Source organism: Procambarus clarkii, chromosome 11, assembly GCF_040958095.1.
Source record: "Procambarus clarkii isolate CNS0578487 chromosome 11, FALCON_Pclarkii_2.0, whole genome shotgun sequence".
Lineage (NCBI taxonomy): Eukaryota > Metazoa > Arthropoda > Malacostraca > Decapoda > Cambaridae > Procambarus > Procambarus clarkii.
Window position 1 is genome coordinate 26756261 of NC_091160.1, and position 72089 is coordinate 26828349.

Below are 72089 nucleotides of genomic sequence, written 5' to 3' on the forward strand. Positions count from 1 at the left end.
TAGAGAATAATAGAGAGGTGAAACCCCAACAATATATATATATATATTGTGACGATAATCTCCTTCAAGAGATTGAGCCTGCTCTTCCCTCCACAATTACGTCGTTATATATATATAAAACTACTATGGAAGAAATGTCCAACAACGACAACAACATCTCCAAGGTTTGTCAGAGCGCAAAACGTATGCAGCCAGGAACACCTGCTCAGACTCAAACCCCCAAACTACCCGTCTTGCTGCCGGCTCCTCTGATTGGTCGCCGGTCGGGCTGCAACTGCACTCCCCCCCCATACTACTTGATGTCTGGGGCCGCCACGACCTCAGTCCTTAGAATATTCCGTGCTTTCACAGTTAACACTTCTCCCTGCTAGACGTAAGCTTTAGCGTACGTATACTGAGAGAGGTGATAGCTTAAAGCCAATATTCCAGCACCTCTCATACTTGTCTATTGCACTTCTTGTTATTTTGTCTTAACGTAACTTTTCATTGTGTCATTTAATTATTCTTATTATTTTGATTGATTTTATTATACAAAATTGTTTGTCCATTTTATTCATGTTTTATTTCTTTAACGTAATTAAAATTCCATTGTTAAAATTTACTTGTGTTTTGTGTGTCTTCTCCTTACCTTACCACAGAAGTAGTTCCAGATTTTCTATTTTTTTTTTAATACTATGTGACGAGGCCATACCCGTAGCTTTGAACAGCCGAACACCAACGCGTTACCGTCACATATTATATGGGGGCCTGTCCTAGGAGCTTCACTCAGGTACTGGTGCCAAGTGGTAATTTATGGTAAGCGTATTTAACTTTGTTAACGTAGCTTTACTATTTTTCATATTCAATTTCATTTTTTATAAGGTGCGGTGTATTGTGCATTACGAGAGTAACATATGGTGAAGGTGAGACAACTTTGGATTACGTGGTGACTGTAGGCCACAGTCATACTCTTAATTGGTCATCTCTCCCTCCGTGTTATTACTCGTGTTTACCATCTTTGTCCCTTGGATATTTCTCATTTTTGACAGATCATCATATTGGTACCCTGGTACTGTGGTCTGCCCCGGGTCAAGAGTACTCAATCTTCTGCAATCTGACTGTAGGAGGACAAAGAGGGCCATAGTTCCTCTAGCTCGAACTGTAGTTGCTGAATTGGGACCTCAGCAGCAGTTCTCGTCACCAGTTGACACCTCGCACCCCTACACGTCAGTCAGAGATGATGATACATACAACGGTAGGGAATTAGCTTACTTTTTCAGAGCACAAAAGTTCGCTAATTCTGTAAGTATCATATTAAATTCAGTAGGAAAAACTTGCTTTATGTCCTATAGAGACTTGGCAAGGTATGCCTACATCCTTGGACTACCAATTTTACTTTTGAGGCAATTTACTGTTTCATTTGTTTTCGAAACTTTGTTTCATTTGTTAGTAGGATTTTCTTGCCCTTATCCTCTTACATGAGTACCGGGTACAAGATTTCCTGCGCCCTTGATTTAATTTAATCATTTAACATCTTTTACTTAACTTTAATTGTTAAAGATCTCACAGGATAGGTACCAGTTGCCACGTTGCCCTGTTTCTGACATTCACTATTGAATATTCGTGTACCTTTATTTGCTAATTTCACCATGTTTCGTCTCCAAGCTTTCCGTGCAAATCCAGCAGGTGAAATAGGGACTTTAAGTCGTGCCAAGAAGACTGAATTACAAACTCTTGCACATGAGTATCAACTAGAAGTTCCCTACCAAGCCAACAAAAATGACCTACACAACCTGTTGCTGGATTACTATTTAGAGCAAGGTAAGATAGACTCTGAAACTCATGAAACTTACTATATTGCAGAAAAAACTGATTTGGCAACGCTGAAACTCAAACTAGAGCTGGCCAAGATTGAACGTGAGCAGCAAAGAGAAGCAGCTGCCATACGAAGGGAAGAACAAGAACGAGAAATCACCCTCAGAGAACGTGAAACTACTTTGAGGAGAGAAGAACAAGAACGCGAAGCTGCCTTGAGGAGAGAAGAACACGAACGTGAGGTCGCATTACTCCGTGAACGTGAACGAGTACAGCTTGAAACCAAACAACGCGAGTTGGAAATACAACGCGAACATGACAAGCAACAAGCGACTCTGGCTCTAGAGTGTCGTCAACGCGAAATCGCCTTGGAAACTTCACACTTCACTCGACGCCAGCAAGCTACTGCCAATCTTCCCGTCAGTTTTAATATATCACATGCATGTAAGTTAATGCCATCCTTTGTAGAAGCAGAAGTTGATGTGTTCTTTACCACCTTTGAAACCCTTGCTAATCAACTCAGTTGGCCTGTCGACCAATGGGCCACACTTCTCAGAGTTCATCTTACAGGTAGAGCTGCAGTCACACTCAGTACTTTGGCGTCTGAGAATGACTACCACACTCTGAAACAAGCAGTGTTAGACGCCTACCTACTTTCCACAGAAAGTTATAGAAGGAAATTCCGTGACCACCTGAAGGCAAGTACCACTACCTTCCTCGAGTTTGCTAACACGAAACGGAGGTATTTCATGAAATGGCTGGAAGCAGCACATGTCTTTACTTTTACAGAACTCGTCAACCTGATGCTTGTTGAAGAATTCTTGAGACGTGTGCCGCCTCCTGTCCGCCTCTACTTAGCAGATAAAGAAGAAACCGACTACCTGAAGTGTGCTAAGTTGGCTGACACTTACAGCCTCATCCACCGGCTGACACCCGAACCATCCTCCAGTAAGAAGTCGTGGTACAATTACGAGAAAGTGATCCCCGATCAAGCTGGTTCACAACTGTACTGCAAGTATTGTAGACTCTATGGACATACCATAGACAAGTGTGGTAAGTCTCAATACAAGGGAACCACTGACCAACAAAAACCCAAACCAACTCCTCCTAAGTCCGGTTAGCCTGTGATGAATGTTGGAGTTAATGTTAATGATCTTTCTCTTTTCAGTAACCACCTGTATACTGGAACTGTCTCTGCCAACGGTTCAAATCCGGAGGGACGTTTCAAATTGAAGATCTTGAGGGACACAGCGGCTCTACAATCGATCATCTTGAAGTCGGCTGTGCCCAACATCACCTACACCGGAGAAACTGTCTTCATCACTGACCTCACTGCTACCACTCCATACCCTCTCGCCAGAGTCCACCTGGATTGTCCCTACGTGAACGGGGAAGTCCAAGTCGCCGTCAGGGAAAAGCCTTTTCCCATGCCTGGAGTGCAACTTCTCCTAGGCAACGACTTGGCAGAAGACCTGCAACCGACCAACCTGATCGTTATGGACAAACCCCAGGTGTGTAACTCTGTGCCAAGTAACCCTATTCTAGAGTATGTTCCAGCAGAGGTTCAAGAGAGTGATGAAGTTTCTCCTCCGGTTCTCGTGACCACCCGTGCACAAGCCGCACGTCCACAGCCAGCTGACTCTACTGCTACCGCTGTCCCTCAAGACCCTCAGAAACTCCCCCCGCATCTGACCAAGTTGGAGTTCCGTAAGTTGCAGAGGGAAGATCTTACTTTAACACCATTGTTTTTCCAGGCTGAGACTCAACCCGACAGTATTCCTGGGTTCTTCCTAGAGAACGACTTGCTCTACCGCAGATATAGACCCAGTAAACTGAAGGAGGAGGACGATTGGGCCAACATCGAACAACTTGTGATTCCCACCAGCCTGCGGCCCACTATTCTACACCTGGCCCACGGAGCACTCTCCCACTACGGCTTCAACAAGACTTACCATGGAATTCGTCAAGACTACTACTGGCCAGGTATGGTAAATAACGTCAAACAGTACGTAAAACAGTGTCATACATGTCAGATGACAGGCAAACCGAACATCTCCATTCCCAGAGCGCCACTGATTCCCATACAGGTGCCTGCGGAACCTTTCCACAGACTCATAATAGACTGTGTCGGTCCTTTACCTCGGACCAGTTCAGGTAACGCCTACATCCTAACCATCCTGTGTCCTACCACCAGATTTCCCATAGCAGTTCCAGTGAAGAACATCACGGCTGCTACGGTTATAAAACATCTATTGAAGATCTTCACTCAATACGGATTTCCCAGGGAGATTCAGAGCGACTGTGGTACCAACTTCACCAGTGATCTCTTCAAAAGGACACTGGAGGAGTTCAACATCAAACAGGTATTGTCCAGCCCCTATCATCCTGCTTCACAGGGTTCTCTTGAACGTAGTCATCAGACAATCAAAGCACTCTTGAAAAAGTTTTGTAGTGAAACCTCTTAGGATTGGGATAAGCAGATTGACCTTATAATGTGTATTTACAGAAGTCTCCCCAATGAGTCCCTAGGAGTATCTCCTTATGAGATGCTCTACGGCCGTAAGTGCCGTACTCCCCTTAAGGCTTTCAAAGACTCTCTCAGAGATGCCACCTTCAGTGAGCATCAGAATGTGCCCCAGTTTCTTCAAAACCTTCAACACATTCTAGAGAGAGTCCACCGTTTTGCCCATGATAATCTATTGAAAGCCCAGGAGAGAATGAAAACTCATTACAACCAGACCAGCAAAGTACGAAAATTTAAGCCGGGAGACTTCGTCCTTGCATACTTCCCTATCCCAGGTTCACCTTTACAAAACAGATTTTCAGGACCCTACTGCGTCAAAGAGTGCAGGAATAATAACAACTACGTAATAGAGACTCCAGATAGGCGGCGGAAGACCCAGCTGTGCCACGTCAACCTCCTGAAGCAATATAATGGTACTCCTCCCACTGTCCTGACTAACTGTTCTACCTTCACAGAACCCTACATCCACAGTGAGACCATCCCAGCTTCTCCTCCCGAAAGCACTGACAAGGAGTCAGCGCTTTCTAATTCCGAAATCCTTAATGATCTTCCGAAATGCTTTCAGGATAATAATCGTGCTCCTTTGCCCTATTCTAATTCCACTCTCACCTCGTCAGATAAGCCCTTCATCCTCCATGTCGACGCCAGTGGTACCGACGTTGGTGGTGTCGCGATGCAGCAACGAGGCGAGGAGAATACACCTGTCAGCGACTACTGCTACAAGGAACTACGGAACAATTGGCAAGGAGCTACTCTTCCTCATCCTGAAGCTCCAGCACTTCACTCCACACCTGAAAAGTGCTCGGTCCACCATCAACACGGACCACACCACCCTACACCTCCTGCAGCACGCCCACTTCTCATCTCAACGTCTTCTACTATGGGCTTGCTAACTGCAGAAATTCAACCTGGAGACACGCTATACCAAGATTCCGACAACATCTTAGCCAATGATCTCTCCAGAGTTTATGAAGTAGAAGCAACTCCATCCATTACTCCACCACATAACGACGTACTTCTTCCAGAACCGCAGGCTTCGGGGGAGAGTTGTGACGATAATCTCCTTCAAGAGATTGAGCCTGCTCTTCCCTCCACAATTACGTCGTTATATATATATAAAACTACTATGGAAGAAATGTCCAACAACGACAACAACATCTCCAAGGTTTGCCAGAGCGCAAAACGTATGCAGCCAGGAACACCTGCTCAGACTCAAACCGCCAAACTACCCGTCTTGCTGCCGGCTCCTCTGATTGGTCGCCGGTCGGGCTGCAACTGCACTCCCCCCCCCATACTACTTGATGTCTGGGGCCGCCACGACCTCAGTCCTTAGAATATTCCGTGCTTTCACAGTTAACACTTCTCCCTGCTAGACGTAAGCTTTAGCGTACGTATACTGAGAGAGGTGATAGCTTAAAGCCAATATTCCAGCACCTCTCATACTTGTCTATTGCACTTCTTGTTATTTTGTCTTAACGTAACTTTTCATTGTGTCATTTAATTATTCTTATTATTTTGATTGATTTTATTATACGAAATTGTTTGTCCATTTTATTCATGTTTTATTTCTTTAACGTAATTAAAATTCCATTGTTAAAATTTACTTGTGTTTTGTGTGTCTTCTCCTTACCTTACCACAGAAGTAGTTCCAGATTTTCTATTTTTTTTTAATACTATGTGACGAGGCCATACCCCTAGCTTTGAACAGCCGAACACCAACGCGTTACCGTCACAATATATATATATATATATATATATATATATATATATATATATATATATATATATATATATATATATATATATATATATAATATATATATATATATATCACTTTATTTTTTTTAACAAGTTAAGTGAGAAGGTGGTGGAGGCCAAGACCGTCAGTAGTTTCAAAGTGTTATATGACAAAGAGTGCTGGGAAGACGGGACACCACGAGCGTAGCTCTCATCCTGTAACTACACTTAGGTAATTACACACACACACACACACACACACACACACACACACACACACATACACACACACACACACACACACACACACACACACACACACACACACACACACACACACACACATACACACACACACACACACTATGCCGCGCAATCATGGAGCCCCCACCTGAAGAAACACATAAGGAAACTGGAGAAGGTTCAGAGGTTTGCGACGAGGCTTGTCCCAGAGTTACGAGGGATGGGATATGAAGATAGTCTGAAGGAACTGAACCTTACGACACTAGAGAAAAGAAGGGAGAGAGGAGATATGATAGGGACATACAAAATACTCAGGGGATTTGACAAAATGGAAATAGATGAAATGTTCACACGTAATAATAACAGAACGAGGGGGCATGGGTGGAAACTGGAAACTGAGATGAGTCACAGAGATGTTAGGAAGTTTTCTTTTAGCGTGAGAGTAGTGGAAAAATGGAATGCACTTGGGGAACAGGTTGTGGAAGCAAACTCTATTGATACTTTTAAAATTAGGTATGATAGGGAAATGTGAGAGGAGTCATTGCTGTAAACAAGCGATGACTGGAAAGGCGAGATTCAAGAGTCAATGCTCGATCCTGCAAGCACAAATAGGTGAGTACACACACATACATATGTTATTTAACACGGGTGGTACACGCACAAGGGAACACAGGTGGAAGATGAGTACCCAACTGAGCCACAGAGACATTAGAAAGAACTTTTTCAGTGTCAGAGTAGTTAATGAATGGAATACACTTGGAAGTGATGTGGTGGAGGCTGACTCCATACACAGTTTCAAATCTAGATATGGCAGAGTCTAGTAGGCTCAGGAATCTGTACAGCAATTGATTGACTGTTGAGAGGTGGGACCAAAGAGCCAAATCTCTACCCCCGCAACGACAACTAGGTGAGTACAAATAGGTGAGTACACACACACACACACGTGTGTGTGTGGGGGGGTGGGCAAAAATTAGTAGTTAATAAAAGTTGATTGACAGTTGAGAGGCGGGCCAAAAGAACAAAGCTCAACTCCTGAAAGCACAGCTAGGTGAATACAAGTAGGTGAATAATACACACACGAGTCAAGTCGAGTCGAGTCGTAGTGGGAGGGTTGTGGGTGTTTACTATTGTGTTTATTAGTTTACTATAGTGTTTACTATTACTACAATTTACCAGTGTTTACTATTAAATAGGGAGGGATAAACAGACTACATCGCAGTGAAAATGTGTATACGATATAATGATTATCTGTGTACAGCGATCAACATATCATATTGAACTCTTATTCGATATATCAAACGGATTATTAAACTAGTTGGAGTGGCAGCACTGGTGAATACATGCTGGAAGCAGGAGGAGCAACAGCGCCCCGCCGTGAGACTTGCCTAGCAGTGTTTCTAGAGAGGGTGGTCAGCTGGTAAGTGCTTCTCTGAAGTCTTAAAACAGTGTGCGAGGTTTGTATAATATCACATCGGAATTATTACTTTGCATTTCATTCACTAACAACATAGTAATCTTGATTTGGGACGAGAGGCAAGGATCTCACTCATGACCTCACCGAGTACCAGTAGCCGCCCTGTTAATCCCCCTAGACCTCCACACACTCCTCCACCCTCAGTGTCTACCACTCCCTCCTCTCTATCTCACTCAAACAGGAGCTTTTTGCGGCGGATTGAGGAAACAGTCAGAATTGTTTAGAATGGATCTCAATTTAATTTGAATAGAGCTGGGGGGACCATTGTTTTTCAAAGTTTTGGCGCAAAACATAGTACTAAGTAGAACTATTCTTTCGTAAATGGAAGGTAAGTTTAGTTCCTTTCTCATGTTAACAATTCTGACAGTTCTAGGACAACCCAGGATGATGCGCATGGCATCATTCTGTACTACATCTAGGCCTTGTAATTGTTTAGGAGAAAAATTAAGAAGATGCAAGGCATAATAATCAACAACAGATCGTATAAAGGCAATATAAAAACTACGAGCATATTTTATGTTAATGCCAAATCCTTTGCCAACAAGAGTTCTGAGAGGTTTAAGACGCTCAACAAGTTTTTTACGCAGGTTGCTGACGAGATTTGTATCATTAACCTCGACTCCAAGATATTTATAAGACTCACAAGTCTCCACGGGCACTCCATTAATAGTATAGTTAGCATGAAGAGAATGGGGAATAAGAACCCTTGTTTTATCAACAGAGATTATGAGGCCACATTCTACTACTTTCTTGGAGAATGCATCAAGTAACATTTGTAGCCTTGGTTTACTGTGTGCCATAATACAAATATCATCAGCATAACATATAACTGTTTCCGTAGGTTGTACAGGTATGTCATGGATAAGTTTGTGCATAAGTATATTGAAGAGCATAGGGCTTAGGACACCACCTTGAGGTGTGCCTAGTTCGAATGCATCTGTTCTTGTACTTTTAACTCCTTTAAATAGGACACTAGCACGCCTGTTGGATAGGTAGCTCTTTATCCAACTCAGAAGATTACCTTTGATTCCAAATTCAGCAAGTTGCTCTAATATTATTTCGCCATTCGCTACATCGAAAGCTGACTTTAGGTCAATAATGGCTGCCTGTGTCCCATCCTGGGAGTTTACAAAATATTCAGCAAAGCATGTTTGTGTGCTACACTTGGGCATGAACCCATATAGGTTTGGGGCCAGTTTTTCTTTGACCTGAAACATGACACGATTGAGAACAATTCTCTCCAAGACTTTACACATGCAAGATGTAAGGGAAATGGGTCTGAATTTTTGAGAGTTAGGTTTAGGAATTGGTATTATGAGACTTTGTGTCCATTTCTTTGGCAAGATACCTTGTGAGAGACTCATTTGATAGAGGTCAAGCAGAGGGTGGCTAGACACATATCCACACATTAAAACATTGATTGTAACCATGATATATATGTGCTTCAGCCTACAGTTTAGACCTATTGTCTTATGTATGACCCTCTGTCCTGCGTGACAGTGAATACTAGCATTAACCTCAATTTAATAAGACTATCAAAATCCTCAGATTAGGCAAAATTGTAATTAATTTTGTCAATAAAGATGTTAATAATAATAACTCAAACAGGGCCGAGAACACACACGCACAAGAACGAGTACATCCTCACACATCCAAATAGGAAGAGAACACTCACACACGCAATCTCTTTAAATGCGTGCACTCTCACCAACATAAACAAGCGTGCACTCGCAATCACACACACACACTAAAGGGGGGCTGGTGGCTGAGTGGATAGCGCTCTAGGCTCGTGGGCCGGGGTTCGATCCCCGGCACCGACGGAAAAATAAATGGGAAGAGTTTCCTTCACCCTGATGCTCCTTTTACCTAGCAGTATATAGGTACCTGAGAGTTAGACAGCTGCTACGGGCTGTTTCCTTGGTGTACTCACCTAGTTGTACTCACCTAGTTTTGTTTGCAGGGGTTGAGCTCTGGCTCTTTGGTCCCGCCTCTCAACCGTCATTCAACAGGTATACAGATTCCTGAGCCTATTGGGCTCTATCATATCTACACTTGAAACTGTGTATGGAGTCAGCCTCCACCATATCACTTCCTAATACATTCCATTTGTCAACCACTCTGACACTAAAAAAGTTCTTTCTAATATCTCTGTGGCTCATATGGGCACTCAGCTTCCACCTGTGTCCCCTTGTGCGTGTGCCCCTTGTGTTAAATAGCCTGTCTTTATCTACCCTATCAATTCCCTTCAGAATCTTGAATGTGGTGATCATGTCCCCCTAAAAGTGTGTGTGTGTGCGTGTGTGTTGAAAAAAATGGTTAGTAGTTAGTAACAGTTGATTGAGTGACTGTTGCGAGGCATGCCAAAAGAGCAGAGCTGACCCCCCAAGCACAACTAGGTTAATACAACTAGGTGAAAACACTAACACACACACAGACAAACACTAACACACACACACTCATATACACTCTCTCTCATTCTATCACACTCACACACTCTTTCACTCACACACACACACATCCTCTCTCACACTCTGTCTGCCCCTCCCTGCCTAACCGTATCACAACATAGTAGGAATAGGAACAAACGTAGCAGGAAGACACACCAAAGTCACAGGGTGATCCGAGTGATCCTTTGAAGAAGATGTTCGGCCAAGCTTGGGAGGAAAGCAGAGGGAAGATGCTTGAAAGGAGGAATGCAATAAACAACCTACTTAGCAAGCTGATAGCAGCAAAGGAGGAGATAAGAAGCCTCAGAGAAGTACCCTACTCAGGCGTAGCATCAGATATCATACCAAGAGAAGATGGTCATGTACCAATGGGAGGGAGTGCCACTGTACATGCAACATATGCAGAAATGCTTAGAAACAGTCCAGAAGGAATGTCCACAGTGCAGGAAGTTGTCATGAAAGCAGCTACCTCACAGGAAGCAGCAGGGCACATTAGTCAGCTGCTAGGGAGGAAAATATCAGTGGTAGCAGTGGGCATTAATGAACATATTCATTAGTCCTAGATTTGTTGCAGCTGACTGTAACCTGTCTCAGTATATACTTAACAAACGTGATCTGACTTAGCTTTAACTCTTGGCAGGCTCGCTTTCCTTTCTTGCTCACATGTTGCTACTTATTTGATTTCTATTTCACCTCTGCTTGATACCTGCTTGATGGGGTTGTGGGAGTTCTTCTACTCCCCAAGCCCGTCCCGAGGCTAGGCTCGACTTGCGAGAGGTTGGTCCACCAGGCTGTTGCTTGGAGCGGCCCGCAGGCCCACATACCCAACACAGCCCGGCTGATCCGGAACTTCTCTTAGAAAACCGTCCAGTTTTCTATTGAAGATGTCCACGGTTGTTCCGGCAATATTTCTTATAGTCGCTGGGAGGACGTTGAACAACCACGGACCTCTGATGTTTATACAGTGCTCTCTGATTGTGCCTATGGCACCTCTGCTCTTCACTGACTCAATCTTGTATTTTCTTCCATATCGTTCACTCCAGTACGTTGTTATTTTACTGTGTAGATTTGGGACCTGGCCCTCCAGTATTTTCCATGTGTATATTATTTGGTATCTCTCTCGTCTCCTTTCTAGAGAGTTCATTTGGAAAGCTTTGAGACGATCCCAATAATTTAGGTGTTTTATCTCGTCTATGCGTGCCGTATATGTTCTCTGTATTCCCTCTATTTCAGCAATCTCTCCTGCTCTGAAGGGGTGAGTGAATACTGAGCAGTACTCGAGACGGGACAACACAAGTGACTTGAAGAGTACAGCCATTGTGATGGGATCCCTGGATTTGAAAGTTCTCGTAATCCATCCGATCATTCTGGCTTACGCAATATTTGCTTGGTTATGCTCCCTGAACGTTAGATCGTCGGACATCATTATTCCCAAATCCTTGACATGCTGTTTTTCTACTATGGGAAGATTCGATTGTGTTTTGTACCCTGTATTATGTTTCAGATCCTCATTTTTGCCATACCTGAGTACCTGAAATTTATCACTGTTAAACATTTGATTTTCTGCTGCCCAATCGAAAACTTTGTTGACATCTGCTTGTAGTTTTTCAATGTCTTCAGCAGAGGTAATTTTCATGCTGATTTTTGTGTCATCTGCAAAGGACGACACGAAGCTGTGACGTGTATTTTTGTCTATATCAGATATGAGAATAAGGAACAGTAGCGGTTCAAGGACTGTAGCTTGAGGTACGGAGCTTTTAACATCGCTTGGACTCGATTTTATCTGATTGACTGTTACTCTTTGTGTTCTGTTCGACAGGAAATTGAGTATCCAGCGTCCTACTTTTCCAGTTATTCCCAGTGACCTCGTTTTGTGAGCTATCACATTTGTCGAACGCCTTTGCAAAGTCTGTGTATACAACATCTGCATTTTATTTTTCTTCTAGGGCTTCTGTGATTTTGTCATAGTGGTTGAGTAACTGTGACAGACAGGATCTTCCAGCTCTAAATCCATGTTGTCCTGGATTGTGCAGTTCATTGTTTTCCATAAAACTAGAAATTTGATTCCTACTCACTCTTTCAAACACTTTTATTATGTGTGATGTTAGTGCAATTGGCTATAATTTTTTGCCAAGGCTTTACTCCCCCCCCCCCCCTTGTGCAACGGAGCTATATCTGCAGATTAAGTGCAGCTGGTATCTCCCCTGTATCCAGGATCTTTCTCCATATTATGCTAAGTGCTCTCGCTACTGGTACTTTACATTTCTTTATGAATATTGAATTCCATGAGTGAGACCTAGGAGCTGAGTGCATAGGCATATTGTCAATTTCTCTTTCAAAGTCTTCCGAGTTTGTGGTAATATCCGTTATATTATCTGCAGCTTGAATGTCATTCATAAAGAAGCTGTCTGGGTCATCAACTTTCATGTTGTTTGTTAGTGTGCTAAACATAGCCTCATGCTGGATTCTTAGAATTTCATTAATCTCTTTGTTGTCCTCTGTGTACGTACCTTCATTTGTAATTAACGTTCCAATATTGGTTGAGGTTTTTTATTTTGATTTTGCGTATGTGAAAAAATATTTCGGATTTTTCCTTATCTCTTGTATAGTTTTCTGTTTCAATTCCATTTCCTCAGATTCATATGATCGCTTCAACTTTTGTTCTATTTCTTCGATCTCCCTGCTTAGACTTATTTTCCTTGCTTGTGATAGTTGTGTCTGCCGAAGCATTTCCGTTATTTTTTTCCTTCTCCCTTTTATATGTTAGATTCATTACCTGCTTGATACGTACTTGATGGGGTTCTGGAAGTTCTTCTACTCGCAAAGCCCGGCCCGAGGCCAGGCTTGACTTGTGAGAGCTTGGTCCAACAGGCTGTTGCTTGGAGCGGCCCGCAGGCCTACATATCCACTACAACATGGTTGATCTGGCACTTCTTGAAGAAAACTATCTAGTTTTATCTTGATGATAAAAAGAATGTTCCGGCAATATTTCTTATACTTCCTGGGTGTATGTTAAACAACCGTGAACGTCTGATGTTAATACAGTGTTCTCTGATTGTGTTTATGGTACCCCTGCTCATCACTGGTTATTTTCTGCATTTTATCCATATCTTTCATTCCATTATGTTGTTATTTTACTGTGTAGATTTGGGACCTGGCCCTCCAGTATTTTCAAAGTGTATATTATTTGATCTCTCTCTTGTCTCCTTTCTAGTGAGTACATTTGGAGAGGTTTTAGATGATCCAAATAATTTAGGTGCTCTATCGCGTTTATGATATGTTCTCTGTATTCCGTCTTATTTCAGCAATCTCTCCTGTTCTCAGAGAGGATGTGACTACCAAGCAGTGCTCAAGACGGGACAGCACCAGTGATTTGAATAGTACACCCATTGTGATGGGATCCCTGGATTTGAAAGTTCTCATAATCCATTCTATTATTTTTTCTGGCTGACGCAATATTTGCTTGGTTTTACTCCTAAGAGTTAGGTCGTCAGACATCATTATTCTAAAATCCTTTACATGCAGCTTTTCAACTACGGGCAGATTTGCTTGAGTTTTGCACCCTGTGTTATGTTTAAGGTCCTCATTTTGTCCGTACCTGGAATTAATCACTGTTAAATACCATGGTTTTTTCTGCTGCCCAGTCGAAAACTTTATTAATAGTTTTAATAGTAGCTTGTAGTTTTTCAATTTCTTCAGCAGAGGTAATTTTCTTGCTTATTTTAGTTTCATCTACAAAGGATTTTACGAAGCCGTGACTTGTACTTTTGTCTATATCTGATATGAGAATAAGAAAAAGCAGTGGTGCAAGGAATGTACCCTGAGGTACAGAGCTTTTAACTGCGCATGGACTCAATTTTATTTAGTTAACTATTACTCTGTGTTCTGTTCGACAGAAAATTGAGTAGCCAACGTCCTACTTTACCAGTTATTCCAATTGGCCTCACTTTGTCCAAGCTCTTCCTCCACACTCTATTCAACGCATATGCTACTGGCACTTTGCATTTCTTTATAAATATTGAATTCCATGAGTCTGGACCCGGGGCTGAGTGAATGGGCTTATTGTCAATTTATCTATCAAAATCTGCCCTGCCCGTGTTAATATCACTAAAATCATTATCTTATATACAATTATATATTTAATAATGTATATTAATGATATAATAATTAGAAAAAAATTATATTTATATATATCTCTTTCTACTGAGAGATGAGTGGTTACTACCGTGACCACAAGATCACGTTTCATGGGTAACTGAACTAAAGGTTTAATGATTGACAATGTGTGAAGTCGTTCTATTCGAGGAATCCAACAAAAATATAATTTCCAGTCATCATGGCACATGTGGCCACGAGAGTTAAGGAGATCTTCTTCAGCTGCCAACGACCTGCCAGCTGCAACAACAGGTCCGACCACAAGCCGGCAACAGTTAAGCTTGTCACTTGCTCGGTCTGAAGAGTGTTTACGCTCTTTTTAGTGGCCATTCTCTTGATTGTTGGCCACATTTCCCGAGCGAACCAGACCATAAAATGTAATGTTGCCTAAACTCCACCGGCGGAGTAGCAGTTAATGAGAGAACCGTGAAGTCAATGTTAGTTTCTTGTTTAATTTTCAAAATATTTGCTTTATAGTTTGTTATTTGGTCAGCTGGCTGGAGGAGAGTGAGTAGGGGACTAGGAGACCCTTCTCCTAGTGGTGGAGAGTAGACAGGGGGCTAGGAGACCCTCTACAGTTGGAGGAGAGTGGAAAAGGGTCTAGAGACCCTCTACTGGTAGTGGAGAGTGGGCAGCGGGCTAGAGAATCTCTACTAGGGTGAGGGGGGGAGAGAGTTGGCAGGGGGGATAGGAAACTCTCTCCTGGTGGTGAAGGCTGTTCTGATGTTAGCCAGCCTCGCATATGCCGCAGACGTAATTCTTTTTATGTGGGCTTCAGGAGACAGGTTTGGTGTGATATCAATTCCTAGACCTTTCTCTCTTTCCGTTTCATTAAGTACTTCATCTCCTATTCTGTATCCTGTGTCTGGTCTCCTGTTTCCACGGCCTAGTTTTATTACTTTGCATGTAGTCAGGTTAAACTTTAGTAGCCATTTGTTGGACCATTCATTCAGTCTGTCTAGGTCGTCCTGTAGCCTCCTACTATCATCATCTGTTTCAATCCTCATAATTTTTGCGTCATCAGCAAACATTGAGGTAAACGATTCTATACCCTCTGGGAGATCATTTACATATATCAGAAACAGTATTGGTCCAAGGACTGACCCCTGCGGGACTCCACTTGTGACGTCACGCCAATCCAAGACCTCACCCCTCACAGTGACTCGTTGGTCTTCTGTTACTTAGGTACTCCCTTATCCAACGGAGTACCTTCCCTTTCACTCAAGCCTGCATATGTGTGTGTGTGTGTGTGTGTATTCATCTAGTTGTATTCATGTAGTTGTGTTTGCGGGGGTTGAGCTTTGCTCTTTCGGCCCGCCTCTCAACTGTCAACTGTTTACTAACTACTTTGTGTGTGTGTGTGTGTGTGTGTGTGTGTGTGTGTGTGTGTGTGTGTGTGTGTGTGTGTGTGTGTGTGTGTGTGTGTGTGTGTGTGTGTGTGTGTGTGTGTGTGTGTGTGTGTGTGTGTGTGTGTGTGTGTGTGTGTGTGTGTGCGTGTAAGTGTAAGTGTAAGTGTGGTGGTGGGGCGGAAGAGAAACATGGGAGGGTATGTTACGTGGGAGATGAGGAGGGGTGTGCTTGAGAGAGACAAAGAAGATGTATGTTGGAGGAAATATGCTTCTGTCTAACAACCTGCAAAGGACATATGAGTGAGTCCACGGCACAAGGTCGCCCTGGGCACCGCCGGGTACCCCCATATAATCTTCCAAGAAACAGCAAAGCTCTCCAATGGCAATACCCAAATGGAAGCGCCAAGGAGCCCAGCAATGGTATAAACAAACAGCATTGACTTCATTGTGGTCAATAACATACTATCAACGACCCGAGAGTGACGCTTAACGTACCGTTGTAACGCACTTCACGACGCATGGAGTCTCAGTGGTTCCACTGTTGTCTGCCTATGGTGGAGATGGGATGACCCTACTCAGCTGATATCGTTGGGGTTCGATCGTCACAAGCGGCCACGTGAGTGGTGTCTAAAACTCTGCAATGTCCCATTTAAACTGAGCGAACCCTAATTCCGTAGTTAAGTGAGCTGCTTCCCAACAAGTAACAAAGACACCACGACACCTGTCCTCATCACAATCGACTTGAGAATGGTCCAGGACGGACCGAAACGTCGTCGTCCCTTCAATTTCTAGTGTGTGGTCTGGTCAACACCGTTCTCAATTTAATTGGGGTGTGGAAATACACCTTCCAGGGCCTATAATTTTGTTGAAACTGCAGCTGTTAAAACGATAGTTAATGACTGCTCTTAATTACAAAGCAAATTGTTAAAGAGATAATTACTAGGCAAATGGCACTGGAGAAGACCATCAACAAGCAAATGACGTTCAGATGCTGAACGACCGTGATACAATACCGTTAACGGTGATGGGATCATTGTGTCAAGGTTGTCAACGGTGATGGGATCATTGTGCCAAGGTTGTCAACGGTGATGGGACCATAGTGTCAAGGTTGTCAACGGTGATGGGGACCATAGTGTCAAGGTTGTCAACGGTGATGGGACCATAGTGTCAAGGTTGTCAACGGTGATGTAATTATGGTGCCAATATTGACAACGGGTATGAGCGCAAAGTGCCAAGTTTGTCAATGGTGAGGGTATAAGGATAATTGTGCAAAACCTGTCAACGGTGAAGAAATCCTATAATACGAAGTTTGTAAAGATTTGAGAGACCTTAGAATGTCAATATTTCCAGAGGTGAGGGGATCTTAGATTGCCAAGGTTGTCAAAGATGGGGGACGGGGGGTTGTAATCCTAGAATGCCTCGTTTGTTATAATAATGGGACCTTAGAGTGAAAAAAGTTTTCAACGGAGATGGGAACTTTTAGTGCTAATGTTGTCAAAGTTGAAGGAAACAGAGTTGGGATCTGAGAGTCTCACACACTAGTTTCCCGCTACCTAAAGACGAAGCTCTCGCCACACTGGCAGGTACAGAAGACAATAAACGTTATCAACATTAATAATAATAACAAAAAAAATCAACACCAGTTGATTTGCAATTGAATAATATGATAATATAAAGCCAATAATCAATGATTTTCTATAAAAGAAATGAATGAAATGTACTAGAGCAGGAGAGAGACCTGAGTGGTAAGAATATTGTAATTTACAATAGTTGTGACGTCGGTTCCTGCCTCTAGTCTGAGGGACGTCGTGTAACACTTTAGTAGGAACTTTATCCAATGATCAAGATAGTTTCTTTCAGGGAGGCACAGACAATATGGCGCTTTATCCATCCATTCATGAGGGCGTCATGTAATAAGTATGTGCATTTGGTTACATGTCATAACATTAACATATTGATTCATACAAGACAATAATTTAGACATATTCTCTGTTCTAGAATTCCCAATATACATACTGGACTAGAGTTATTCAGCTGAGACGGGGATACATAAAAGGCGATCACCCAGCCATACATACATAGTCTCTTAAGAGACAGGAGTACATACTAGGTGATAATCCAGTCATATCATTAGAGTAAGAGCAAGACTGGAACACGAAGATGCCAGCGATGACGTGTCACTGCTCAAAATGCCATACCCACTACACCTCACTAATCTTTGTGGGTATAAGACATTAGCCCATGTCTCTTATCTCTACTGACCTCCAAGCTTTATAAATCGGATATGTTCTGTCTCTTGTCTTTTTACGGGCTCAAAATAGCCTTTGCTTCATGGACATTTCGTATTGAGTAGCTAAATCTAAAAGAACAACAACTACTCTTGTCTTCTCAGTGATAAGTCATAGAGATGGTGCAACTCTACCAGTACTCAAAATGTTCTGCGCTTACACAGTTAGGTCACCCATTGACTATGCTGCACCTGTTCTCACAACTCTTAGTGACAACCAATGGGAGAAACTTGAAGTGTCACAAAATGATGTCCTCAGAACAATGATGGGAGCACCTGTGTGGACGCGCCGAGAAAATCTAAGAATGGAAACCAACTTGCTAGGCTTAGAAAACAGGATTAAACAAAGAATAGCCACAATAACAGCTCAACTTGTTGGAACAGCCACCAGACTGTCAATCAAAGACAGCATACATAAATCGCCTCACAGAAACCTTCAATATAAAACAAGTACATGGACGGAAAATCTAGTCAAGATTCTAGAGAAAGTGGACTTGAAACGGACCATTACAAAGGAGAAGACAGCCTATATCAACACCTTCAACAGCCTCCTCCATGGGAAGAATCGAGCCTAAAGATAATCATTGAAGGTTTTCCGGTTAGGAAATCAGCTTGTGACTCGCAAAGGCTCAAAGGGATCATGGAAAAACAAATGGAAGCATCTCAAGGCCGACAGCCATTCACATCTTCACAGATGAATCAGTTGATCAAGAAAGAGATTCCGCTACGACAGCAGTTTACACTAACTACCATGAAGCTTACATGAACATGGATAGTGGGTTACCTTACCTTGAGGTTACCTTGAGGTGTTTCCGGGGCTTAGCGTCCTCGCGGCCCGGTCGTCGACCAGGCCTCCTGGTTGCCGGACTGATCAACAAGGCTGTTGGACGCGGCCGCTCGCAGCCTGACGTATGAGTCACAGCCTGGTTGATCAGGTATCCTTTGGAGGTGCTTATCCAGTTCTCTCTTGAACACTGTGAGGGGTCGGCCAGTTATGCCCCTTATGTGTAGTGGAAGCGTGTTGAACAGTCTCGGGCCTCTGATGTTGATAGAGTTCTCTCTCAGAGTACCTGTTGCACCTCTGCTTTTCAACGGGGGTATTCTACACATCCTGCCATGTCTTCTGGTCTCATGTGATGTTATTTCTGTGTGCAGGTTTGGGACCAGCCCCTCTAATATTTTCCAAGTGTAAATTATTATGTACCTCTCCCGCCTGCGCTCAAGGGAGTACAGTTTTAGGCTCTTTAGTCGGTCCCAATAGTTTAGATGTTTTACTGAGTAGATTCTAGCAGTAAAGGATCTCTGCACGCTCTCCAGATCAGCAATTTCTCCAGCTTTGAAAGAGGCTGTCATTGTGCAGCAGTACTCCATGTGAGGAGATGGTACACCAGCTCACTTACAATAGTGCTCTTATGCCTGTGGGAGCCAGTACATTTGTTAAGTGCACTTGTTAAGTGGGCGGACTTAAGTTTGGTAACCAGCAACTGAAACATCTAGTGTTTGGGCTCATGTGAAAGCCCCAGTCATCAGCAGTCCAGAAATGTTACCCTGGCCGGGGTAGTACGTCTGTGGACAGTGGTAGAGCCGATAGCATCATCTCATTGTATGGCATGAAGCGAGACTCCACTTTGCGCGGAAACAGCTAGGCCTGCGGAAACAGCTAGGCCGCAGGCGTGGGTGAGCTGTGGGCCTCCCGCGTTCGAGTCGTCGTCATGGAAACAGCCGCCATCTTAGTAAACATCTTGAGCCGCCATGTTGGTCGGCCATCTTGGAGTTGCCCTAGGGGCTATGCTACACAGTGGCTGATTGGATGAGAGGGGTAGGCCGCTGAATGCCTTCCTCTCATTGGTTATTTCGAGGACGCGGGAATCGTCGGTGTGAGCGTCATTCTGAATCCAGCTGCCACTCTGTCAAGACGCTTCTCTGTACTCAATTCGGCCAAATTGAGTATAGGGCGCCGTGGTGGCTGGACTACGCAACTGCTTCACTTCCTGCTTCACCAACGACAGCGATCGTCACAGAATCCGGCCGGAGTCGTCGCTTGGAGGGGAGAAAGACATTGTGTACAGTGGGTAGAGGTACAGTGATCTGGGATTGTGGGGAATGTGCATACGAGCAGTAACGGACTCGTAGATCCCATACCAGTGATGATTAGACTTGCTAGTGCTCTGTAGCAGTCGATGGGAACGGGGAAATTCGTGTCAGGCAGATTTCCCATGTTTGTGTGTGACGCTATCGTTGTGCGCGTCACCTGGGTACGAACGCTTCACTTCACCGGTGGGTCGAGGGTGCGAACCGAGCCGTGTTGAGTGGGAGGGGTTCGAGTGTGCGCCAATTGTACGAAAAAAATACCACGTGAGGTACTACTGCCGCCTACCGCTGCCCTGAGCGAGCCAGCCACCCATAGCGGGGTGCCTGATGTATGGGAATGGTGTGTAAGCCGGCAGTGTGAATGAGTAAGTACCTATGTGTGTATTTCTGGTGATCAGTTAGTCTCTAAAAGCTTGAATTCGAGGTCAAGTGTTCCGTCACATTGTCACGCAGCACCTGTGGAGGTGGAGTGAAGTGTGGGCGAGGAGATAATCACCTTTGTTGTCATCTTGTCAGTCCAGAGGGACTTACGTCTTGTGTACACAGACGTACAGTGTGGGTGTGTGTGTGTGTGTGTGGGTACACACGAGAACAGAGTATACATAGATTAGCCAAGGACTGTGAGGATGTCCATGTAATAATTATATTATTCCATTGTGGTAATTAATCATTTTTGATCGTCCGTGGGACGGAGTGATATCATTTCCATGTGTGGTCTTGCAAGTGTGGAATTCCAACACTGAGCGCTCAGGTATGTGTAACGCCAGTGATTCCTGGTAATGATTATTGTGGAGTGTACCACAGTGTGGTCTAAATTTCTTGTATTGTTCCCAGGGCCGTGACAAGTGTGATTTATATATATATGTATTGTGGTTGCAGTATTAATGTAATTTTGGTAGAATTTGGTGAGTGACGAAGCTGGCTGGAGAGACCGCCATCGCTCTGTCGAGTAACGTAACTCTCGAGAGTGTTTATCGGCATGCGCGATCGATAAATCACTCACCCATGTGATTTAAGGAGTGTGAGATCTCCTTAGTGTTCCCAATAACGTTTTATAGCTGTAGGCTACATGTGTCAGTAGTAATTATATATATATATATATATATATATATATATATATATATATATATATATATATATATATATATATATATATATATATATATAATCGTAGTGTCACGGTGCCCAGTGTTATTGTGTCATTTACTGTGTGGTGATTGCAATATTTTGACCTATGTTCTAGGGGTTATTGAGAGCACTGGGGTCATTTGCAACAGTAAGTAAGTAAGGTGGTGCAGTATTCTAATACTTGGAAATTAGAGTACTTGCTGTGTGTGTTATTGCAAACGGGTTGTTATTTGATGGTGATTGTTGCTAGTGTTGAGCATCACCGTATGTGATTGCAGTTCAGTAAAGCTATTGTGGAGCAGTGTCCTAGAGGGTTCATGTCCTGTATGTTATTTTACTAGGTTCTGCAGTATTGTCATTGCAACCGGATTGTTACGTAAATCACTGTGATTTGTTAGTGTGATTTGTCATTGTCGTGGGTGAACTCGGCTGTAGACAAGTACTTGGGTACACATATATTCTCCTGGTTATCTGGTAGGACATCGAAGTCCAGTATTCAGTGAGGTGATTGCGAGGCAATTGCTTTAAGAGAATTTGTTCTTTGACAATTTGAGTAACGTAGAATACGTTTGGGTTAATTTACTTTCTTGCAAGCAGCTACGGTAGTCTCAAGGAGCCTAGCCATCAGCCAGATAAGAATTAGAGTATTGTCTGTCGTAATTAACGGTCAGTGGGCCGGGTAATTGACGTGTTTCAGGAAGTCAAAGTAATTAACCTCGATCCTTGTTTGATCGACTCACACGAAGGCTACATTGTTCCATTAACGTAACGTCGTTATTTATCTGCCCGGAAGAACCAGCACTTGATTGACTCGTGGGAAGAATAACGTCATTTTAGAATAACGTAAACGTGGTGCTAATTACTGTTATTAGCCACCCGAATTGGTCTGAGTATGGAAGGCTCAGACGGAATTCATACCTTAATGTAAATTGCTGAGCCAGTGTGAAAGGTTGCGTATTTAATTGTTTAATTATTGATCTTGAGGATAGTAATTAATTACTCTAAAGATAATCACAAGTGATTACCCTTCTCTTAGCACTTTGGACATTGTAAATCAGAGTTTACCATCGCTGAGTGATTAGTAACCGGTTAACGTAACTAGTAAAGAGATTAATCAGCTGTCTGGTAGTACAGGGATTAATGGGATTTTCTCACTGAATGCTCGACGGGTAGAGTGTTGTGTAATTTCCGCGTTACTAGTGACAGTTGTAAGAGTTATCAATTTAACGTAATTGTTATTGTGTTATTAACCTAAATCAATTGTTATTGATTGTTGAACGTCCGTGGGACGCAGTGTTAACGTAAGGATTAATTTGAGGAAGGGTTGCTGGAGTTGCCAGTGAACCCATTAGTTGTTGATGTCATTGAAAGACTACTGATTTGATTGCATTGCAACCGCCATTGCAGGTGTAGACTGCACTGAGGCGTAGAACAGTTAGGAGGTTACTGGAGACGTGTTTCAGAACCTACTGTGTCATTTGTTGTAATTGTGATTATAGATCTGTTAGTTCTTGTTTCTTGTTGATTCCTCTGTGGTCACGCTTATGTTCGAGTTAGTTCATTATGCAGTCCGAGGGGCTGGTGTCTAGCTGTCATTGATAGTGTCACAGGAAGGATTTCGAGTAACGTCATTGACATTTATTTTTGTTTTGTTGTAGTAGTTAGTACTTTATTGAATAAACTAAGTTGTTATGGTTAACACTGTCTTTTCGATACACCCCCACACATTATTATTGTTATGCAAATGTTCTTCACACTCGACTAATAAAATTGAGACTGATTCTGAGCTTTGGACCAAATATACGGCACCACACAACAATAAATTATTGTTGTGAGAGCCCGTGACCTACTCGCTAGATTCGCTTCGGCGAATGGCGAAGGTCGTCGGCCTAGTGGAGGGGATTTCAATTTTCATTCGGGTCTCGGCGTTTGCTCGCGCCTAGTCAATTGTTCATACATGGTCCCAAAGTGAGGAATGAGCTGTTTACTACACTGGTGTGTTAGCTAAGCAAGTCCTTCCTCAGGCGACCTAGTTGAATATCACGACAGGAATAAAGGTTAAAGAATAAAGAAAATTCTTAGAAATTTTCCGAGCTCAATTCCTTATACCAATTATATTTTATTCCAAAACTTCTCAAACTCTCATACTCCACTCTAGAGAGCATAAGCGTTTTGAAAAGTATCATCATCGGTATAGCATCTCTAGTGTGAAAAGTTCTTGTTATCCAACCTGTCATTTTTCTTGCAGTTGAGACGGCGACTTTATTGTGTTCTTTAAAGGTAAGGTCTTCCGACATGAGTACACCCAGATCCTTTACATGGCCTTTTCGTTCTATGTTATTATTTGCCTGAGTTTTGTACGTGGTTTCCGTTTTTATATTTTCATTTTTTCCATAGCGCATGAGCTGGAACTTATCTTCGTTAAACATCATATTATTTTCTGTAGCCCATAGAAAGACCTGATCTACATCTGACTGGAGGTTTGCCGTGTCCTCTATGTTGCCTACTCTCATGAAGATCCTAGTGTCATCTGCAAAGGATGATACAGTGCTATAGGTTGTGTTCTTGTCTATGTCCGATATGAGGATGAGAAAAAGTACTGGAGCAAGCACAGTACCCTTGGGGACTGAGCTCTTCACGGTTGATGGGCTGGATTTTATTTTGTTGACTATTTCACATTGGGTTCTGTTGGTCAGGAAATTGTAGATCCATCTGCCTATTTTTCAGGTAATTCCTTTTGAACGCATTTTATGTGCAATAACACCATGGTCACATTTATCAAAAGCGTTTGCGAAATCTGTGTAAATTACATCAGCGTTTTGTTTGTCTTCCATAGCATCTAATGCCATATCATAGTGGTCCAGCAACTGCGACAGGCAAGAGCGCCCTGTTCTGAAACCATGTTGTCCGGGGTTATGGAGATGCTGTGATTCCATGTATTTTGTGATCTTCTTAGCACTTCAAAATCCAGTGAGGATAGGGTGACGTCTGATATATGATTTGATGTTGGGATCATACCCATGAAAAATTCATTTGGGTTATCAATCTTTAGTGTGTTTAATGGCTCGCTGAAAACAGAGTCGTACTGCTTCCTCAGTAGCTCGCTCATTTCTTTGTTGTCATCGGTGAAAGTTCCATCTCCCTTTCGCAGGGGCCCGATACTAGATGTGGTTTTTGATCTTGATTTTGCATAGGAGAAAAAATATTTCGGATTTCTCTCTATTTCACTGATGGCCTTTTGCTCCCTTTGCCTCTCCTGGGTTTTGTATGATTCTTGTAGCTTCCGTTCAATTGTTTCTATTTCTCTACCTAACCTTCTTCGCCGTTCTTGAGATAAGGTGTGACTCTCAAGTTGTTCCGCGATTCGTTTTCTTCGCCTATATAGGGAACGACGTTCCCTATATAGGCGAAGACGTTCCCATACGCAGACTCAGATTTTGCTACAAGTGCTGCTGGGAGCTAATAAACCCAATACAGAAAGTAATACACAGATTACAATCTGTAATTAATAGACGCAGAAAAGCCACTATTACATTACTTACTGGGATGTGAGGCAACTGAAACCCTGCGCATCGAACTCACATGGGTGCTCAACATCGCAAACAGAATTATTTGCTCTGAAAGAGGGCCATAAACTATGCAACTGAGAATAATTTACATGATGTCATCATTCATACCGACTCTAAATCTTCGCTCCTGGCATTGTTATCCAGTCAGCACAAATAATATATATATATTTCATCACAGAAATCCGACATATAGGGAAAGAAGCACTCAATCTAGAGCTATCAATCGCCCTGAATTGGATTCCAAGTCACATTGGCATTGACAGTAATGAAAAGTCATACTCACTAGTATAACCTACCACTGCTCTACCTGTTTTACAGGTAAAAATACCTACTAGTTTTTCGCAGATTAAGGAGCAAACCAAGAAGAAAATACTCCCAAATATCAATCGTCCCCACAAAGCCAAAGTAGCGGAAGGCCGAACCACTGCAGTGTGGTACGAACAAACCTCTGGGTACTACTCTTTCAAGCCTGGCTAAATAGATATCTAAGAGACATTGCAGTAGCCATACACAGACTCAGATTTTGCTACAAGTGCTGCTGGGAGCTAATAAACCCAATACAAAAAGTAATACACAGATTACAATCTGTAATTAATAGACGCAGAAAAGCCACTATTACATTACTTACTGGGATGTGAGGCAACTGAAGCCCTGCGCATCGAACTCACATTCACCCAACAAGGGCAGCTGCATTAAATACAAAATCCACAGCGACTACAATGGTTTAAAAAACATTTGAAAAATGGGACACAATAATGAACTTTTTGTATCTATATCCGCCACCAAGAAAACATTATTAAAACAAAATATTAAATCAGTGTGAAAGGAAGGAAACTCTACCTTCATTTAAAACTTTAACCCAGATATGACAGTAACAAGGTTATCGTAAACGACCGAACTCAATTACGGGCTCACTATAGCCCATGCTACATGGAAATTTTGTTCTGAGAAGCTGAATCTAAAACAACAACAACTCTCTAGCAGTTACAACCCCCGCTCTTCTCCCACATAAGTCCATTACGGGCTCACCGTAGCCGGTGATACTTCGAAGTTTTTGTTACGATTAACTGAATCTAAAACAACAATATCAACTCTTGACTTCTTCATTGGCTACTCATGCCCGTGTCACTTCTTGGGGTGGCTTAATCTTCAACAATCAATCTTGAATCCTCATTTGAGAATGAATCTTGTAGGTTCGCAACGTTATGTTAATTTATAATAAGTGTAATATATTTTACAGTTAATTTGTATTCATATAGTCAATCTCGAACAAATATAATATTTGGAGAAATCCTCATCCAATTAGGCCAAGATCCAATCAGGCTGCGAGCAGCCGCGTCCAACAGCCTGGTTGATCAGTCCGGCAACCAGGAGGCCTGGTCGACGACCGGGCCGCGGGGACGCTAAGCCCCGGAAGCACCTCAAGGTAACCTCAAGGTAAGATGCAAGAGCACTAGTCAGAGGGACAGAACCCCTAAACAAGAAAATAATCAACACGGAATATGCAGTCATATTCAATGAAACATGTCTAAATGGAAACTGCTGCCAGTATACACACACACACACACACACACACACACACACACACACACACACACATATATATATTATATATATATATATATATATATATATATATATATATATATATATATATATATATATATATATATATATATATAAATATATATATATATATATATATATATATATATATATATATATATATATATATATATATATATATATATATATATATATATATATATATATATATATATATAACTGAAAACTCACACCCCAGAAGTGACTCGAACCCATACTGCCAGGAGCAACGCAACTGGTATGTACAGGGACGCCTTAATCCGCTTGACCATCACGACCGGACATAAGGAAGTGATAGCCTAAGCTATTTGAACCACTTCCCCGCCGACACTCGGATAGCAATCTTGGGCATAGCATTTTATCAAATCACCTCATTCTTTGGGGCAACACGTGAGGACACATTCAGGCTTGTTTGCATTTGTGTTCCTCACGTGTTGCCCCAAAGAATGAGGTGATTTGATAAAATGCTATGCCCAAGATTACTATCCGAGTGCCGGCGGGGAAGTGTTTCAAATAGCTTAGGCTATCACTTCCTTATGTCCGGTCGTGATGGTCAAGCGGATTAAGGCGTCCCTGTACATACCAGTTGCGTTGCTCCTGGCAGTATGGGTTCGAGTCACTTCTGGGGTGTGAGTTTTCAGTTGTATATAGTCCTGGGGACCATTCAGGCTTGTTTGCATATATATATATATATATATATATATATATATATATATATATATATATATATATATATATATATATATATTATTAAATATGACCGAAAAAGTAAGATTAATAATTCTAACACGAATTTTCTCTATGTTTCTTATATTTCTTTTCATTGTTGATGGTAACTGAAAAATCTATTTTCCAAAATTCATTTTTATTTTTAGTCTGACGCGACACTTGAACGCGTTTCGTAAAACTTATTACATTTTCAAAGACTTTAGTTTACACACACACAACTATAATTGAACATAGTTCAAACATCTTCGATTTTATACCAGCATTTGGGTGAGGTGATATGTTACAACAGTTTTGGATGAGGTGAAAACAAACTTTCAACACAAGACAGAACACGAAACAATGGGTATAATATTTTGTAAGTTAAAGGGAAGAATGGAAGTAACTGCAGAGGGCCTATTGGCCCATATTTCTTGATGCTTCTATATTGGTGCGGAGTCTTGAAGTGGGTAGAATATAGTTGTGCATTAATTGGCTGTTGATTGCTGGTGTCGACTTCTTAATGTGTAGTGCCTCGCAGATATCAAGCCGCCTGCTATCGATGTATCTATCGATGATTTCCATGTTTATTGTTAAGACTTCTCTGGTGATGGTCTGGTTGTGGGAAGAGATTACATGTTCCTTAATGGAGCCCTGTTGCTTATACATCGTTAATCGCCTGGAAAGAGATGTTGTTGTCTTGCCTATATACTGAATTCTTTGAGGCTTACAGTCCCCAAATGGGCATTTGAAGGCATAGACGACATTGGTCTCTTTTAAAGCGTTCTGCTTTATGTCTGGAGAGTTTCTCATGAGTAGGATGGCCGTTTTCTTGGTTTTATAGTAGATCGTCAATTGTATCTTCTGATTTGTGTCTGTAGGGATAACGTTTCTATTAACAATATCTTTCAGGACCCTTTCTTCCGTTTTATGAGCTGTGGAAAAGAAGTTCCTGTAAAATAGTCTAATAGGGGGTACAGGTGTTGTGTTTGTTGTCTCTTCAGAGGTTGCATGGCGTTTCACCTTCCTTCTTATGATGTCTTCAACGAAACCATTGGAGAAGCCGTTGTTGACTAGGACCTGCCTTACCCTACAGAGTTCTTCATCGACTTGCTTCCATCCTGAGCTGTGGCTGAGAGCACGGTCGACATAAGCGTTAACGACACTCCTCTTGTACCTGTCTGGTACAAGAGGAGTGAAAGGGTACTGTCTACCGCTGTAGACAGCGGTAGCAGTCTACAGCGGTAGCAGTAGACTGCTACTGATGTCCCTCAAGACCCTCACAATCTACCACCGAATCTTACTAGTTTGGAGTTCCATAAGTTACAGAGGGAAGATCTAACATTAACACCGTTATTCTTCCAGGCTGAGACTCAACCTGACAGTATCCCTGGATTCTTCCTAGAGAATCAGTTGCTCTACCGCAGGTACAGACCCAGTAAGCTGAAGGAGGACAACGATTGGGCAAATGTCGAACAACTAATGGTTCCCACCGGCCTATGGCCCGATATTCTACACCTGGCCCACGGAGCTCTTTCTCACTATGGTTTTAACAAAACCTGCCACGGAATCAGACAAGACTACTACTGGCCAGGTATGGTTAAGGACGTCAAAAGTTACGTGCAACAGTGTCATACATGTCAGATGGCAGGTAAACCTAACATCTCTATTCCCCAGGCCCCATTGACTCCTATCCAGGTGCCTGCGGAACCTTTCCACAGACTCATCATAGACTGTGTTGGTCCTTTACCCTGGACCAGTTCTGGCAACGTCTGTATACTAACTATCCTGTGTCCTACCACCAGATTCCCCATAGCAGTTCCAGTAAAGAACATTACAGCTGCTGCTGTGGTGAAACAGCTATTGAAGATTTTCACCCAGTATGGATTTCCAAGAGAGGTTCAAAGTGACTGTGGCACCAACTTCACCAGTGATCTCTTCAAGAAGACACTGGAAGAGTTCAACATCACACAGGTACTGTCCAGCCCCTATCATCCTGCTTCACAGGGTTCTCTTGAACGTAGTCATCAGACTATTAAAGCACTCCTAAAGAAATTTTGCAATGAAACCTTGAAGGACTGGGATAAACAACTTGACCTCATTATGTGCATTTGCAGAAGTCTCCCCAATGAGTCTCTAGGAGTATCTCCTTATGAGATGCTCTACGGACGTAAGTGCCGTACTCCTCTCAAAGCTTCCAAAGACTCTCTACGTAATGCCACCTTCAGTGACCCTCAGAATGTGCCCCAGTTTCTTCAAAACTTAAAACACATTCTAGAGAGAGTACGTAAATTTGCTAATGACAATCTATTGAAAGCTCAGGAGAGGATGAAGACTCATTTTGACCAACGCAGCAAACTATGGAAATTTAAACCAGAAGACTTCGTGTTGGCATATTTTCCTATCCCAGGTTCTCCATTGCAAAACAAGTTTTCAAAACCTTACCGCATCAAGGAGTGCAGAAACAACCATAACTACGTTCTTGAGACTCCAGATAGGCGGCGGAAGACCCAGCTGTGCCACATCAACCTCCTGAAGCAGTATCAAGGTACTCCCCCTACTGTGCTGGTATCATTATCCACCTTTAAAGGTCCATACCTCCACAGTGAGACTTTCCCTACTTCTCCTCCCGAAAGCACTAACACTGAGTTAGTGCCTTCTAACTCGGAAATCCTTAATGATCTTCATACTTATTTGCAGGACAGTAATAGTGCTCCTCTCATCAGAATCTTCAAGGAACATCAGAAGTTGTTCAGCGATGATCCACAGGAGTGTAATGTGGTTCAGCACGACATCCAGCTACTCCCTGACACCCGGCCGATTCGTCAACCTTTCTACAGAATCAGCCCGAGCAAAAAGGAAGTTATGCGTGCTGAGGTACAGTACCTCCTGGATCATGGGCTGGCCACCCCTTGTGAGTCCCCTTGGGCCTCACCCTGCATCTTGGTGCCGAAATCGCCCGGTAAAGAGAGGTTGTGTACCGATTATCGGAAATTGAATCTTGTGACTATCAAGGATGCTTATCCATTACCTAGAATAGATGACATCCTTGACGCCATTGGTAGTGCTCGGTATCTATCAAAGCTAGACTTGCTCAAGGGATCCTCAAGACTTGCTCAAGACTTACCCAAGGAAGCAGCTCCTGCGCTTCCTTGGTCTTGCCTCCTACTACCGTAGGTTTGTGAAGAATTTTAGTACGGTGGCGACACCATTAATCACTTTAACCAGCCACAAGCAACGGTATCATTGGACCATTCAGCAGACCATTGCTTTTGAACAACTTAAATTCCTGCTCTGTTCTAATCCTATTCTCGTCTCGCCAGATATCACGAAGCCTTTCATCCTCCACGTCGACGCCAGTGGTACCGGCATCGGAGGTGTCCTGATGCAACAACGAGGCGAGGATGTTCTACCTGTTAGCTACTACAGCTACAAGTTAAAACCGCACCAGAAGAGTTACAGCACTATCGAAAAGGAGCTACTCTCCATCGTCCTGAACTTGCCGCACTTTGAATCATACCTGCAAGGTGCTCGGTCTACCACCATCTACTCGGACCACAATCCCCTACGCTTCTTGCAACAAGCCCAATTCAACAATCAACGACTTCTACGATGGGCTTTATATCTGCAGAATTTCAACCTGGAGATCTTCTACATCAAAGGTTCTGACAACACCATAGTAGACGCCCTCCCCAGAGTCTATGAGGTAGAGACAGCTCCACCTACCACTCTACCACCTGAAGACGTAACTTCACCAGTAAGCGTAGGGGGAGAGTTGTGACGATAATCTCTTTCAAGAGAGATTGAGCCTGCTCTTCTCTACATCAAGTTACGTATATTATACAACAATAAGATGCTACCTACAAGATATGTCTGCTAGTAGCACCAAACGTTTTGACCAGAAGGCAAACGTACCCAAGACTCACCCCCTACTCCACACTCCCTCCATGCTGGCTCGTCATCAACCCGCCAACTACCCTTCCGAGCCTGCCTGCTCCTAATTGCTGACTCGCCAACTGCACACCTGCACTTCTGCACGTCAGCGCCATCTACCTGAGTCGATGTCTAGGCTTGAACCAGCTATTGAAGTCAGAATATCCTTGTGCTCTAGAGCCGTGAACACTCACTCGCTCTCGAACATCACTCGAACAAAAACACTCGCCCACCAGGAAACACTTGTCTACTAGGAAACACTCGCCCACCAGGATACACTCTCCCACCAGGAAGCACTCACCCACCAGGAAACACTCGTCCACCAGGAAGCAATTGCCCACCAGGAAACACTCACCAAAAGGAAACACTCGCCCACCAGGAAACACTCTCCCACCAGGAAACACTCGCCCACCAGGAAGCAATTGCCCACCAGGAAACACTCACCAACAAGAAACACTACCCTACCAGGAAACACTCGCCCACCAGGAAACACTCTCCCACCAGGAAGCAATTGCTCTCCCGGAAGCACTCGCCCACCTGGAAACACTCGCCCCTCAGGAAACACTCGCCCACCAGGAAACACTCGCCCACCAAGAAACACTCGCCCACCATGAAACACTCGCCCACCAGAAAACACTCGCCCACCGGGAAACACTCGTCCATAGGGAAACACTCACCCAACAGGAAACACACGCCGACCAGGAAACACTTGCCCACCAGGAAACACTCGCCCTCCAGGAAACACACGTCCAACAAGAAACACTCGCCCACAATGAAACACTCGCCCACCATGAAACACTCGCCCACCAGAAAACACTCGCCCACCGGGAAACACTCGCCCATAGGGAAACACTCACCCAACAGGAAACACTTGCCCACCAGGAAACACTCGCCCATAGGGAAACACTCACCCAACAGGAAACACTCGCCCACCAGAAAACACTCGCCCACCGGGAAACACTCGCCCATAGGGAAACACTCACCCAACAGGAAACACTCGCCCACCAGGAAACACTTGCCCACCAGGAAACACTCGCCCACAATGAAATACTCGCCCACCATGAAACACTCGCCCACCAGGAAACACTCGTCCACCAGGAAACACTCGCCAACCAGGAAACACTTGCCCACCAGGAAACACTCGTACAACAAGAAACACTCGCCCTCCAGGAAACACTCGTCCACCAGGAAACACTCGCCCACAATGAAACACTCGCCCACCAAGAAACACTCGACCACCAGGAAACACTCGCCCACCAGAAAACAGTCGCCCACCAGGAAACACTGGCCCACCAGGAAACACTGGAACACCAGGAAACACTCGCCCACCAGGAGACACTCGCCCACAAGGAAACACTCGCCCACCAGGAAACACTCGCCCACCAGGAAACACTCTCCACCAGGAAACACTCTCCCACCAGGAAACACTCGCCCACCAGAAAACACCTGCCCACCAAGAAACACTCGCCCACCAGGAAACACTCGTCCAACAGGAAACACTCGCCCACAATTAAACACTCGCCCACCACGAAACACTAGCCCACAATTAAACACTCGCCCACCAGGAAACACTCGCCCACCATGAAACACTCGCCTACCAGGAAACACTCGCCCACCAAGTTACACTCGCCCACCATAGAAGAGTCGCCCACCAGAAAACAGTCGACCACCAGGAAACACTGTCCCACCAGGAAACACTGGCCCACCAGGAAACACTTGCCCCCTCCAGGAAACACTTGCCCCCTCCAGGAAACACTGGCCCACCAGGAAACACTGGCCCACCAGGAAACACTTGCCCCCTCCAGGAAACACTTGCCCCCTCCAGGAAACACTGGCCCACCAGGAAACACTGGCCCACCAGGAAACACTTGCCCCCTCCAGGAAACACTGGCCCACCAGGAAACACTGGCCCACCAGGAAACACTGGCCCACCAGGAAACACTGGCCAACCAGGAAACACTGGCCCACCAGGAAACACTCGCCCACCAGGAAACACTGGCCCACCAGGAAACACTGGCCCACCAGGAAACACTTGCCCCCTCCAGGAAACACTGGCCCACCAGGAAACACTGGCCCACCAGGAAACACTGGCCCACCAGGAAACACTGGCCCACCAGGAAACACTTGCCCCCTCCAGCAAACACTGGCCCACCAGGAAACACTGGCCCACCAGGAAACACTCGCCCACCAGGAAACACTGGCCCAACAGGAAACACTGGGCCACCAGGAAACACTGGCCCACCAGGAAACACTTTCCCCCTACAGGAAACACTGGCCCACCAGGAAACACTGGCCCACCAGGCATCACTGGCCCACCAGGAAACACTGGCCCACCAGGAAACACTCGCCCACCAGGAAACACTGGCCCACCAGGAAACACTTGCCCCCTCCAGGAAACACTGGCCCACCAGGAAACACTGGCCCACCAGGAAACACTTGCCCCCTCCAGGAAACACTGGCCAACCAGGAAACACTGGCCCACCAGGAAACACTGGCCCACCAGGATACACTGGCCAACCAGGAAACACTGGCCCACCAGGAAACACTCGCCCACCAGGAAACACTGGCCCACCAGGAAACACTGGCCCACCAGGAAACACTTGCCCCTCCAGGAAACACTGGCCCACCAGGAAACACTGGCCCACCAGGAAACACTGGCCCTCCAGGAAACACTTGCCCCCTCCAGGAAACACTGGCCTACCAGGAAACACTGGCCCACCAGGAAACACTTGCCCCCTCCAGGAAACACTGGCCCACCAGGAAACACTGGCCCACCAGGAAACACTGGCCCACCAGGAAACACTGGCCAACCAGGAAACACTGGCCCACCAGGAAACACTCGCCCACCAGGAAACACTGGCCCACCAGGAAACACTCGCCCACCAGGAAACACTTGCCCCCTCCAGGAAACACTTGCCCCCTCCAGGAAACACTGGCCCACCAGGAAACACTTGCCCCCTCCAGGAAACACTGGCCCACCAGGAAACACTGGCCCACCAGGAAACACTGGCCCACCAGGAAACACTGGCCCACCAGGAAACACTTGCCCCCTCCAGCAAACACTGGCCCACCAGGAAACACTGGCCCACCAGGAAACACTCGCCCACCAGGAAACACTGGCCCAACAGGAAACACTGGGCCACCAGGAAACACTGGCCCACCAGGAAACACTTTCCCCCTCCAAGAAACACTGGCCCACCAGGAAACACTGGCCCACCAGGCATCACTGGCCCACCAGGAAACACTGGCCCACCAGGAAACACTCGCCTATCAGGAAACACTGGCCCACCAGGAAACACTTGCCCCCTCCAGGAAACACTGGCCCACCAGGAAACACTGGCCCACCAGGAAACACTTGCCCCCTCCAGGAAACACTGGCCAACCAGGAAACACTGGCCCACCAGGAAACACTGGCCCACCAGGATACACTGGCCAACCAGGAAACACTGGCCCACCAGGAAACACTCGCCCACCAGGAAACACTGGCCCACCAGGAAACACTGGCCCACCAGGAAACACTTGCCCCCTCCAGGAAACACTTGCCCCCTCCAGGAAACACTGGCCCACCAGGAAACACTTGCCCCCTCCAGGAAACACTGGCCCACCAGGAAACACTGGCCCACCAGGAAACACTGGCCCACCAGGAAACACTGGTCCACCAGGAAACACTTACCCCTCCAACAAACACTGGCCCACCAGGAAACACGTACTGGCCCACCAGGAAACACTCGCCCACCAGGAAACACTGGCCCAACAGGAAACACTGGCCCACCAGGAAACACTGGCCCACCAGGAAACACTTTCCCCCTCCAGGAAACACTGGCCCACCAGGAAACACTGGCCCACCAGGAAACACTGGCCCACCAGGAAACACTGGCCCACCAGGAAACACTGGCCCACCAGGAAACACTGGCCCACCAGGAAACACTGGCCCACCAGGAAACACTCGCCCACCAGGAAACACTGGTCCACCAGGAAACACTTGCCCCCTCCAACAAACACTGGCCCACCAGGAAACACTCGCCCACCAGGAAACACTCGCCCACCAGGAAACACTGGCCCAACAGGAAACACTGGCCCACCAGGAAACACTGGCCCACCAGGAAACACTTTCCCCCTCCAGGAAACACTGGCCCACCAGGAAACACTGGCCCACCAGGAAACACTGGCCCACCAGGAAACACTGGCCCACCAGGAAACACTGGCCCACCAGGAAACACTCGCTCACCAGGAAACACTGGTCCACCAGGAAACACTGGCCCACCAGGAAACACTGGCCCACCAGGAAACACTGGCCCACCAGGAAACACTGGCCCAACAGGAAACACTGGCCCACCAGGAAACACTGGCCCAACAGGAAACACTGGCCCACCAGGAAACACTGGCCCACCAGGAAACACTTTCCCCCTCCAGGAAACACTGGCCCACCAGGAAACACTGGCCCACCAGGAAACACTGGCCCACCAGGAAACACTGGCCAACCAGGAAACACTGGCCCACCAGGAAACACTCGCCCACCAGGAAACACTGTCCCACCAGGAAACACTGGCCCACCAGGAAACACTGGCCCTGCAAGAAACACTGGCCCACCAGGAAACACTGGCCCAGCAAGAAACACTGGCCCACCAGGAAACACTGGCCCACCCGGAAACACTGGCCCACCAGGAAACACTGGCCCACCAGGAAACACTGGTCCACCAGGAAACACTGGCCCACCAGGAAACACTGGCCCACCAGGAAACTCTCGTCCACCAGGAAACTCCCGCCCATCTGGAAACCCTCGCCCACCAGGAAACACTCGCCCACAAGGAAGCACTCGCCCACTAGGAAACACTCGCCCACCAGGAAACACTCGCCCACAAGGAAACACTCGCTCACCAGAAAACACTTACCCACCAGGAAACACTCGTTCACAAGGAAACACTCGCCCACCACAAAACACTCCCCCACCTGGAAACACTCACCCACCAGAAAAGAGTCGCCCACCAGAAAACAGTCGCCCACCAGGAAACACTCGCCCACCAGGAAACACTCGCCCACCATGAAACACTCGCCCACCAGGAAACACTCGGCCACCAGCAAAGACTCGGCCACCAGTAAACACTCGGCCACTAGGAAACACTTGCCCCTCCAGGATACACTTGCCCCCTTCAGGAAACACTTGCCCCTCCAGGATACACTTGCCCCCTCCAGGAAACACTGGCCCACCAGGAAACACTTGCCCCCTCCAGGAAACACTTGCCCCCTCCAGGAAACACTGGCCCACCAGGAAACACTGGCCCACCAGGAAACACTTGCCCCCTCCAGGAAACACTTGCCCCCTCCAGGAAACACTGGCCCACCAGGAAACACTGGCCCACCAGGAAACCCTTGCCCCCTCCAGGAAACACTGGCCCACCAGGAAACACTGGCCCACCAGGAAACACTGGCCCACCAGGAAACACTGGCCAACCAGGAAATACTGGCCCACCAGGAAACACTCGCCCACCAGGAAACACTGGCCCACCAGGAAACACTGGCCCACCAGGAAACACTTGCCCCCTCCAGGAAACACTTGCCCCCTCCAGGAAACACTGGCCCACCAGGAAACACTTGCCCCCTCCAGGAAACACTGGCCCACCAGGAAACACTGGCCCACCAGGAAACACTTTCCCCCTCCAGGAAACACTGGCCCACCAGGAAACACTGGCCCACCAGGAAACACTCGCCCACCAGGAAACACTGGCCCAACAGGAAACACTGGCCCACCAGGAAACACTGGCCCACCAGGAAACACTGGCCCACCAGGAAACACTTGCCCCCTCCAGGAAACACTTGCCCCCTCCAGGAAACACTGGCCCACCAGGAAACACTGGCCCACCAGGAAACACTTGCCCCCTCCAGGAAACACTGGCCCACCAGGAAACACTGGCCCACCAGGAAACACTGGCCCACCAGGAAACACTGGCCAACCAGGAAATACTGGCCCACCAGGAAACACTCGCCCACCAGGAAACACTGGCCCACCAGGAAACACTGGCCCACCAGGAAACACTTGCCCCCTCCAGGAAACACTTGCCCCCTCCAGGAAACACTGGCCCACCAGGAAACACTTGCCCCCTCCAGGAAACACTGGCCCACCAGGAAACACTGGCCCACCAGGAAACACTGGCCCACCAGGAAACACTGGCCCACCAGGAAACACTTGCCCCCTCCAGCAAACACTGGCCCACCAGGAAACACTGGCCCACCAGGAAACACTCGCCCACCAGGAAACACTGGCCCAACAGGAAACACTGGCCCACCAGGAAACACTGGCCAACCAGGAAACACTTTCCCCCTCCAGGAAACACTGGCCCACCAGGAAACACTCGCCCACCAGGAAACACTGGCCCAACAGGAAACACTGGCCCACCAGGAAACACTGGCCCACCAGGAAACACTTTCCCCCTCCAGGAAACACTGGCCCACCAGGAAACACTGTCCCACCAGGAAACACTGGCCCACCAGGAAACACTGGCCCACCAGGAAACACTCGCTCACCAGGAAACACTCGCTCACCAGGAAACACTGGTCCACCAGGAAACACTGGCCCACCAGGAAACACTGGCCCACCAGGAAACACTGGCCCACCAGGAAACACTCGCCCACCAGGAAACACTCGCCCACCAGGAAACACTGGCCCAACAGGAAACACTGGCCCACCAGGAATCACTGGCCCACCAGGAAACACTTTCCCCCTCCAGGAAACACTGGCCCACCAGGAAACACTGGCCCACCAGGAAACACTGGCCCACCAGGAAACACTGGCCAACCAGGAAACACTGGCCCACCAGGAAACACTCGCCCACCAGGAAACACTGTCCCACCAGGAAACACTGGCCCACCAGGAAACACTGGCCCTGCAAGAAACACTGGCCCACCAGGAAACACTGGCCCAGCAAGAAACACTGGCCCACCAGGAAACACTGGCCCACCAGGAAACACTGGCCCACCAGGAAACACTGGCCCACCAGGAAACACTGGTCCACCAGGAAACACTGGCCCACCAGGAAACACTGGCCCACCAGGAAACTCTCGTCCACCAGGAAACTCCCGCCCATCTGGAAACCCTCGCCCACCAGGAAACACTCGCCCACAAGGAAACACTCGCCCACTAGGAAACACTCGCCCACCAGGAAACACTCTTCCACCAGGAAACACATGCCCACCTGGAAACACTCGCCCACCAGGAGACACTCGCCCACAAGGAAACACTCGCTCACCAGAAAACACTTACCCACCAGGAAACACTCGTTCACAAGGAAACACTCGCCCACCACAAAACACTCCCCCACCTGGAAACACTCACCCACCAGAAAAGAGTCGCCCACCAGAATACAGTCGCCCACCAGGAAACACTCGCCCACCAGGAAACACTCGCCCACCATGAAACACTCGACTACAAGGAATCACTCGCCCACCATGGAACACTCGCCCACCAGGAAACACTCGGCCACTAGCAAAGACTCGGCCACCAGTAAACACTCGGCCACTAGGAAACACTTGCCCCTCCAGGATACACTTGCCCCCTCCAGGAAACACTTGCCCCTCCAGGATACACTTGCCCCCTCCAGGAAACAGTGGCCCACCAGGAAACACTTGCCCCCTCCAGGAAACACTTGCCCCCTCCAGGAAACACTGGCCCACCAGGAAACACTGGCCCACCAGGAAACACTTGCCCCCTCCAGGAAACACTTGCCCCCTCCAGGAAATACTGGCCCACCAGGAAACACTGGCCCACCAGGAAACACTTGCCCCCTCCAGGAAACACTGGCCCACCAGGAAACACTGGCCCACCAGGAAACACTGGCCCACCAGGAAACACTGGCCAACCAGGAAATACAGGCCCACCAGGAAACACTCGCCCACCAGGAAACACTGGCCCACCAGGAAACACTGGCCCACCAGGAAACACTTGCCCCCTCCAGGAAACACTTGCCCCCTCCAGGAAACACTGGCCCACCAGGAAACACTTGCCCCCTCCAGGAAACACTGGCCCACCAGGAAACACTGGCCCACCAGGAAACACTGGCCCACCAGGAAACACTGGCCCACCAGGAAACACTTGCCCCCTCCAGCAAACACTGGCCCACCAGGAAACACTGGCCCACCAGGAAACACTCGCCCACCAGGAAACACTGGCCCAACAGGAAACACTGGCCCACCAGGAAACACTGGCCCACCAGGAAACACTTTCCCCCTCCAGGAAACACTGGCCCACCAGGAAACACTGGCCCACCAGGAATCACTGGCCCACCAGGAAACACTGGCCCACCAGGAAACACTCGCCCACCAGGAAACACTGGCCCACCAGGAAACACTTGCCCCCTCCAGGAAACACTGGCCAACCAGGAAACACTGGCCCACCAGGAAACACTGGCCCACCAGGAAACACTGGCCAACCAGGAAACACTGGCCCACCAGGAAACACTCGCCCACCAGGAAACACTGGCCCACCAGGAAACACTGGCCCACCAGGAAACACTTGCCCCCTCCAGGAAACACTTGCCCCCTCCAGGAAACACTGGCCCACCAGGAAACACTTGCCCCCTCCAGGAAACACTGGTCCACCAGGAAACACTTGCCCCCTCCAACAAACACTGGCCCACCAGGAAACACTGGCCCACCAGGAAACACTCGCCCACCAGGAAACACTGGCCCAACAGGAAACACTGGCCCACCAGGAAACACTGGCCCACCAGGAAACACTTTCCCCCTCCAGGAAACACTGGCCCACCAGGAAACACTGGCCCACCAGGAAACACTGGCCCACCAGGAAACACTGGCCAACCAGGAAACACTGGCCCACCAGGAAACACTCGCCCACCAGGAAACACTGTCCCACCAGGAAACACTGGCCCACCAGGAAACACTGGCCCTGCAAGAAACACTGGCCCACCAGGAAACACTGGCCCAGCAAGAAACACTGGCCCACCAGGAAACACTGGCCCACCAGGAAACACTGGCCCACCAGGAAACACTGGCCCACCAGGAAACACTGGTCCACCAGGAAACACTGGCCCACCAGGAAACACTGGCCCACCAGGAAACTCTCGTCCACCAGGAAACTCCCGCCCATCTGGAAACCCTCGCCCACCAGGAAACACTCGCCCACAAGGAAACACTCGCCCACTAGGAAACACTCGCCCACCAGGAAACACTCTTCCACCAGGAAACACATGCCCACCTGGAAACACTCGCCCACCAGGAGACACTCGCCCACAAGGAAACACTCGCTCACCAGAAAACACTTACCCACCAGGAAACACTCGTTCACAAGGAAACACTCGCCCACCACAAAACACTCCCCCACCTGGAAACACTCACCCACCAGAAAAGAGTCGCCCACCAGAATACAGTCGCCCACCAGGAAACACTCGCCCACCAGGAAACACTCGCCCACCATGAAACACTCGACTACAAGGAATCACTCGCCCACCATGGAACACTCGCCCACCAGGAAACACTCGGCCACTAGCAAAGACTCGGCCACCAGTAAACACTCGGCCACTAGGAAACACTTGCCCCTCCAGGATACACTTGCCCCCTCCAGGAAACACTTGCCCCTCCAGGATACACTTGCCCCCTCCAGGAAACAGTGGCCCACCAGGAAACACTTGCCCCCTCCAGGAAACACTTGCCCCCTCCAGGAAACACTGGCCCACCAGGAAACACTGGCCCACCAGGAAACACTTGCCCCCTCCAGGAAACACTTGCCCCCTCCAGGAAATACTGGCCCACCAGGAAACACTGGCCCACCAGGAAACACTTGCCCCCTCCAGGAAACACTGGCCCACCAGGAAACACTGGCCCACCAGGAAACACTGGCCCACCAGGAAACACTGGCCAACCAGGAAATACAGGCCCACCAGGAAACACTCGCCCACCAGGAAACACTGGCCCACCAGGAAACACTGGCCCACCAGGAAACACTTGCCCCCTCCAGGAAACACTTGCCCCCTCCAGGAAACACTGGCCCACCAGGAAACACTTGCCCCCTCCAGGAAACACTGGCCCACCAGGAAACACTGGCCCACCAGGAAACACTGGCCCACCAGGAAACACTGGCCCACCAGGAAACACTTGCCCCCTCCAGCAAACACTGGCCCACCAGGAAACACTGGCCCACCAGGAAACACTCGCCCACCAGGAAACACTGGCCCAACAGGAAACACTGGCCCACCAGGAAACACTGGCCCACCAGGAAACACTTTCCCCCTCCAGGAAACACTGGCCCACCAGGAAACACTGGCCCACCAGGAATCACTGGCCCACCAGGAAACACTGGCCCACCAGGAAACACTCGCCCACCAGGAAACACTGGCCCACCAGGAAACACTTGCCCCCTCCAGGAAACACTGGCCAACCAGGAAACACTGGCCCACCAGGAAACACTGGCCCACCAGGAAACACTGGCCAACCAGGAAACACTGGCCCACCAGGAAACACTCGCCCACCAGGAAACACTGGCCCACCAGGAAACACTGGCCCACCAGGAAACACTTGCCCCCTCCAGGAAACACTTGCCCCCTCCAGGAAACACTGGCCCACCAGGAAACACTTGCCCCCTCCAGGAAACACTGGTCCACCAGGAAACACTTGCCCCCTCCAACAAACACTGGCCCACCAGGAAACACTGGCCCACCAGGAAACACTCGCCCACCAGGAAACACTGGCCCAACAGGAAACACTGGCCCACCAGGAAACACTGGCCCACCAGGAAACACTTTCCCCCTCCAGGAAACACTGGCCCACCAGGAAACACTGGCCCACCAGGAAACACTTTCCCCCTCCAGGAAACACTGGCCCACCAGGAAACACTGGCCCACCAGGAAACACTGGCCCACCAGGAAACACTGGCCCACCAGGAAACACTGGCCCACCAGGAAACACTCGCCCACCAGGAAACACTGGTCCACCAGGAAACACTGGCCCACCAGGAAACACTGGCCCACCAGGAAACACTGGCCCACCAGGAAACACTGGCCCACCAGGAAACACTCGCCCACCAGGAAACACTGGCCCAACAGGAAACACTGGCCCACCAGGAAACACTGGCCCACCAGGAAACACTTTCCCCCTCCAGGAAACACTGGCCCACCAGGAAACACTGGCCCACCAGGAAACACTGGCCCACCAGGAAACACTGGCCCACCAGGAAACACTGGCCCACCAGGAAACACTCGCCCACCAGGAAACACTGGTCCACCAGGAAACACTTGCCCCCTCCAACAAACACTGGCCCACCAGGAAACACTGGCCCACCAGGAAACACTCGCCCACCAGGAAACACTGGCCCAACAGGAAACACTGGCCCACCAGGAAACACTGGCCCACCAGGAAACACTTTCCCCCTCCAGGAAACACTGGCCCACCAGGAAACACTGGCCCACCAGGAAACACTGGCCCACCAGGAAACACTGGCCCACCAGGAAACACTGGCCCACCAGGAAACACTGTCCCACCAGGAAACACTGGCCCACCAGGAAACACTGGCCCACCAGGAAACACTCGCTCACCAGGAAACACTCGCTCACCAGGAAACACTGGTCCACCAGGAAACACTGGCCCACCAGGAAACACTGGCCCACCAGGAAACACTGGCCCACCAGGAAACACTGGCCCACCAGGAAACACTCGCCCACCAGGAAACACTGGCCCAACAGGAAACACTGGCCCACCAGGAATCACTGGCCCACCAGGAAACACTTTCCCCCTCCAGGAAACACTGGCCCACCAGGAAACACTGGCCCACCAGGAAACACTGGCCCACCAGGAAACACTGGCCAACCAGGAAACACTGGCCCACCAGGAAACACTCGCCCACCAGGAAACACTGTCCCACCAGGAAACACTGGCCCACCAGGAAACACTGGCCCTGCAAGAAACACTGGCCCACCAGGAAACACTGGCCCAGCAAGAAACACTGGCCCACCAGGAAACACTGGCCCACCAGGAAACACTGGCCCACCAGGAAACACTGGCCCACCAGGAAACACTGGTCCACCAGGAAACACTGGCCCACCAGGAAACACTGGCCCACCAGGAAACTCTCGTCCACCAGGAAACTCCCGCCCATCTGGAAACCCTCGCCCACCAGGAAACACTCGCCCACAAGGAAACACTCGCCCACTAGGAAACACTCGCCCACCAGGAAACACTCTTCCACCAGGAAACACATGCCCACCTGGAAACACTCGCCCACCAGGAGACACTCGCCCACAAGGAAACACTCGCTCACCAGAAAACACTTACCCACCAGGAAACACTCGTTCACAAGGAAACACTCGCCCACCACAAAACACTCCCCCACCTGGAAACACTCACCCACCAGAAAAGAGTCGCCCACCAGAATACAGTCGCCCACCAGGAAACACTCGCCCACCAGGAAACACTCGCCCACCATGAAACACTCGACTACAAGGAATCACTCGCCCACCATGGAACACTCGCCCACCAGGAAACACTCGGCCACTAGCAAAGACTCGGCCACCAGTAAACACTCGGCCACTAGGAAACACTTGCCCCTCCAGGATACACTTGCCCCCTCCAGGAAACACTTGCCCCTCCAGGATACACTTGCCCCCTCCAGGAAACAGTGGCCCACCAGGAAACACTTGCCCCCTCCAGGAAACACTTGCCCCCTCCAGGAAACACTGGCCCACCAGGAAACACTGGCCCACCAGGAAACACTTGCCCCCTCCAGGAAACACTTGCCCCCTCCAGGAAATACTGGCCCACCAGGAAACACTGGCCCACCAGGAAACACTTGCCCCCTCCAGGAAACACTGGCCCACCAGGAAACACTGGCCCACCAGGAAACACTGGCCCACCAGGAAACACTGGCCAACCAGGAAATACAGGCCCACCAGGAAACACTCGCCCACCAGGAAACACTGGCCCACCAGGAAACACTGGCCCACCAGGAAACACTTGCCCCCTCCAGGAAACACTTGCCCCCTCCAGGAAACACTGGCCCACCAGGAAACACTTGCCCCCTCCAGGAAACACTGGCCCACCAGGAAACACTGGCCCACCAGGAAACACTGGCCCACCAGGAAACACTGGCCCACCAGGAAACACTTGCCCCCTCCAGCAAACACTGGCCCACCAGGAAACACTGGCCCACCAGGAAACACTCGCCCACCAGGAAACACTGGCCCAACAGGAAACACTGGCCCACCAGGAAACACTGGCCCACCAGGAAACACTTTCCCCCTCCAGGAAACACTGGCCCACCAGGAAACACTGGCCCACCAGGAATCACTGGCCCACCAGGAAACACTGGCCCACCAGGAAACACTCGCCCACCAGGAAACACTGGCCCACCAGGAAACACTTGCCCCCTCCAGGAAACACTGGCCAACCAGGAAACACTGGCCCACCAGGAAACACTGGCCCACCAGGAAACACTGGCCAACCAGGAAACACTGGCCCACCAGGAAACACTCGCCCACCAGGAAACACTGGCCCACCAGGAAACACTGGCCCACCAGGAAACACTTGCCCCCTCCAGGAAACACTTGCCCCCTCCAGGAAACACTGGCCCACCAGGAAACACTTGCCCCCTCCAGGAAACACTGGTCCACCAGGAAACACTTGCCCCCTCCAACAAACACTGGCCCACCAGGAAACACTGGCCCACCAGGAAACACTCGCCCACCAGGAAACACTGGCCCAACAGGAAACACTGGCCCACCAGGAAACACTGGCCCACCAGGAAACACTTTCCCCCTCCAGGAAACACTGGCCCACCAGGAAACACTGGCCCACCAGGAAACACTTTCCCCCTCCAGGAAACACTGGCCCACCAGGAAACACTGGCCCACCAGGAAACACTGGCCCACCAGGAAACACTGGCCCACCAGGAAACACTGGCCCACCAGGAAACACTCGCCCACCAGGAAACACTGGTCCACCAGGAAACACTGGCCCACCAGGAAACACTGGCCCACCAGGAAACACTGGCCCACCAGGAAACACTGGCCCACCAGGAAACACTCGCCCACCAGGAAACACTGGCCCAACAGGAAACACTGGCCCACCAGGAAACACTGGCCCACCAGGAAACACTTTCCCCCTCCAGGAAACACTGGCCCACCAGGAAACACTGGCCCACCAGGAAACACTGGCCCACCAGGAAACACTGGCCCACCAGGAAACACTGGCCCACCAGGAAACACTCGCCCACCAGGAAACACTGGTCCACCAGGAAACACTTGCCCCCTCCAACAAACACTGGCCCACCAGGAAACACTGGCCCACCAGGAAACACTCGCCCACCAGGAAACACTGGCCCAACAGGAAACACTGGCCCACCAGGAAACACTGGCCCACCAGGAAACACTTTCCCCCTCCAGGAAACACTGGCCCACCAGGAAACACTGGCCCACCAGGAAACACTGGCCCACCAGGAAACACTGGCCCACCAGGAAACACTGGCCCACCAGGAAACACTGGCCCACCAGGAAACACTCGCCCACCAGGAAACACTCGCCCACCAGGAAACACTGGCCCAACAGGAAACACTGGCCCACCAGGAAACACTGGCCCACCAGGAAACACTTTCCCCCTCCAGGAAACACTGGCCCACCAGGAAACACTGGCCCACCAGGAAACACTGGCCCACCAGGAAACACTGGCCAACCAGGAAACACTGGCCCACCAGGAAACACTCGCCCACCAGGAAACACTGTCCCACCAGGAAACACTGGCCCACCAGGAAACACTGGCCCTGCAAGAAACACTGGCCCACCAGGAAACACTGGCCCAGCAAGAAACACTGGCCCACCAGGAAACACTGGCCCACCAGGAAACACTGGCCCACCAGGAAACACTGGCCCACCAGGAAACACTGGTCCACCAGGAAACACTGGCCCACCAGGAAACACTGGCCCACCAGGAAACTCTCGTCCACCAGGAAACTCCCGCCCATCTGGAAACCCTCGCCCACCAGGAAACACTCGCCCACAAGGAAACACTCGCCCACTAGGAAACACTCGCCCACCAGGAAACACTCTTCCACCAGGAAACACATGCCCACCGGGAAACACTCGCCCACCAGGAGACACTCGCCCACAAGGAAACACTCGCTCACCAGAAAACACTTACCCACCAGGAAACACTCGTTCACAAGGAAACACTCGCCCACCATAAAACACTCCCCCACCTGGAAACACTCACCCACCAGAAAAGAGTCGCCCTCCAGAAAACAGTCGCCCACCAGGAAACACTCGCCCACCAGGAAACACTCGCCCACCATGAAACACTCGACTACAAGGAATCACTCGCCCACCATGGAACACTCGCCCACCAGGAAACACTCGGCCACCAGCAAAGACTCGGCCACCAGTAAACACTCGGCCACTAGGAAACACTTGCCCCTTCAGGATACACTTGCCCCCTCCAGGAAACACTTGCCCCTCCAGGATACACTTGCCCCCTCCAGGAAACACTGGCCCACCAGGAAACACTTGCCCCCTCCAGGAAACACTTGCCCCCTCCAGGAAACACTGGCCCACCAGGAAACACTGGCCCACCAGGAAACACTGGCCCACCAGGAAACACTGTCCCACCAGGAAACACTGGCCCACCAGGAAACACTGGCCCACCAGGACACACTCGCTCACCAGGAAACACTCGCTCACCAGGAAACACTGGTCCACCAGGAAACACTGGCCCACCAGGAAACACTGGCCCACCAGGAATTACTGGCCCACCAGGAAACACTGGCCCACCAGGAAACACTCGCCCACCAGGAAACACTGGCCCAACAGGAAACACTGGCCCACCAGGAATCACTGGCCCACCAGGAAACACTTTCCCCCTCCAGGAAACACTGGCCCACCAGGAAACACTGGCCCACCAGGAAACACTGGCCCACCAGGAAACACTGGCCAACCAGGAAACACTGGCCCACCAGGAAACACTCGCCCACCAGGAAACACTGTCCCACCAGGAAACACTGGCCCACCAGGAAACACTGGCCCTGCAAGAAACACTGGCCCACCAGGAAACACTGGCCCAGCAAGAAACACTGGCCCCCCAGGAAACACTGGCCCACCAGGAAACACTGGCCCACCAGGAAACACTGGCCCACCAGGAAACACTGGTCCACCAGGAAACACTGGCCCACCAGGAAACACTGGCCCACCAGGAAACTCTCGTCCACCAGGAAACTCCCGCCCATCTGGAAACCCTCGCCCACCAGGAAACACTCGCCCACAAGGAAACACTCGCCCACTAGGAAACACTCGCCCACCAGGAAACACTCTTCCACCAGGAAACACATGCCCACCTGGAAACACTCGCCCACCAGGAGACACTCGCCCACAAGGAAACACTCGCTCACCAGAAAACACTTACCCACCAGGAAACACTCGTTCACAAGGAAACACTCGCCCACCACAAAACACTCCCCCACCTGGAAACACTCACCCACCAGAAAAGAGTCGCCCACCAGAATACAGTCGCCCACCAGGAAACACTCGCCCACCAGGAAACACTCGCCCACCATGAAACACTCGACTACAAGGAATCACTCGCCCACCATGGAACACTCGCCCACCAGGAAACACTCGGCCACTAGCAAAGACTCGGCCACCAGTAAACACTCGGCCACTAGGAAACACTTGCCCCTCCAGGATACACTTGCCCCCTCCAGGAAACACTTGCCCCTCCAGGATACACTTGCCCCCTCCAGGAAACAGTGGCCCACCAGGAAACACTTGCCCCCTCCAGGAAACACTTGCCCCCTCCAGGAAACACTGGCCCACCAGGAAACACTGGCCCACCAGGAAACACTTGCCCCCTCCAGGAAACACTTGCCCCCTCCAGGAAATACTGGCCCACCAGGAAACACTGGCCCACCAGGAAACACTTGCCCCCTCCAGGAAACACTGGCCCACCAGGAAACACTGGCCCACCAGGAAACACTGGCCCACCAGGAAACACTGGCCAACCAGGAAATACAGGCCCACCAGGAAACACTCGCCCACCAGGAAACACTGGCCCACCAGGAAACACTGGCCCACCAGGAAACACTTGCCCCCTCCAGGAAACACTTGCCCCCTCCAGGAAACACTGGCCCACCAGGAAACGCTTGCCCCCTCCAGGAAACATTGGCCCACCAGGAAACACTGGCCCACCAGGAAACACTGGCCCACCAGGAAACACTGGCCCACCAGGAAACACTTGCCCCCTCCAGCAAACACTGGCCCACCAGGAAACACTGGCCCACCAGGAAACACTCGCCCACCAGGAAACACTGGCCCAACAGGAAACACTGGCCCACCAGGAAACACTGGCCCACCAGGAAACACTTTCCCCCTCCAGGAAACACTGGCCCACCAGGAAACACTGGCCCACCAGGAATCACTGGCCCACCAGGAAACACTGGCCCACCAGGAAACACTCGCCCACCAGGAAACACTGGCCCACCAGGAAACACTTGCCCCCTCCAGGAAACACTGGCCAACCAGGAAACACTGGCCCACCAGGAAACACTGGCCCACCAGGAAACACTGGCCAACCAGGAAACACTGGCCCACCAGGAAACACTCGCCCACCAGGAAACACTGGCCCACCAGGAAACACTGGCCCACCAGGAAACACTTGCCCCCTCCAGGAAACACTTGCCCCCTCCAGGAAACACTGGCCCACCAGGAAACACTTGCCCCCTCCAGGAAACACTGGTCCACCAGGAAACACTTGCCCCCTCCAACAAACACTGGCCCACCAGGAAACACTGGCCCACCAGGAAACACTCGCCCACCAGGAAACACTGGCCCAACAGGAAACACTGGCCCACCAGGAAACACTGGCCCACCAGGAAACACTTTCCCCCTCCAGGAAACACTGGCCCACCAGGAAACACTGGCCCACCAGGAAACACTTTCCCCCTCCAGGAAACACTGGCCCACCAGGAAACACTGGCCCACCAGGAAACACTGGCCCACCAGGAAACACTCGCCCACCAGGAAACACTGGCCCAACAGGAAACACTGGCCCACCAGGAAACACTGGCCCACCAGGAAACACTTTCCCCCTCCAGGAAACACTGGCCCACCAGGAAACACTGGCCCACCAGGAATCACTGGCCCACCAGGAAACACTGGCCCACCAGGAAACACTCGCCCACCAGGAAACACTGGCCCACCAGGAAACACTTGCCCCCTCCAGGAAACACTGGCCAACCAGGAAACACTGGCCCACCAGGAAACACTGGCCCACCAGGAAACACTGGCCAACCAGGAAACACTGGCCCACCAGGAAACACTCGCCCACCAGGAAACACTGGCCCACCAGGAAACACTGGCCCACCAGGAAACACTTGCCCCCTCCAGGAAACACTTGCCCCCTCCAGGAAACACTGGCCCACCAGGAAACACTTGCCCCCTCCAGGAAACACTGGTCCACCAGGAAACACTTGCCCCCTCCAACAAACACTGGCCCACCAGGAAACACTGGCCCACCAGGAAACACTCGCCCACCAGGAAACACTGGCCCAACAGGAAACACTGGCCCACCAGGAAACACTGGCCCACCAGGAAACACTTTCCCCCTCCAGGAAACACTGGCCCACCAGGAAACACTGGCCCACCAGGAAACACTTTCCCCCTCCAGGAAACACTGGCCCACCAGGAAACACTGGCCCACCAGGAAACACTGGCCCACCAGGAAACACTGGCCCACCAGGAAACACTGGCCCACCAGGAAACACTCGCCCACCAGGAAACACTGGTCCACCAGGAAACACTGGCCCACCAGGAAACACTGGCCCACCAGGAAACACTGGCCCACCAGGAAACACTGGCCCACCAGGAAACACTCGCCCACCAGGAAACACTGGCCCAACAGGAAACACTGGCCCACCAGGAAACACTGGCCCACCAGGAAACACTTTCCCCCTCCAGGAAACACTGGCCCACCAGGAAACACTGGCCCACCAGGAAACACTGGCCCACCAGGAAACACTGGCCCACCAGGAAACACTGGCCCACCAGGAAACACTCGCCCACCAGGAAACACTGGTCCACCAGGAAACACTTGCCCCCTCCAACAAACACTGGCCCACCAGGAAACACTGGCCCACCAGGAAACACTCGCCCACCAGGAAACACTGGCCCAACAGGAAACACTGGCCCACCAGGAAACACTGGCCCACCAGGAAACACTTTCCCCCTCCAGGAAACACTGGCCCACCAGGAAACACTGGCCCACCAGGAAACACTGGCCCACCAGGAAACACTGGCCCACCAGGAAACACTGGCCCACCAGGAAACACTGGCCCACCAGGAAACACTCGCCCACCAGGAAACACTCGCCCACCAGGAAACACTGGCCCAACAGGAAACACTGGCCCACCAGGAAACACTGGCCCACCAGGAAACACTTTCCCCCTCCAGGAAACACTGGCCCACCAGGAAACACTGGCCCACCAGGAAACACTGGCCCACCAGGAAACACTGGCCAACCAGGAAACACTGGCCCACCAGGAAACACTCGCCCACCAGGAAACACTGTCCCACCAGGAAACACTGGCCCACCAGGAAACACTGGCCCTGCAAGAAACACTGGCCCACCAGGAAACACTGGCCCAGCAAGAAACACTGGCCCACCAGGAAACACTGGCCCACCAGGAAACACTGGCCCACCAGGAAACACTGGCCCACCAGGAAACACTGGTCCACCAGGAAACACTGGCCCACCAGGAAACACTGGCCCACCAGGAAACTCTCGTCCACCAGGAAACTCCCGCCCATCTGGAAACCCTCGCCCACCAGGAAACACTCGCCCACAAGGAAACACTCGCCCACTAGGAAACACTCGCCCACCAGGAAACACTCTTCCACCAGGAAACACATGCCCACCGGGAAACACTCGCCCACCAGGAGACACTCGCCCACAAGGAAACACTCGCTCACCAGAAAACACTTACCCACCAGGAAACACTCGTTCACAAGGAAACACTCGCCCACCATAAAACACTCCCCCACCTGGAAACACTCACCCACCAGAAAAGAGTCGCCCTCCAGAAAACAGTCGCCCACCAGGAAACACTCGCCCACCAGGAAACACTCGCCCACCATGAAACACTCGACTACAAGGAATCACTCGCCCACCATGGAACACTCGCCCACCAGGAAACACTCGGCCACCAGCAAAGACTCGGCCACCAGTAAACACTCGGCCACTAGGAAACACTTGCCCCTTCAGGATACACTTGCCCCCTCCAGGAAACACTTGCCCCTCCAGGATACACTTGCCCCCTCCAGGAAACACTGGCCCACCAGGAAACACTTGCCCCCTCCAGGAAACACTTGCCCCCTCCAGGAAACACTGGCCCACCAGGAAACACTGGCCCACCAGGAAACACTGGCCCACCAGGAAACACTGTCCCACCAGGAAACACTGGCCCACCAGGAAACACTGGCCCACCAGGACACACTCGCTCACCAGGAAACACTCGCTCACCAGGAAACACTGGTCCACCAGGAAACACTGGCCCACCAGGAAACACTGGCCCACCAGGAATTACTGGCCCACCAGGAAACACTGGCCCACCAGGAAACACTCGCCCACCAGGAAACACTGGCCCAACAGGAAACACTGGCCCACCAGGAATCACTGGCCCACCAGGAAACACTTTCCCCCTCCAGGAAACACTGGCCCACCAGGAAACACTGGCCCACCAGGAAACACTGGCCCACCAGGAAACACTGGCCAACCAGGAAACACTGGCCCACCAGGAAACACTCGCCCACCAGGAAACACTGTCCCACCAGGAAACACTGGCCCACCAGGAAACACTGGCCCTGCAAGAAACACTGGCCCACCAGGAAACACTGGCCCAGCAAGAAACACTGGCCCACCAGGAAACACTGGCCCACCAGGAAACACTGGCCCACCAGGAAACACTGGCCCACCAGGAAACACTGGTCCACCAGGAAACACTGGCCCACCAGGAAACACTGGCCCACCAGGAAACTCTCGTCCACCAGGAAACTCCCGCCCATCTGGAAACCCTCGCCCACCAGGAAACACTCGCCCACAAGGAAACACTCGCCCACTAGGAAACACTCGCCCACCAGGAAACACTCTTCCACCAGGAAACACATGCCCACCTGGAAACACTCGCCCACCAGGAGACACTCGCCCACAAGGAAACACTCGCTCACCAGAAAACACTTACCCACCAGGAAACACTCGTTCACAAGGAAACACTCGCCCACCACAAAACACTCCCCCACCTGGAAACACTCACCCACCAGAAAAGAGTCGCCCACCAGAATACAGTCGCCCACCAGGAAACACTCGCCCACCAGGAAACACTCGCCCACCATGAAACACTCGACTACAAGGAATCACTCGCCCACCATGGAACACTCGCCCACCAGGAAACACTCGGCCACTAGCAAAGACTCGGCCACCAGTAAACACTCGGCCACTAGGAAACACTTGCCCCTCCAGGATACACTTGCCCCCTCCAGGAAACACTTGCCCCTCCAGGATACACTTGCCCCCTCCAGGAAACAGTGGCCCACCAGGAAACACTTGCCCCCTCCAGGAAACACTTGCCCCCTCCAGGAAACACTGGCCCACCAGGAAACACTGGCCCACCAGGAAACACTTGCCCCCTCCAGGAAACACTTGCCCCCTCCAGGAAATACTGGCCCACCAGGAAACACTGGCCCACCAGGAAACACTTGCCCCCTCCAGGAAACACTGGCCCACCAGGAAACACTGGCCCACCAGGAAACACTGGCCCACCAGGAAACACTGGCCAACCAGGAAATACAGGCCCACCAGGAAACACTCGCCCACCAGGAAACACTGGCCCACCAGGAAACACTGGCCCACCAGGAAACACTTGCCCCCTCCAGGAAACACTTGCCCCCTCCAGGAAACACTGGCCCACCAGGAAACGCTTGCCCCCTCCAGGAAACATTGGCCCACCAGGAAACACTGGCCCACCAGGAAACACTGGCCCACCAGGAAACACTGGCCCACCAGGAAACACTTGCCCCCTCCAGCAAACACTGGCCCACCAGGAAACACTGGCCCACCAGGAAACACTCGCCCACCAGGAAACACTGGCCCAACAGGAAACACTGGCCCACCAGGAAACACTGGCCCACCAGGAAACACTTTCCCCCTCCAGGAAACACTGGCCCACCAGGAAACACTGGCCCACCAGGAATCACTGGCCCACCAGGAAACACTGGCCCACCAGGAAACACTCGCCCACCAGGAAACACTGGCCCACCAGGAAACACTTGCCCCCTCCAGGAAACACTGGCCAACCAGGAAACACTGGCCCACCAGGAAACACTGGCCCACCAGGAAACACTGGCCAACCAGGAAACACTGGCCCACCAGGAAACACTCGCCCACCAGGAAACACTGGCCCACCAGGAAACACTGGCCCACCAGGAAACACTTGCCCCCTCCAGGAAACACTTGCCCCCTCCAGGAAACACTGGCCCACCAGGAAACACTTGCCCCCTCCAGGAAACACTGGTCCACCAGGAAACACTTGCCCCCTCCAACAAACACTGGCCCACCAGGAAACACTGGCCCACCAGGAAACACTCGCCCACCAGGAAACACTGGCCCAACAGGAAACACTGGCCCACCAGGAAACACTGGCCCACCAGGAAACACTTTCCCCCTCCAGGAAACACTGGCCCACCAGGAAACACTGGCCCACCAGGAAACACTTTCCCCCTCCAGGAAACACTGGCCCACCAGGAAACACTGGCCCACCAGGAAACACTGGCCCACCAGGAAACACTGGCCCACCAGGAAACACTGGCCCACCAGGAAACACTCGCCCACCAGGAAACACTGGTCCACCAGGAAACACTGGCCCACCAGGAAACACTGGCCCACCAGGAAACACTGGCCCACCAGGAAACACTGGCCCACCAGGAAACACTCGCCCACCAGGAAACACTGGCCCAACAGGAAACACTGGCCCACCAGGAAACACTGGCCCACCAGGAAACACTTTCCCCCTCCAGGAAACACTGGCCCACCAGGAAACACTGGCCCACCAGGAAACACTGGCCCACCAGGAAACACTGGCCCACCAGGAAACACTGGCCCACCAGGAAACACTCGCCCACCAGGAAACACTGGTCCACCAGGAAACACTTGCCCCCTCCAACAAACACTGGCCCACCAGGAAACACTGGCCCACCAGGAAACACTCGCCCACCAGGAAACACTGGCCCAACAGGAAACACTGGCCCACCAGGAAACACTGGCCCACCAGGAAACACTTTCCCCCTCCAGGAAACACTGGCCCACCAGGAAACACTGGCCCACCAGGAAACACTGTCCCACCAGGAAACACTGGCCCACCAGGAAACACTGGCCCTGCAAGAAACACTGGCCCACCAGGAAACACTCGCCCACCAGGAAACACTCGCCCACCAGGAAACACTGGCCCAACAGGAAACACTGGCCCACCAGGAAACACTGGCCCACCAGGAAACACTTTCCCCCTCCAGGAAACACTGGCCCACCAGGAAACACTGGCCCACCAGGAAACACTGGCCCACCAGGAAACACTGGCCAACCAGGAAACACTGGCCCACCAGGAAACACTCGCCCACCAGGAAACACTGTCCCACCAGGAAACACTGGCCCACCAGGAAACACTGGCCCTGCAAGAAACACTGGCCCACCAGGAAACACTGGCCCAGCAAGAAACACTGGCCCACCAGGAAACACTGGCCCACCAGGAAACACTGGCCCACCAGGAAACACTGGCCCACCAGGAAACACTGGTCCACCAGGAAACACTGGCCCACCAGGAAACACTGGCCCACCAGGAAACTCTCGTCCACCAGGAAACTCCCGCCCATCTGGAAACCCTCGCCCACCAGGAAACACTCGCCCACAAGGAAACACTCGCCCACTAGGAAACACTCGCCCACCAGGAAACACTCTTCCACCAGGAAACACATGCCCACCGGGAAACACTCGCCCACCAGGAGACACTCGCCCACAAGGAAACACTCGCTCACCAGAAAACACTTACCCACCAGGAAACACTCGTTCACAAGGAAACACTCGCCCACCATAAAACACTCCCCCACCTGGAAACACTCACCCACCAGAAAAGAGTCGCCCTCCAGAAAACAGTCGCCCACCAGGAAACACTCGCCCACCAGGAAACACTCGCCCACCATGAAACACTCGACTACAAGGAATCACTCGCCCACCATGGAACACTCGCCCACCAGGAAACACTCGGCCACCAGCAAAGACTCGGCCACCAGTAAACACTCGGCCACTAGGAAACACTTGCCCCTTCAGGATACACTTGCCCCCTCCAGGAAACACTTGCCCCTCCAGGATACACTTGCCCCCTCCAGGAAACACTGGCCCACCAGGAAACACTTGCCCCCTCCAGGAAACACTTGCCCCCTCCAGGAAACACTGGCCCACCAGGAAACACTGGCCCACCAGGAAACACTTGCCCCCTCCAGGAAACACTTGCCCCCTCCAGGAAACACTGGCCCACCAGGAAACACTGGCCCACCAGGAAACACTTGCCCCCTCCAGGAAACACTGGCCCACCAGGAAACACTGGCCCACCAGGAAACACTGGTCCACCAGGAAACACTGGCCAACCAGGAAACACTGGCCCACCAGGAAACACTCGCCCACCAGGAAACACTGGCCCACCAGGAAACACTGGCCCACCAGGAAACACTTGCCCCCTCTAGGAAACACTTGCCCCCTCCAGGAAACACTGGCCCACCAGGAAACACTTGCCCCCTCCAGGAAACACTGGCCCACCAGGAAACACTGGCCCACCAGGAAACACTGGCCCACCAGGAAACACTGGCCCACCAGGAAACACTTGCCCCCTCCAGCAAACAATGGCCCACCAGGAAACACTGGCCCACCAGGAAACACTCGCCCACCAGGAAACACTGGCCCAACAGGAAACACTGGGCCACCAGGAAACACTGGCCCACCAGGAAACACTTTCCCCCTCCAGGAAACACTGGCCCACCAGGAAACACTGGCCCACCAGGAATCACTGGCCCACCAGGAAACACTGGCCCACCAGGAAACACTCGCCCACCAGGAAACACTGGCCCACCAGGAAACACTTGCCCCCTCCAGGAAACACTGGCCCACCAGGAAACACTGGCCCACCAGGAAACACTTGCCCCCTCCAGGAAACACTGGCCAACCAGGAAACACTCGCCCACCAGGAAACACTGGCCCACCAGGAAACACTGGCCCACCAGGAAACACTTGCCCCCTCCAGGAAACACTTGCCCCCTCCAGGAAACACTGGCCCACCAGGAAACACTTGCCCCCTCCAGGAAACACTGGCCCACCAGGAAACACTGGCCCACCAGGAAACACTGGCCCACCAGGAAACACTGGCCCACCAGGAAACACTTGCCCCCTCCAACAAACACTGGCCCACCAGGAAACACTGGCCCACCAGGAAACACTGGCCCACCAGGAAACACTGGCCCACCAGGAAACACTCGCCCACCAGGAAACACTGGTCCACCAGGAAACACTTGCCCCCTCCAACAAACACTGGCCCACCAGGAAACACTGGGCCACCAGGAAACACTCGCCCACCAGGAAACACTGGCCCAACAGGAAACACTGGCCCACCAGGAAACACTGGCCCACCAGGAAACACTTTCCCCCTCCAGGAAACACTGGCCCACCAGGAAACACTCGCCCAACAGGAAACACTGGCCCAACAGGAAACACTGGCCCACCAGGAAACACTGGCCCACCAGGAAACACTTTCCCCCTCCAGGAAACACTGGCCCACCAGGAAACACTGGCCCACCAGGAAACACTCGCCCACCAGGAAACACTGGTCCACCAGGAAACACTGGCCCACCAGGAAACACTGGCCCACCAGGAAACTCTCGTCCACCAGGAAACTCCCGCCCATCTGGAAACCCTCGCCCACCAGGAAACACTCGCCCACAAGGAAACACTCGCCCACTAGGAAACACTCGCCCACCAGGAAACACTCTTCCACCAGGAAACACTTGCCCACCTGGAAACACTCGCCCACCAGGAGACACTCGCCCACAAGGAAACACTCGCTCACCAGAAAACACTTACCCACCAGGAAACACTCGTTCACAAGGAAACACTCGCCCACCACAAAACACTCCCCCACCTGGAAACACTAACCCACCAGAAAAGAGTCGCCCACCAGAAAACAGTCGCCCACCAGGAAACACTCGCCCACCAGGAAACACTCGCCCACCATGAAACACTCGACTACAAGGAATCACTCGCCCACCATGGAACACTCGCCCACCAGGAAACACTCGGCCACCAGCAAAGACTCGGCCACCAGTAAACACTCGGCCACTAGGAAACACTTGCCCCTCCAGGATACACTTGCCCCCTCCAGGAAACACTTGCCCCTCCAGGATACACTTGCCCCCTCCAGGAAACACTGGCCCACCAGGAAACACTTGCCCCCTCCAGGAAACACTTGCCCCCTCCAGGAAACACTTGCCCACCAGGAAACACTGGCCCACCAGGAAACACTTGCCCCCTCCAGGAAACACTTGCCCCCTCCAGGAAACACTGGCCCACCAGGAAACACTGGCCCACCAGGAAACACTTGCCCCCTCCAGGAAACACTGGCCCACCAGGAAACACTGGCCCACCAGGAAACACTGGCCCACCAGGAAACACTGGCCAACCAGGAAACACTGGCCCACCAGGAAACACTCGCCCACCAGGAAACACTGGCCCACCAGGAAACACTGGCCCACCAGGAAACACTTGCCCCCTCCAGGAAACACTTGCCCCCTCCAGGAAACACTGGCCCACCAGGAAACACTTGCCCCCTCCAGGAAACACTGGCCCACCAGGAAACACTGGCCCACCAGGAAACACTGGCCCACCAGGAAACACTGGCCCACCAGGAAACACTTGCCCCCTCCAGGAAACACTGGCCCACCAGGAAACACTGGCCAACCAGGAAACACTGGCTCACCAGGAAACACTCGCCCACCAGGAAACACTGTCCCACCAGGAAACACTGGCCCACCAGGAAACACTGGCCCTGCAAGAAACACTGGCCCACCAGGAAACACTGGCCCAGCAAGAAACACTGGCCCACCAGGAAACACTGGCCCACCAGGAAACACTGGCCCACCAGGAAACACTGGCCCACCAGGAAACACTGGTCCACCAGGAAACACTGGCCCACCAGGAAACACTGGCCCACCAGGAAACTCTCGTCCACCAGGAAACTCCCGCCCATCTGGAAACCCTCGCCCACCAGGAAACACTCGCCCACAAGGAAACACTCGCCCACTAGGAAACACTCGCCCACCAGAAAACACTCTTCCACCAGGAAACACATGCCCACCTGGAAACACTTACCCACCAGGAAACACTCGTTCACAAGGAAACACTCGCCCACCACAAAACACTCCCCCACCTGGAAACACTCACCCACCAGAAAAGAGTCGCCCACCAGAAAACAGTCGCCCACCAGGAAACACTCGCCCACCAGGAAACACTCGCCCACCATGAAACACTCGACTACAAGGAATCACTCGCCCACCATGGAACACTCGCCCACCAGGAAACACTCGGCCACCAGCAAAGACTCGGCCACCAGTAAACACTCGGTCACTAGGAAACACTTGCCCCTCCAGGATACACTTGCCCCCACCAGGAAACACTTGCCCCTCCAGGATACACTTGCCCCCTCCAGGAAACACTGGCCCACCAGGAAACACTTGCCCCCTCCAGGAAACACTTGCCCCCTCCAGGAAACACTGGCCCACCCGGAAACACTGGCCCACCAGGAAACACTTGCCCCCTCCAGGAAACACTTGCCCCCTCCAGGAAACACTGGCCCACCAGGAAACACTGGCCCACCAGGAAACACTGGCCCACCAGGAAACACTGGCCCAACAGGAAACACTGGCCCACCAGGAAACACTGGCCCAACAGGAAACACTGGCCCACCAGGAAACACTTGCCCCCTCCAGGAAACACTTGCCCCCTCCAGGAAACACTGGCCCACCAGGAAACACTGGCCCACCAGGAAACACTGGCCAACCAGGAAACACTGGCCCACCAGGAAACACTCGCCCACCAGGAAACACTGGCCCACCAGGAAACACTGGCCCACCAGGAAACACTTGCCCCCTCCAGGAAACACTTGCCCCCTCCAGGAAACACTGGCCCACCAGGAAACACTTGCCCCCTCCAGGAAACACTGGCCCACCAGAAAACACTGGCCCACCAGGAAACACTGGCCCACCAGGAAACACTGGCCCACCAGGAAACACTGGCCCACCAGGAAACACTGGCCCACCAGGAAACACTTGCCCCCTCCAGCAAACACTGGCCCACCAGGAAACACTGGCCCACCAGGAAACACTCGCCCACCAGGAAACACTGGCCCAACAGGAAACACTGGCCCACCAGGAAACACTCGCCCACCAGGAAACACTTTCCCCCTCCAGGAAACACTGGCCCACCAGGAAACACTGGCCCACCAGGAATCACTGGCGCACCAGGAAACACTGGCCCACCAGGAAACACTCGCCCACCAGGAAACACTGGCCCACCAGGAAACACTTGCCCCCTCCAGGAAACACTGGCCCACCAGGAAACACTGGCCCACCAGGAAACACTTGCCCTCTCCAGGAAACACTGGCCAACCAGGAAACACTGGCCCACCAGGAAACACTGGCCCACCAGGAAACACTGGCCAACCAGGAAACACTGGCCCACCAGGAAACACTCGCCCACCAGGAAACACTGGCCCACCAGGAACACTGGCCCACCAGGAAACACTTGCCCCCTCCAGGAAACACTTGCCCCCTCCAGGAAACACTGGCCCACCAGGAAGCACTTGCCCCCTCCAGGAAACACTGGCCCACCAGGAAACACTGGCCCACCAGGAAACACTGGCCCACCAGGAAACACTGGTCCACCAGGAAACACTTGCCCCCTCCAACAAACACTGGCCCACCAGGAAACACTGGCCCACCAGGAAACACTCGCCCACCAGGAAACACTGGCCCAACAGGAAACACTGGCCCACCAGGAAACACTGGCCCACCAGGAAACACTTTCCCCCTCCAGGAAACACTGGCCCACCAGGAAACACTGGCCCACCAGGAAACACTGGCCCACCAGGAAACACTGGCCCACCAGGAAACACTGGCCCACCAGGAAACACTCGCCCACCAGGAAACACTGGTCCACCAGGAAACACTTGCCCCCTCCAACAAACACTGGCCCACCAGGAAACACTGGCCCACCAGGAAACACTCGCCCACCAGGAAACACTGGCCCAACAGGAAACACTGGCCCACCAGGAAACACTGGCCCACCAGGAAACACTTTCCCCCTCCAGGAAACACTGGCCCACCAGGAAACACTGGCCCACCAGGAAACACTGGCCCACCAGGAAACACTCGCCCACCAGGAAACACTGGTCCACCAGGAAACACTGGCCCACCAGGAAACACTGGCCCACCAGGAAACACTGGCCCACCAGGAAACACTGGCCCACCAGGAAACACTCGCCCACCAGGAAACACTGGCCCAACAGGAAACACTCGCCCACCAGGAAACACTGGCCCACCAGGAAACACTGGCCCAACAGGAAACACTCGCCCACCAGGAAACACTGGCCCACCAGGAAACACTTTCCCCCTCCAGGAAACACTGGCCCACCAGGAAACACTGGCCCACCAGGAAACACTGGCCCACCAGGAAACACTGGCCCACCAAGAAACACTGGCCCACCAGGAAACACTCGCCCACCAGGAAATAGTCGCCCAACAGGAACAACCCGTTCTCACACTTGCTTATAGTCAATATTGGCTTATTTAATAAGTGCATATGTGACATACTAATTGGTTGTGAATATTTAAGTTAATCTTGAAAAGCTTCATAGAAAACACCGACCTCACCTAACCTTCTTATTATGTTAAGAAAACATCTTATTGCTTCATATTTATAATTATTACTGACCCTATCAACGGTATAGGTTAAGTAATAATTGTAATTTAGAAGCAATATGATACTTATCTTAATATACTAAGAAGGTTAGGTGAGGTCGGTGTTTTCTATGAAGCTTTTCAAGATAAACTAAAATATTCACAACTAATTAGTATGTCACATATGCACTTATTAAATAAGTCAATATTGACTATTAGCAAGTGCGAGAACGGGTTGCCAGGAAACAGTCGCCCACCAGGAAACAGTCGCCCACCAGGAAACAGTCGCCCTCCAGGAAACAGTCGCCCTCTAGGAAACAGTCGCCCTCCAGGAAACAGTCGCCCTCCAGGAAACAGTCGCCCTCCAGGAAACAGTCGCCCTCTAGGAAACAGTCGCCCTCCAGGAAACAGTCGCCCTCCAGGAAACAGTCGCCCTCTAGGAAACAGTCGCCCTCTAGGAAACAGTCGCCCTCCAGGAAACAGTCGCCCTCTAGGAAACAGTCGCCCTCTAGGAAACAGTCGCCCTCCAGGAAACAGTCGCCCTCTAGGAAACAGTCGCCCTCTAGGAAACAGTCGCCCTCCAGGAAACAGTCGCCCTCCAGGAAACAGTCGCCCTCTAGGAAACAGTCGCCCTCTAGGAAACAGTCGCCCTCCAGGAAACAGTCGCCCTCTAGGAAACAGTCGCCCTCCAGGAAACAGTCGCCCTCCAGGAAACAGTCGCCCTCCAAGAAACAGTCGCCCTCCAGGAAACAGTCGCCCTCCAGGAAACAGTCGCCCACCAGGAAACAGTCGCCCACCAGGAAACAGTCGCCCTCCAGGAAACAGTCGCCCTCTAGGAAACAGTCGCCCTCCAGGAAACAGTCGCCCTCCAGGAAACAGTCGCCCTCCAGGAAACAGTCGCCCTCCAGGAAACAGTCGCCCTCTAGGAAACAGTCGCCCTCCAGGAAACAGTCACCCTCCAGGAAACAGTCGCCCTCCAGGAAACAGTCGCCCTCCAGGAGACACTCGCCCTCTAGGAAACAGTCGCCCTCCAGGAAACAGTCGCCCTCCAGGAAACAGTCACCCTCCAGGAAACAGTCGCCCTCCAGGAAACAGTCGCCCTCCAGGAAACAGTCGCCCTCCAGGAGACACTCGCCCTCTAGGAAACAGTCGCCCTCCAGGAAACAGTCGTCCTCCAGGAAACAGTCACCCTCCAGGAAACAGTCGCCCTCCAGGAAACAGTCACCCTCCAGGAAACAGTCGCCCTCCATGAGACACTCGCCCTCTAGGAAACAGTCGCCCTCCAGGAAATAGTCACCCTCCAGGAAACAGTCGCCCTCCAGGAAACAGTCGCCCTCCAGGAGACACTCGCCGAACAGGGAGTGTCACCCTTCACCAACACTGGAGAACAACGTCATTGTTCCAGTTATGAGTGAGGCCGTGAAGCAGGGACCCTCCCTCGTGTCATCCTCTGGACCAATCCCGGGTGCTACACTGATCACAACTTCTCCAACAAGTTCCAGAATGATTAAGTTACTTCAAAACTTCGTCTTTAAAGCAACCTCATGTCCAGAATAAAGTAAAACGAAACACTTTGTCTCGTTCATTTATGTTTTCCTTTAAGCTAAACCGCCTCGTATTTAATGACATTAACAATTTACATACGCGTGTGGGGGAACTAAGATCTTTTTAAACAGCCCAGGAGGGGAGAGCTAATTGTCTGGTAATGCCAGCGGGCAATTCATTTGTCTTGGTTTGTGTCTCTGCTTTAATCATGTCTCATTTTCTGAACTCTTATTTCCTTTCATAATGGCTGTCACTTTTTAAAAAAAAAGGAAGGAAAGAGGATTTGCAAGACATTAGGGGAAGGTCCAGTTGACAGTCGCACACGAAAAATAGAACAGAGAAGTGTTTATCATCGCAGGATCTCAGATTCAGCGACGAGCTGCGCCACCAATCATTATTAACAATGTGCGCAGCTATTTATGAGATACGTCAGGAGTTGATATGTCTGATTCACATACATGGAACTTTTCTCTAGGGAGCCGTTGCTCACTCTTTGATATGTTGACTGAATTGGAAGGCGCAGTTTAGGCCGGTGGACCATCACCAGGGTAATTGGTAAACGCTGTTTGAGCATTTTTTGCCTTGACATTCTGTTTATACACCAGCCCGTCCTCCTAAGGTTACAAAAGTTAAGAAAACGGTTAATTTAAAGTGTCGTCTCCTAACCTAACCTAACCTAACCTAACCTAATCTAACAGACAGCCAGAGGACCCAAAATAGAAAACGGGACAGTACGTCACTTTCGCGAGCCGGTTCCATTTTCTATTGCGACAATTTTTAGCGTTAGTAACGCATATGAACTAAAAGCGACGTTCTTTGTTATGGGACAGGTTGTATAAACCAAACATTGTGAACTCTACATGTACCTTAAAACACAGCTGCTAAAGTCTAAGGGTTCCCGAATTCTGCCTCACTCACCTGCTCGATGGGTGAGAGAGGCAGATATCACTGCCTCACCCGCTCGATGGGTGAGTCAGGCATACATCACTGTTTCACTCACCTGCTTGATGGGTGAGGCAGATATCACTGCCTCACTCACCCGCTCGATGGGTGAGTGAGGCAGACATCACTGCGTCACTCACCAGCTCGATGGGTGAGTGAGGCAAACATCACTGCCTCACTCACCCAGTCGATGAGTGAGTGAGGCAGACACCTCACTCGCCACACTGAGGCCCCGGGCACCAATCAACACTGAGCCGCGCCTGCCACCTCACTCACACGTTCAGCGGGACGTTTAAGGCAGTAATCCAGATACATAACACAAGGGTTCTTCCTCTTCCCGTAATGGTTGTCAGAGCCCCACATAATGTGGCCTTCAATAACAGACATAATATATTGTAACACACAGGAAGAGAGACGGGTGGGGAGAGGAACAGAGCATTACACATGCCACAGTTGGGGAGCATGTGGGGAGGGTGGGGAGAGGAGCATAGAACGACATATGACACAGTTGGGGAGCATGTGGGGAGAGGAGCATACCATGACACAGTTGGGGAGCATGTGGAGAGGGTGGGGGAAAGGAGCATACCATGACACAGTTGAGGAGCATGTGGGGAGAGGAGCATACCATGACACATGCCACAGTTGGGGAGCATGTGGGAAGAGCTCAACCCGTCCTCATAAAAATAACGTCGCTTTTCGCTCGTATGCGCGCTATGGCCAAAAGTGGACATAATTTGAAATGAAATCGACTTACAAAAGTGGCGTACTGTCCCGTTCTCTGTTTGAGTCGTCCGGCCTACTCGGAAAGGTTAGGAGAGGAAACTTTCAATTATAATTTTTCATAAAAATTTGAAACTTTATGAAAATTTCCTGTCCACCTAACCTACCAGAGGACCCTTAACTTACTGTTGTTAAAAAAATCGCAAATTTGTTTTAATTTTTTTCATTTTGAAATTACGTCCACTTTCGGCAATACGGGCAAACGGCCATATGCGACGTTATTTTTAAGAGGACAGGTTGACGCTAGAGCTTAGCGTGACACATGACACAGTTGGGGAGCATGTGGGGAGAGGAGCATAGCATGACACATGACACAGTTGGGGAGCATGTGGGGAGGGTGAGGAGAGGAGCATAGCATGACATATGACACAGTTGGGAAGAGTAGGGAGAGGAGCATACGATGACACATGACACAGTTGGGGAGCATGTGGGGAGACGCTGGGTATTGAGGCGACATATGAAGTACAGTCTGGCTAATCTCACTCACAGGGGAGCTGTGGACGACGCAGTCACCAAGTGCCAGCAGATGAGGATGGCAAGCAAGCAGAGGTTAGAGACGGTAGAGAGCAGGAAGAGGATAGTGGTAAGCCAGCAGGGGATGGTAGAAGTGGTGTCAGAAACCAACCTGTTCTCACCCTTAATGCACATCAATATTGACCTTATCATCAACTGTGCCTAATTTCCTGTTGTCTAATGATATTTAAAGCGACGCTACTTAATCTCTCCGTCAGATCAACAAGCATCAGCCTCGATATCCTAGTAGAGTTGTTTGGGTTCGAATGATTCTCGTTTCATGAAACCACTTCACCTTTGACCCTCTGAAGTTGTCATACCCGTGAGTAAGTAACGTAGTTGGACATATTACCTCAGTGTGGATACGCAAAAAATGTGCTAATTCCACATATTAGGGAAATCGTAAGGGGAAAGAACATGTTCCCTTTTCGCTAAAATATAAACTAATTTCCTAAATCATAGAACTCTTTGAGAGAAAAGAACCCTTGGGGTTTTATTGACCTATTTTACTCCCAAAATTCAGATATTTCTGTTTTTTCTTTCCCCAGTGTTGTTGCATAATGCTTGCAACAAGGTAATGAGCTGCAGCTACGGTGCAGTGTTTTCTCTCTCAGCTTGCCAGTGTTGCAATAACTGACAGTCGCTCCCTCTCTCAGCTTGCCAGTGTTGCAATAACTGTCAGTCTCTCTCTCTCTCAGCTTGCCAGTGTTGCAATAACTGTCAGTCTCTCTCTCTCTCAGCTTTGCCAGTGTTGCAGTAACTCTTAGTCTCTCCCTCTCTCAGCTTGCCAGTGTAGCAGTAACTCTTAGTCTCTCCCTCTCTCAGCTTTGCCAGTGTTGCAGAAACTCTTAGTCTCTCCCTCTCTCAGCTTGCCAGTGTTGCAGTAACTGACAGTCTCTCTCTCTCTCAGCTTTGCCAGTGTTGCAGTAACTCTTAGTCTCTCCCTCTCTCAGCTTGCCAATGTTGCAGTAACTGAGAGTCTCTCCCTCTCCCAGCTTTGCCAGTGTTGCAGTAACTCTTAATCTCTCCCTCTTTCACCTTGCCAGTGTTGCAGTAACTCTTAGTCTCTCCCTCTTTCACCTTGCCAGTGTTGTAGTAACTCTTAGTCTCTCCCTCTTTCAGCTTGCCAGTATTGCAGTAACTCTTAGTCTCTCCCTCTTTCAGCTTGCCAGTATTGCAGTAACTCTTAGTCTCTCCCTCTTTCAGCTTGCCAGTGATGCAATAGGGATACACCTGTCACCCATCATAAATATATCAATATCCGCCTGAGTGACAACATAAGGTTGTTCCCATTATATTTGTTATTTTTCTCATTCACATTTTTTTATTTAACACAGATCAAATAGTTGGGCATTGTGGGTTCTAGGTATATAGTGTTTAGTTGTATTTGGACGTCCAGTAACATATTTTATAACCAAGTAATATATTTATCCAACAATTCTAAACTTTGTGTGACTATGTCTTGTATTATTAAATTTTCAACATTGAAAAGCTATATATTGCATTATTTCAACAATTTCCCAATAATGTTTAACCACGTATTGTATTATTCCAACATTTTATTGTTTTACCGTTTAGTGTATTGTTTCAACATTTTCGCAATATTGTTTAACAGTGCACTGTTGTATTCCAACCAAGTTGTAAAAATTGGAATGTATTACCATGGAATGTATTATTCAACAATTTCCCTGCTGTCATTTCCAAGCAGTGCATTGGTTCAAGTTGAAGCTTGTTATTTATTTCTCAGTCAATCTCAATCTGGCTGCTCTGATCTGCTTCACATTCTCAGCCTCCCCATCACCTCTGCCGTAGTTAAACATTCCACGAACGGTGAAATGTATTACAACAAACGTGAGAAAGTAAGATTTGTCGATAATGCGCGTGAGAAATGAAAGTAAATCAGGAAATAATAGTAATTATCTACGAGGAAGAAATCACACTTATCACCGAATAATGAAATTGTACTAAATTTTTGTATACTAATGAAGCAAGTAACGTTTAACGCGTTAAGGAGCGTCCAGTAGCTCCAGACCTAATATATGACAGCTTCTTGTGTCAAGTTCCAACTTCCAGGAAGGTAAGTGAGAATATTTTAGAGTGAGTTCTTGACCCAGATGAGCATTAAAGAAAATTACTACTAGTAAAGTTCAGTACGAGTGAAAATGTTGTCTGCTTGTACTATGATAACTTCTGGTTGTGATCACAAGAATCACCACCTTGTTGTGATCCTTGTGATAACTTGTGATCCTTGTGATCCTTGTGAAAATGTTATGTGGCACAGAGTTGTGCCATCATCACATTGTGATGTTGTAGAACCTTGACTCTTTCTGGTTGATTTTGAAGAAACTGAACCTTGAGAACATCTTTCATCAAATTATCCTTGAGGCTACATTGCTCTAACCCTCAACAAGCGGATTTCATCAAAATTATTCCTTCGCCTGCACGAAAAAAACCTGTTGGTATGCATCAAGTAAGAAAGGAAACAAAATGTACAAGTCTCTCTTGGTCTTGTTGAGCCGCAAGCTTGATGGTGGAGGGGAGACTGTGGCAATATTGCGGCCCCACCCTCCCCCAACACACACACGCACGCACGCACGCGCGCGCGCGCGAGCACACACACACACATACACACACACACACACACACACACACACACACACACACACACACACACACACACACACACACACATGCACACATGAGACTGTTAACGCCCCAAGTGTTCAATTGGAATAGATTTTATGTTCGTTGGTTTATATATTAAGCAACGAACCTATTATTATTTACTTTATTGCTTTACTTGTAAGCCAGTTCCTGGCACTACTCAAAGGCATTCATTATCCCTATCCCTTCCTGTCTCTCTGCATGCCTATCTCTGCCTGTCCCTCCATATACCTGTCTCTCTTTATGCCTGTCTCTGCCTGTGTCTCCGTAAGCCTGTCTGCCTTTGATTGTCTTTCTGTCTGTCTGTCTGTCTGTATGCCTATCTGCTCTGCCTCTCTGTATATCTGTCTTTCTCTACCTGTCTCTCTGTATACCTGTCTATTCCTGCCTCTCTGTATGCCTGTTTGTATCTGCCTGCCTCTCTGTATGCTTCTCTGTCTGCCTGTCTTTTTGTATGCCTGTCTGTCTACCTGCTTCATTGTATGCAGTCTTCTCCCTCTCTCTTGGTATGCCTGTTTCCCCTACCTCTGTAGGTACCTGTCTGTCTGTGCGAAACTCTGTATGTGTATGTTTCTACAACTCCTTCTCCACATATTTCTCAATCTCATGTATCTATGTCTTCATCTTGTTATTCCCTGTATGTCGGTCTGTCTGTCGTTAGTCCATATTTTTTTTCATTTAGCTTATTTCAATATATAAGTATTCTCTCTGCCACTCTCCAAATCTGCCCCTACATTTAAAACAATTAAGCTATTTATTTATTTAAGCACTGAAAATATATTATTAACTCCTCAAGCATTAACAAGAGCCTCAACATAATTATCTGAGCGTGTGGCAGATCAGTAAGATACACCACAACCAAGTGTGGTTGCAACTGAGCCGTCATAACTCGTGGCTGCCCAGGAGTGGTGGCGGGTGGGTTGTGTCCGAGGGCGGAGGTTGTCCAGGAGTGGTGGAGGGTGGGTTGTGTCCGAGGGCGGAGGTTGTCCAGGAGTGGTGGCGGGTGGGTTGTGTCCGAGGGCGGAGGTTGTCCAGGAGTGGTGGCGGGTGGGTTGTGTCCGAGGGCGGTGGGTGCCCAGGAGTGGTGGCGGGTGGGTTGTGTCCGAGGGCGGAGGTTGTCCAGGAGTAGTGGCGGGTGGGTAGTGTCCGAGGGCGGTGGTTGTCCAGGAGTGGTCGCGGGTGGGTGGTGTCCGAGGGCGGTGGTTGTCCAGGAGTGGTCGCGGGTGGGTGGTGTCCGAGGGCGGAGGTTGTTCAGGAGTGGTCGCGGGTGGGTTGTGTCCGAGGGCGGAGGTTGTCCAGGAGTGGTGGCGGGTGGGTTGTGTCCGAGGGCGGAGGTTGTCCAGGAGTGGTGGCGGGTGGGTTGTGTCCGAGGGCGGAGGTTGTCCAGGAGTGGTGGCGGGTGGGTTGTGTCCGAGGGCGGAGGTTGTCCAGGAGAGGTGGCGGGTGGGTAGTGTCCGAGGGCGGTGGGTGGATTGTGTCCGTGGGCGGTGGGTGTCCAGGAGTGGTGGCGGGTGGGTTGTGTCCGAGGGCGGCACCTTAGCGGGCCTCGGGTTACCCTACAAGACAATAAAGTGGAACCGACGCTCCACACACACGAGGACCAGACATCTCACATATAAGAACTGGGAGAGTGTGCTTGGAGGTAGAGACGAGGAGAGGTGAAGGTCCACCGAAGGCTAGGGTAATGGTGGTGCTGTAATGTGGTACTCTTGCATTCTCTTTTTTTCTCCATCTCTCTTTCTCAGTCTCTGTCTCTATGAATATTCTATTACATTTTGAAAATGACATATATTTTAATAAACACTGGCCTTCTAACTATTCAAAGTGTATATACATTTTGTTGGTACACCTTATACCACCGTATGTCTGCAAACGTCTTGACGTCATATTTACTTGTCGAAAAGTCGGAAAATTTTAGTAACTTATTCCTGGAGCTGGTTTTCCCGAAGGGAATCTTTTTTGGGAGTGGCTGTATCTTATCTTGCACACTCAAAATACAAACTTCATGGCCTTGAAATATCTGTTTAGTATATTTACGTGTTGAAAGACGTCTTCTAAATATGCTATCATTCCTAACTTTTCCTCGAAACAACCATCAGCGTCTTAACTTCTCTGATGGAAGAAAGTCGACCAGCTGTCTCCGGAGTGCACACATACGATTTGAAACTGACCAATATGATAACTCGCACACTCTGCAGTGGAGTGCGTGGGTTAGTAGTGAAATTATCCTTATAAATGCGGTGTCTAACGAATTAGGTCTTAAAATGGTCACAGTCAATTTTTTGGGGTCGCAACTGTACTCTGATAATATTTGAATTTCCTCCATAAGAACTTTTTAAGAACGCAGGTGTAAATAAAACTCTGAATTATTTTGGTCTAAAAGTGGTCTCTGACTAATTTTGGTCATTAATTGGACTCTGATGAAAATTGCTCTGAATATTTTTGGGCTCAAACTGGACTCTGTTAATGTTTAGATCTTCAAACGGACTCTGATAATATTTTAATTTCCTCCATAAGGACTCTTTAAGAATTCAGATGTAAGTAAAACTCTGAAATATTTTGGTCCTAAAGAGGACTCCGGCTAATTTTGGTCCTAAAGAGGACTCTGTTAATTTTTGCTCTTAAAGTGGTCTCTGTTAAATTTTAGACTTTACCGGACTCTGGCAATTGCTGTGTTGTTTACCATACCAATCATTTCATAAGTATAAGTATAGATGCCACACCTGTGACAAGTAAAAACATATTTTTTTTAAGAAACAGCGCCATCTGTTGCATGTAAGAGCAACACATGCTATACTAAACATGTTATGATTTCATTTCAAAGTTTCCTTTTGCACTGAAAAATTGAATTTTGATAGATTTCGATTTATTTTCAATTTCGAGTTAATTTTTGTGTGTGACATTGTGTTGGAATTGACCTGTGTTGTTTACTATACCGTTCAATTTGTGAATATAAGTATAGATGCCACACTTGTAACTGGTAAAAAACAAGTATTAACAAAAAAAGTGCCATTTGTTCCATGTAAGAAAAACACACACTATAATAAATTTGTTACGACTCCATTTCAATGTTTCCGATTTCTTTGATAAATTTAATTTTCATAGATTTCGATTACTTTCATTTTGGTTTAATTATTTTCTGTGACATTGCGTTGGAAGTGAGCTGTGTTGTTTACCATACCGTTCATTTCATTAGAATAGTTTATTTTTCAATTTTTTATTTTTTTTTCAATTCTTTTTTAACTGTTTTTCATATATTTCAGAGATTGCAACATAGGATCTTTTGATGTTCTCAGTTTTTTTATGGGAACATCAGATCACTTGGGAATGCATCCGAAGAGGGAGTGGGGAATGGTGAGGAGGACGAGGGGACTGGAGTAGTCGATGGTGGGGGAGGACGAGGAGACAGGGCAGGGGAAAATGGTGGGGGAGGATGAGGAGACAGGGCAGGGGAAAATGGTGGGGGAGGACGTGGGGTTGGGGGAGGTAGTGATGGTGAGGACGAGGGGGGGTAGGGGAATGGTGAATGGAAGGATGGACAAGGGGACAGGGGAGTTTGTAGTGATGGGGAGGACGAGAAGATGGGGAAGGAGGGAATTGTAGGGAGGACGAGGGGACCGGGGGGGGGGGTTGATGGTGGGGAGAACAAGGGGACGGGGGAGTGGCGAAAGGTTAGGAGAACGAGGGGACTCTGGAGTGAGGGATGGTGGGGAGGACAAAGAGATGGGGGACGGGTGGGGTGGAATGTTGGGGACGAACGAGGGAACGGGAGAGTAAGGAATAGTTAGGAGGATGAAAGAATGGGGAGGGGAGGGAAATGGTGGGGAGGACTTAAATACAAGGGAAGGTTGCTGTGGCTCAACCGTTGCTGAGCCACAGCAACACGTGGCCGGGTACAGCTAGTGATGAATAAAAACACTTGTATAATAGACAAAACCCATGATGCAAGCAGATTAAAAATTCTTGAAGCAATCCACGTAAAAAATAGAACAACCTACCATAAATACACATATTATGGAACTATTCACCCTACTCACCATGAGAGTGAGAACAAGTCCAGAACGTGAAGATGCCAACATTGAAGACACTGCTCAACACGCTACGCCCACTACACCTGATCAATCTTTGTATATGCTTCGTCCTCTATTTTCACCTTTTTCTTTCGGCCTTAATTTTCCCCATTCATGCCTTATTCTTGACCCATTTGTATTGGTCTACTTGTCTTCACCTGACCCTTTACTGGTATAAATCTAACACGCCCAGTAATTTCTTACCAGCACCGCTCCTGTGCCAGGTAAGTCCACTACGGGTTCACCATAGCCCATAATACTTGCCCCGCTCCTGTACCAGGAAAGTAACGGGCTTACTATAGCCCGTGCTACAAGGAACTTGTTCCGAGTAGCTGAATCTATAACAACAACATATATATATATATATATATATATATATATATATATATATATATATATATATATATATATATATATATATATATATATATATATATATATATATATATATATATATATATATATATATATTTATATATATATATATATATATATATATATATATATATATATATAT

General features: G+C 49.7%; 3 protein-coding genes across 3 annotated transcripts in view; 2 read left to right on the forward strand and 1 right to left on the reverse strand.

Annotated features, from left to right (window-relative positions):
- Positions 1 to 18464: 18464 nt before the first annotated feature.
- On the forward strand, positions 18465 to 32626 carry LOC138363610 (serine/arginine repetitive matrix protein 5-like). Its single transcript, XM_069322975.1, has 4 exons — positions 18465 to 18608; positions 28474 to 28572; positions 30740 to 30865; positions 31439 to 32626. Exons 1-4 carry the CDS (start codon positions 18465 to 18467, stop codon positions 32624 to 32626), a joined length of 1557 nt encoding a protein of 518 aa, XP_069179076.1.
- A 25825-nt stretch (positions 32627 to 58451) lies between these two features.
- Positions 58452 to 62351, forward strand: LOC138363611 (serine/arginine repetitive matrix protein 1-like). The gene is made up of 2 exons (XM_069322977.1): positions 58452 to 58724; positions 61278 to 62351. The coding sequence occupies exons 1-2, from the start codon at positions 58452 to 58454 to the stop codon at positions 62349 to 62351; spliced, it is 1347 nt and encodes a 448-aa protein (XP_069179078.1).
- Positions 62352 to 68341: 5990 nt separating this feature from the next.
- Positions 68342 to 72089, reverse strand: part of LOC138363612 (uncharacterized) — a 24292-nt gene continuing 20544 nt past the window's right edge. Inside the window, exon 2 of the mRNA XM_069322978.1 lies at positions 68342 to 69058. Coding sequence (XP_069179079.1) covers positions 68342 to 69058 — 717 coding nt within the window. The remainder of the gene's footprint in view (positions 69059 to 72089) is intronic.

Coding starts and splice junctions, on each gene's coding strand:
- LOC138363610 (XM_069322975.1), top strand. CDS start 18,465: ATGGACGGAAAATCTAGTCAAGATTCTAGAGAAAGTGGACTTGAAACG. Junction 18,609..28,473: donor TAATCATTGAAGGTTTTCCG/GTTAGGAAATCA, acceptor TTATTCTTCCAG/GCTGAGACTCAACCTGACAG. Junction 28,573..30,739: donor TGAAGGAGGACAACGATTGG/GCAAATGTCGAA, acceptor TTATATCTGCAG/AATTTCAACCTGGAGATCTT.
- LOC138363611 (XM_069322977.1), top strand. CDS start 58,452: ATGCCCACCTGGAAACACTTACCCACCAGGAAACACTCGTTCACAAGG. Junction 58,725..61,277: donor CGGCCACCAGTAAACACTCG/GTCACTAGGAAA, acceptor ATTGACTATTAG/CAAGTGCGAGAACGGGTTGC.